The sequence below is a fragment of the Oryx dammah genome, unplaced genomic scaffold (genome assembly GCF_014754425.2).
Source record: "Oryx dammah isolate SB20612 unplaced genomic scaffold, SCBI_Odam_1.1 HiC_scaffold_18, whole genome shotgun sequence".
In the NCBI taxonomy this organism is placed as follows: domain Eukaryota; kingdom Metazoa; phylum Chordata; class Mammalia; order Artiodactyla; family Bovidae; genus Oryx; species Oryx dammah.
In genome coordinates, this window is record NW_024070202.1 from 11,944,128 (window position 1) to 12,016,216 (window position 72,089).

The window sequence follows — 72,089 nt, forward strand, 5'->3', positions numbered from 1 at the left end:
ATCTTTAAAGGTTAAATAAGAGTAGATAGGTAGACAGTACGTCCAGTACTTGGTATAAAACAGATGTTTAATAACTGTTATGAGGTGCTACCTGTTGCCTGCCATGCCTGCTCAGTTGCTCAGTCATGTCCAACTCTTTGCTACACCATGGACTATAGCCCACTAGGCTCCTCTGTCCATGGGATTTTTTCAGGTAGGAATACTGGAGTGGGTTGCCATTCCCTTCTCCAGGGGATCTTCCCAACCCAGGGATCAAAGCCGGGTCTCCTGCATTGCAGGAGGTTTCTTCACTGTCTGAGCCACAAAGTGTTACCTGTTACTATCCTAGAAATATGATATAAAACCAACAACACCCAAAGCCCCTGATAATTAAAACATGAGTTATAAAGGAGAGAATGCCAGATTGTTCCACGATCCGAAGTTAACTTTTGTTTTCTTTGCTTCCCCGCTCCCCCGGCCTAGATTCTACCATTTTATGGGGCAACGGTTTTGATGTTGCTAGCCTATAATAATTAGCCTAAAATAAAGTCTTATTTCCCTAAGGCTGCTTATCTCCTCTGAGGAAGACTGGTTGCACTAATGGCTCAAGTAAGGGTCTCCCTGCATCCATCATCTCTGGGATGTGGCTTTGAAATTCTTCCCATCAACACGTAGAGTCTATATCCCTGTTCCTTGAGCACAAGATTATCTTCAGACTTGTTCGGCCAATAGAATGTGGAGGAAGCAACAGCTTACCAGTTCTAAACCTACGTTCTCAAAACATTTACCTCCACTTTCTCAAAACCTGGAAGAACCACTGTGTTGAACGAGCCTGGGCTAGTCTACTGGACAATGAGGGGGCCACGTCAATAAGAGCTGAGGCACCCCGGTTGCTAGCTAGTGGAGGCTTGATTTTGTGAGGCAGCCCTACCGAGATCAGGAGAGCTGCTTACCCCACCTGCAGATGACTGCATATGCATGAGTAGGTCCAGCTGAAACTTGAAGAATCACCTATCTGCCATAGAGGTTTGAACAATAGCAAACAGTTCTACTAAACAGTGAGAGCCAACAATTCACCTTGTCTGTAAGATGCACTCTCTTGGAACACCAAGCCTTTAAGGATGGTCCTCCTGAGCAGCTTTAGAATCCTTCTTCTTTGTGGACTGGTGCTTTTCATGGAATGAGGGGTCCAAACGACACAGGTAAGACAGGCCTCTGATGGCCTCCTGCCTGATGCCCCTACCTTGTCCCTGGTTCAGGAGCTACTAGAAGAAGCCCCTGGCAAGCAGCAGAGGAAGCCATAGGTCCCAGGGCATCCCTCTGGTATACACTGGCATTGTACCAGCATTCAGCCGATGCAGGTTAGCACCCTGGGGAGAACTACACCACTGGGGCCGCCACGTGTGGTATGCTGTGCTTAGTTGCTCAGTTGTGTCTCTGCAGCCCCACGGACTGTAGCCTGCCAGGCTCCTCTGTCCATGGGGATTCTCCAGGCAAGAATACTGGAGTGGGTTGCCATGCCCTCTTCCAGGGGATCTTCCCAAACCAGGGATCAAATCCAGGTCTCCCTCATTGCAGGTGAATTCTTTACCATCTGAACCACTAGGGAAGCCCTGAGGCTGGTGAGGCCATTGGCTAAAGTAGCAAGGCCTCTCAGAGGCCCCTGGCACATACAGACCTTGGACTTTCCTCTGAGACCAAACTGGATAGCATATCAGCCAGTCAGAGCCACTGTGGCTTACCACCATCAATTTCACCTAAACAGTGAGAGCAACCCAATTCATCTTGTCTGTGATATGCATTTTGGCTTTTTCTGGAAATAACATGCTCAGTTTCCCCATCTCTCTCTTATAGCTCCTGAGTTAAGAAATATTTGTTTTAAAATATGTAACAAAGTAGAATTTTAAATCTCTGAATTTTGGTAAAATTAGGGTCATTCATCACTTTGGACCAACTTTTGGGTGGCCTTTTTGAATTCATGAGAAAACATTTGTGCCTTTTTCTTGTTTTTTTGTTTTGTTTTTTTTTTTGTTGTTGTTGTTGTTGTTTATTTCTGTTGTCATTCAAGGAGAGTAGAAATGTACAAATAGCTAGGGAAAACATGCACGATTTTTTTTTTAATGTGTTAACCTTTAAAAAGAAAACAAACAAAGAAAATAATACTGTTACTTAACTCTCCTTCAGGGATTGTTGTTTTCCACCTGGGATGTTCTCCACAATTTTAGGTAGAATTGGTTTTACATCTATTCCCACAACATCTAACTCTTAGACCAGTATGTGACTGAGCATCTTCCTCTTTAATTGATCTAATTTGCACACATAATTCTGATGGAATTATTCATTGTAAAGTGTACCTTTGGGCCTCCCAGAACTCTGCCTTTTTTCTCTGAATCCATTTCATTAATTTATCTGCAAATTTCCCTTCCTCTAGAGTCTTCTCTTGGTTATGTAAATACTTTTGTACAGATTTTTCATTACACACTGTTCTGAAACACTGTGTTCTTTCATTTTTCCTGTTTAGATTTGGACATAGACCTTGAAGCTTCACAGCTGCAGTTTTAATGATCTTTTTTTCTGATAAATCGGATATATTTGTTATGTATCTGCTTCATTAATAGCACAGTTGTTGTAATAAACACTGAAACGTTCATACAGAATTCTAGCCCATAAAGGCCGGAATGTCATTTCCAACACAATTTAATCTTAGTTTTGAAGGGGTGTTAGTAATAAAGATACATGCTTTTCATGAGAATTTTACCCTGGTCTGTTCCACCATAGACTATAGTAACAACTGAAGAGAGTGATTATAGAAAGTGTTGTGATGGCAACATAATTTCATTATTTTATTTCTGGGTGGCATCAGTATCATTATCAGTCAATTTCAGCTGTTTCTGCTTGAATTGTGACCTTAAAGAAACCTTGTAAATAGACTAAAGTATGTGGAGACCAGCAAATACACCCAATCTGTCAGTCCATATAAACTCACTTCATATCACATCAACCTTTAATTATTTTTTCCCATGTTTCTGTCCCTCATAGACGATGTGCTTGCAGAGGACAGGGATTTGTCTAAAATACAATGGATATTCTAGACAGTGTATTAAAAAGAAAAGACATCATTTTGCTGACAAAGGTCCATATAGTCAAAGCTATGGTTTTTCCAGTAGTCATGTACAGATGTGAGTTGGATTATAAAGAAGGCTGAGTGCTGAAGAACTGATGATTTCAAACTGTGGTGCTGGAGAAGATTCTTGAGAGTCCCTTGGACTGCAAGGAGATCAAACTTGTCATTGGAAGGACTGATGATGAAGCTGAAGCTCCAATACTTTGACCACCTGATGCAAAGAGATGACTCACTTTCAGAAAAGACCCTGATGCTGGGAAAGATTAAAGGCAAAAGAAGAAGTGGGCAGCAGAGAATGAGATGGTTAGATAGCATCACTGATTCAATAGACATGAATTTGAGCAAACTTTGTGAGGTAGTGAAGGACAGGGGAGCCTGGTAGGCTGCAGTCCATGGGGTCACAAATAGTTGGACACAACTTAGAGACTAAACAACCACAATGGATATTCAATTAATATTTGAAGAGAGATGGAAGAAAGAAAGGGAGGGAGGGAAAATTCAAAGCAGGCGCAGATATATAAGACTTACAAAATGAAGAATAGTCATATTGCAGCTATTGCAGCTGGGCTTATGTTGAAAGCTGATATTCACGAGCGGGTGGGGGTCCATCTTAGAGCACATCACAGCAGCCACTCTGAATCTTGTGCCAGTCTTAGAGACGGAGATACTTTTTTAAAAGACATTCCTTTTGCATTTAAAAAAACATTTTATTTACTTTTGGCTGCACTGGGTCTTCTTCGGTTTACCTGAGCTTTCTCTAGTTGCAAACAGAAGTTAAACTCCAAGGAGGATCAGAAGGAAAGTGTGCAGAAAATACTATTCCCCAGGTTCACTCTATTGTCTCATTAGGAAAGAGGGGTCTGACTGCCAGTAACAGTCTTAAATAAAATAAACAAGTGAGACTGAGAAAGCAGCCTTCTCATGTGAGCAGGGGCTACTCTTGGCTGCAGTGTGTGGGCTGCTCACGGCAGTGGGTTCCCTTGTTGCAGGGTGTGGACTCTAGAGCTTGGGCTCAGTAGCTGTGGCACATGGGTTTAACTGCCCTACAGCATGTGGAATCTTCCCGGACTGGGGATCGAACCCATGTCCCTTGCATCAGCAGGTGCATTCTTAGGCACTGCACCACCAGGGAAGTTCAGACCAAGGTACTTTTGCAGGCAAGTAACTTGTCGCTCTTAACTGGTACCAGCTGTGCAACATCAGTCCTTTCTACACCTCAGGCTCCTTTTTTGACTCTTGTGTAACTTCAGGCTCCTGGCTGGTGAGGAATGAGGACAGCTCAACTCTTTCCTACCTTCCTTCCTCTTATCTCTCTCTCTTTTTTTTCTTTTCCATCCTGCTTTCTTCTACAAAGATAAAAGATCTTTTAAAAGACTCAGGACATAGTGTAACTAATATGTTAAATATATTAACCACATGTTCAAAAACTTTTTAATTTGGTTCCAATTACAGAATTAGCATGATTTTATACACAGCTAATGAGACTTGAATGCTTACCATCGTTTGATTTCAGCAATTTCAAATCCCCAAAGAAAACATCATGACTAATCAGTTCTGCTCAGGAGAACAGACCCAGACTGAGTAAAAAGGAAACTTGTAAATTGGTGAATTGTCCTTATATGCCTTCAGCCTCAGATTGGATTATATCTTGAAATATTAATACTCTGGCTAACAGTGCAGTATGACTCATATAGGCTGAACTGAATATGAATGAGCTTTATTAAGGAGCTGAATGATTTGCAGCAAATAAACAGCGTTATAAATGTTGGTGCTTATTCCCAGGACAGAGGTAATCACCCGGGAAGAGGACACCAATGTGCATTTCAGGAAGGGGGTAGTTTGAGGTACTACTGCATAGGGGTTAGATTTCCTTTACTTAATGATATGACATCATGGAGAAGGCAATGGCACCCCACTCCAGTACTCTTGCCTGGAAAATCCAGTGGACGGAGGAGCCTGGTGGGCTGCAGTCCATGGGGTCGCCAAGAGTCGGACATGACTGAGCGACTTCACTTTCACTTTTCACTTTCATACATTGGAGAAGGAAATGGCAACCCACTCCAGTGTTCTTGCCTGGAGAATCCCAGGGACGGGGGAGCCTGGTGGGCTGCTGTCTATGGGGTCGCACAGAGTCGGACACGACTGAAGTGGCTTAGCAGTAGCAGTAGCAATGATATGACATCATACTCTAAAAATAACGACAACCAGGTAAAAGGACCTTCTCGTGACCCTAACCTTTTGCTGGTTTGAACATAACCTGCATTTTAAAGTGTATTATCTTACTATCCGGCATAAAGAAAACAGGATAATTCTCCCCATGTGGGGCTGTCCACTTCCTTCTCTTTAACAAAGCAACTTGAGTCTGTGGACAATGAGGATATTTACTTTGATGGCGTCATTCCTGAATCATTTATTACTGCCAATGTTCCACAGAACTACTGGGACCCCAATAGTGTTAATAGTTATTATATTCTGAACCTGCTATCTTATTTCTAGTGTGCAGTGAAATGAGCTCAATATCTGTAACTTTCACATTCGTTTCCTTTGCTGTTTACTACGTACAAAGATGATTGTAGTAAGTCAGAGGCACTCATCCTTTGCTCCAACTCTCTTATCATCCACACACCTTTGCCCTCTACCTGCGGACCTAGAAAGGCTGGAAGAGCACTTTTATTTTCTCAGTTGTTATCTTAACTTCCAACTTGGCCCTGCACCTCTGACTTCCTCCAAGACTCCCCTTCAGAAATCTATTCAGAGGCTAGATCTGACCGCCCTTATCTGTAAGATAGCTTCTGCAACACAGAACTGATGGGAACATAAGGGCCAGCGGTCACAGTCTAACAGTTTAGCGCTGGATTTAGAGAGGGTCGCCTCAGATTATAATGTTAATCCTAGCCAAACATGTCATGAAAACATGGGTTTGTCAACCTTTCTCTCTACTTTTCTCTCCCCTCACCTCCCCTCTTCTCCTTTTCTATTTTTCATCTCAAAAATTTAGAAAAATTCCCATAGGAAAAAAAAACAGGAATATTTTAAGATCCCCTCTTTCTCTAGCATCCAGCCATTTATCCAAACCTAACATTCATTGTCTTTTTAGCTCTAAATTGACCCTGCAAGCCTGCTAACAAAGATCAGGGAATTGAGAAGGTTTAAATTTCAAGTTGTAGAAAATACTCGATTCTGTTTCTGATAACTAGAAACTAGTGAGGCAGTTTCCATCACGGACTCGATGGACCTGAGTCTGAGTGAACTCCGGGAGGTGGTGATGGACAGGGAGGCCTGGCGCGCTGTGGTTCATGGGGTCGCAAAGAGTCGGACACGACTGAGCGACTGAACTGAACTGAACTGAACTGAGTGGGGTAGTTAGAGTTGCCTATAATTTGGTAATATAAGATGTCTATTTAAGTCATTAATTCTGACACAACAGCCTCAATTTGAGGAAACATTTTCTTTTTGTTGAAGGTTAAAAATGCTCCCTAGTGCATGCTAGGGTCTGTGAGCTGTATGTTGGGTATAAGCTATAATTTATTCCTTTAGGCTGACAGAAGTTTAAAGATAGGATTCTTCTGTGTTTGTTGCACATTTTAAACACCTACTAATTGAACTCAGTAGTTACTAAGTGTTAGAGAAGTATTTCCTGTGTTTACCTGCTCGTGGCTTTGCTGGGGGCAATGAGCTGAGGATAAACCCTTTAATCCGGGAGACAGAGAAGTAATTACTCATTTGCCTCAGAAGTATATGGAATAAATATGTGTGGAGTTATTATACAGTCTCTAAGTAATTTTGCTTTCTGATTGACAGGTGTATGATGAAAAAAAAGGTTAAAATCCAAGGAGGATCAGAAGAAACGTGTGCAGAAAATGCTATTTCCCCAGGTTCACTATATTGCCTCATAAAGAAAGAGGGGTCTGACTGCCAGTAACAGTCTTAAGTAATCAAACAAGTGAGACTGAGAAAGTAGCCTTCTCACGTGGGCTCAAGTCTATTAGATAATATGGGATAACCTAGCTAATGATAGTTATGATGATGCCAGAAGTAATGTATTAAATGCTTATTCTATGCCAGGTACTAACTACTTATTCATATTATCTTGAAAATAACTTTTGGTAAGTTAGTACTCACCATTTTTTTTCTTATCTCTAGTTAACCATAGCAGATATTGAGATAGAATTAGAACCAGTATTTGAACCAGTCATTTGACTTGCAAGCCCGTATTCTTCAACATGTTTATACACTGTTTCTATAGAAAGAAATTGAGACTAAGTAGCAAAAGCAAATAACTATCAAGCATAAACCCTTTAACCATATGAGCCAATCAAATTGAACATGATATTCTTGAGCTTAATCAATCACTCTGTTTTGAGAGTCTGAGTGAACTCTGGGAGTTGGTGATGGACAGGGAGGCCTGGCATGCTGCAATTCACGGGGTCGCAAACAGTGGGACACCACTGAGCGACTGAACTGAAGAAGTTTCCAAAATCCAGATCTAATTTACCACTATTAAGCATAATTTGCAAAAAGCTCTGTAACCAGAAAGAAATTTCACATGTCTACAAGAAAATAGGGAGAACTAAATGGCAACCCACTCCAGTATTCTTGTCAAGAGAATCCAGTGGACAGAGGAGCCTGGTGGGCTGCTGTCCATGGGGTCGCACAGAGTCAGACATGACTGAAGCAATTAAGCATGCATGCATGCATTGGAGAAGAAAATGGCAACCCACTCCAGTGTTCTTGCCTGGAGAATCCCAGGGAAAGAGGAGCCTGGTGGGCTGCCATCTATGAGGTCGCACAGAATTGGACACAACTGAAGTAACTTAGCAGCAGCAGCACAAGAAAATAAGTATAAAAAATTAATTGCACCATTTTTTTATGATAGTAAAATTAGACGTTGTAGGAAACCCTTACAAGAGGGGTGTGAATAAATAAAACATGGTGTATGCCATCAAGGGGTATAAGACAGTGCTGTTCTGTGTGTCGTGCTTAATCACTCAGTCGTGCCTGACTGTTTGCGACCCCATGGACTGTAGCCCACCAGGCTCCTCTGTCCATCGAGATTCTCCAAGCAAGAATACTGGAGTGGGTTGCCATGCCCTCTTCCAGGGGATCTTCCCGACTAAGGAATCGAATCCAGGTCTCCTGCTTTGCAGGCATGTTCTTTACCGTCTGAGCCACCAGAAGTAATTAACTACATTTAAATATAGCAGCACGAGGGCTTCTCTGGCGGCCCCCTGGAGGAGCACACAGCAGCATGAGCAAATCTCAATAGCTTAGTGTTGATTTTAAAAAATACTAAACAATATGGAATTCACTATACAATGTCAGTTCATGTAAACCCCATCTATATACTAGCATTGTATATTTTTTAAAGGTACACATATATCTGTCAAAGGACTTCTCATTAAAGAGAGAGTGGGTGCCAGAGAGGAATCAAGGAATAAGACTGAGTGTGGGGAAATCAGGGAGAAGAAAAAAATAATAGAACAGAAAACGGGAGCTTTGCATTTGACGGATAGCTTAATCAAATCAATTTGGTGCCACTGTGATTTTTAAACAAACATTTTAATAAGAAAAGACCCTAGAGAAGGGGCTAAAATGAGTATAGTATATTCAGAAGACTTTTAAAGCAACCATTTAAGTCAAGTTTTGAATTTATAGAGGCTCTGATTTGAGAAGGATGTTCCAAGGAGGATTGTGTCATGGTCAAGGCAGGGCCAGCTGAAGGATGCATGAAAACTGTATGGGGCTTCTTCTGGCAGAAACTTAATGAAAGCTTGACAGGGTGTGACAGTAGACGGACGCATAAGGCAGAGCTCCTCGTAATCTGTCACTGGAGCTTTTATTTGATCTTCCCATAGTTTTGGAGGCCTTCGGGAGCATCCGAGGTCAATTAAACAGAACTTGGTAAAAATGAGAGCCTTGGAAGAGAAATTCTTGAACACGCTTGTGCCTCTCCATACCTTTCAGAAATCATGGCTATCGGAGGGTCTATGAACTTTATTGGCCTGAGACACTGAGAATATGAGAAGTGTTAGGAATTATTCGTCCCCTGAAATATAAAACAAACAAGTGACAACAACAAAACATAACAAAGCAAAACCTTTGGTTGTTGCAGGGAACAACTATTCAACCCACATTGGTAGAAACTATTAAGGGGAGAGCAATTAGAAATAAACCTTACAGAGTTTTCTATTTCATCATCACTGAATATAGCCCCTGAAATTCATCTCTTTTTTAAATTAAAATCTTCATTGGAAAAATATTCTGTTTGTTTTTTTTTTAAATACTTTTCAGTTCAGTTCAGTCACTCAGTCGTGTCCGACTCTTTGCAACCCCATGAATCGCAGCACGCCAGGCCTCCCTGTCCATCACCATCTCCCGGAGTTCACTCAGATTCACGTCCGTCGAGTCCGTGATGCCATCCAGCCGTCTCATCCTCTGTTGTCCCCTTCTCCTCCTGCCCCCAATCTCTCCCAGCATCAGAGTCTTTTCCAATGAGTCAACTCTTCTCATGAGGTGGCCAAAGTACTGGAGTTTCAGCTTTAGCATCATTAAGTACTTTTAGTCACTTTCAAAGAAATTAATAGGCAGAGAAAATTATAAAGGGTAATTTAACAATGCATATTGTTTTAAAATGTCAACATTTTAAATTCAATAATTTAACTCCCAGAAAGTATCTAGTTATAATTTCTAAAGAAAAAAAAATCCATAAAAATGTTCATCATAATGTGATTATAACAGCAAAAAATAAGAACTAGTTGAATGAGCAAGAACAAATAGAAGAATTAGGCAGTTTTGTTTGATGAAATGCTATTGTCATGAAAAAAATTATTTAAAAATATTTAATAAAATGGAGAATGGGAGAAAATCTCTAAATATATTTATATCTGAAAAGAGTTATAAATATTACCAACACTGAAAAAAAACTTAACAGTGTTTATTTCTGAATGTGAGGCTACATGTAAAATAATTTCTTCATTCTTTCTTTTTCAAATTTCCTTAATGATTGGTTACTGTTTGTAAAACAAAACAAATAACACATGTTATTTAAAACTATAAAACTGTGTTGAATCAATAAGTTAAATGTTGCTGAAACTGGTCATTTAAATAATTCATAATCATTCATTTGTTAAAATACATGTTTGAATTCCTACAGGCTGTCTTCAAGAATAGAAAATTTAGATATACATTCAGCCATATTTTGGAAATATCCAAGAATAACCAAGGTGCATATGCTACATGGTTATGAAAGATTTGATGAAATGGAAACCTTCAAATGAAAAGTGAATTTTACACCCTCAGTAAATTACTGAAAGTTGAGAAGGCAACAAAATTCATGTTTTTGGAAAGCATAGTGAGGTTTCTAAAAGTATTTATTCTAGTTTATACACCAAGCTTCAGGATGAAATCCCACATCCATCCACTGCTCATTAGCCAGGGCGCTGCTCAAGGACCCTATCTGCCTTGTTGTGTTTTTAGTAATAGCATAATGAAGAAGCAACTCACTCTGGAAATTAAGAGGGGAATTTGAAGAAAAAAGAAAAGCTATGAAGGCAATGACTATAATCTATTAAATGCTGGTCACCTTCTGTTTTCTCTTATTTCTCCCCTGGTGTTTTTTTTTCCTAACAAAGTATCCCCAACAAAAGGGAATATTACATTCAGCCATGTCACCACCTGCAGAATTTCTGTCTAGCAGGAATCAGAGAATATTTGTAGAAACTAATCATTCAATCCTCAAAATAGAAAAATGAGCCCCAAAGTGTAACAGGTCTAAAACACAGACAATTAACCTTTCTTGCTTAAATGATAAATAGCAGCAGTCATCTAGCTTGATTCAAGAGATAGTATTGTGAGGCTCGAAACTGCAGCTGGAGTATGAAGGTACTCCTTGTTATTTAGTCTCTAAGTTTAGTGCCTAATTCTTTGCAGGCCCCTGGACTGGAGCCCACCAGACTCTGTCCATGGGATTTCCCAGGCATGAATACTAGAGTGAGTTGCCATTTCCCTCCCCAAGGGATCTTCCCCACCCGAGGATCCAAGCTGTGTTTCCTATACTGGCAGGCAGATTTTTTTTTTTTTTTTTTTAACCACTGAGGTGAAAGGGAAGTCCCATGAAGGCACTCACAGAGAAAGAAATTCAACCTTGTAGATTCTTTCCCTTGCATCAAGCGCTTCCAAGGCCAAATATGTGTATTTGCGGGGTTCTTTAGGTTATATGAGAGTGAAAGAGAGCTTAGTGCCATGGTTTGCCCCATCAACATCATACGCCTGCCGTCTCCACGACGGAGTGCATACGCATTGCCGTATTTCTTTGAAGTTTCAGGAAGCAATCTCACGTCAAGATGAAAACAGGTCAGACAAATATTTCCTGTCCCCAAACAAAAGGAAGACCATCTGTCCTCAAGTTTACTTGAAAATTACCAGCCAGAAATCATGTGAGAGTATTTCAATTCCTTCATAATGTCCGAAGACACTAAGAATAAAATCATTACGCATCCTGGGATTATTTGAGTTGTGTTTTCACACAACTTTGCCAGATTGCAAGACTTCTGCTGCCAAATAAGAAACAGCTAGGAATTTACCAAGGACTCAGAGGCTTGGAATGCAGAATAACCCATTCAAACTGGAAGCAAACATTTAGGTTGGTGTTTGGACAAAGGAGCCTGGGAGGCTACAGTCCGTGGGGTCATAAAGAGACAGACTGAGAGACTAACATTTTCACTTTCAAGTGAGGGCCAAGTAAGACTATAAGGCAGAAAGAAAGCCTTGCAGCACAAATGCGATAGAAAATCATATGGAAACCTCATCAACATAAGAACGGTCAGAACTGATTCTGAGGCCTAAAGGCCAAATGAGCGTCAACTATGGCTTCCTAAAGTCTGTTTTAGTAAATGGGGCTGGAATGACTATAATTGTGTGAGTACAGGACAGAACATCTCTGAAATGCCATCCTCATTTTTTTGTTCAACATTGCCTTGGCACCTTTTCAGCTTTTCCTTCTAGAGTTAAGTTTGCAGATCATTTAATGTAGAGAAGCTGAAATGGATAACATTTTGACAAACAGGCAGCCAGAGGAGGAAGAGAAGATTTGCCCTGAACAAGAAAAATCTTTAAACGTACAAAAGAATGGAACAGGATATGTTTTCTATCTACATTGGAAACAGATAAAGAAAAAAAGAACTGAAATGGCAAATGGAAGATTTCATTTAGACATCTTGAAGATCTTACAGGTTTGCCGGCTACTAATTATCACCTCCTTTTAGGAAGAGCTAAATGCTTTAAAAGCATCATAGGTATGAATTTCACATCACAAACTTGAGTGTGCTGCAAATATGATTTTCTTTATTGCCAGAATTGTTAGATTTCTGATTTGAATTCTGAGCCTGCCTCACGGAAGCAACTTAATAGTGTTTCCAATTTTTTTTTTTCTTTGCAATACAGTGATTTTGTTTGACCATTCTTGCCTAGAGAGTCAGAAATGGTACAGTTTAATCTCCCTTCCGGTTTTCTCTTTCCTCTGTTACTCCAAAGCCTGCAGGAACAAGACCAGGTGCCACCTGGCATACTCTGCACCTTCTCACTTCCCCCAGGGGGCTGACTTGGTCTTCTTCCTTCTTAGATTTCTTCCAGTTCCTGACCGAGCTCTCTTTCCATCTGTGATGTCTCCCTAATCAGAAAACTGAAACTGAAACATTTCATTGGCCCAGAGAATTCATTTAGTTCCCTGAATCTTCTGAATTCATGCCTTAAAAAAAAAATTTTTTTCAAGCAGTTTCCTATATCTAATTTTTAATCAAATACCACCCATTCTTCAAAGCTCCCCATTTTTCTCCCTGAGACTTTCAACCAGAAGGGAATTTTCTGAATTCACAGTCTGTCCCTCTCCTGAGAACTTTCTCATCTTCTTTTGGCACAGACATTCACCCACCAGTCCATTCGGCACATTCATCCACCCTCTACAGGTGGAACACATTGACCACGGACATCTGTATGATTAGGGCAGTGTTCATTCTGATTGACGGTTGGCTATGTCCAACTGGTTGTTTTGCATTTTTAATACCATCTCTGCCTTCCACCTTAGATTATGATAAATTATATCCATGCCTTTCCTTCTGTGAAGTCCTTGAGAAAAGATAAATGTCCTAATTTGATAGTTCAATTCAATTCCTTGCACATAGTAGGCAAACATATTTATTAAATGAATCCTCAGGTTAAACTAGACTAGGCGTCAACATCGTCCATGGTGTAAGAATGAGAAAGGTAGGTGGTATCATTCATCACTGGCATATAAATACAATTTACTTGCCAATGTTACTGTCTTCTGGCTGCTCTCTAATGTCTACTTAAAGTCTCTTAATTCTTAATTTGAGAAAAGAATCAGTGGGATACTTTTATTTTAATTTGTAGAGAAAAAAAGAAAATAAAATTATTCAAACTTTTCTGTCCCTGACAATTAATAGCATCACTGTCATCGTACAGGGCATATTTAAAAGGCATTTGGGAAATCCATCTTTTCCCTGATTTAACATCACATTTTAATTCTGATTCCCTCTTAGGAGGATTAAAACTCAGCAGCCAGTTGTCACTTTTGTGCTCCTCCATTACTCTGATATAAAAACAGAAATAGTAAATATAGTATAAGAATACTTGCAGAATGTATATATGCATATGACTGAATCACTTCTCTGTACAGCAGAAATTAACACAACATTATAACTGAATTATGTCTGTGTGTGTGCTTAGTCACTTAGTTGTGTCCAACTCTTTTCGACCCCATAGACTGTAGACTTCCAGGCTCCTCTGTCCATGGGATTTCCCAGGTACAAACACTGGGGTAAGTTGCCATTTCCTTCTCCAGGGGATTTTCCTGACCCAGGGATCGAACCTGAGTCTTCTGAATTGCAGGCAAATTCTTGACCCTATACTTAAATTTAAAAAGAGTACTTATGATTCATAAGGGCCAGATACTTTGACCTTCATAAAATCCCAGATTGTTGTATAGTATCATTGGATGAAGAACTGACTTTTGTTTCAGAAACCTTAAGTGAAAACAAAATAAAAATGAGTCAGACCTGCCACATTGCAGATACTAAAAAGCCAATTTTTTCTTATCACTTTAGAAGACTTAGTTTGTGAGAATAGCTGGAAATGTTGGTTGAGGTAGGCTTTGCCTACCTCCCAGCTAGAAGACTTGTGTTTACAGCAGCTTTCCAGAGCATGGATTCAATTTCCTGCCTTCACAAAGTTACAAATGACTATTTGAGGTACCCATGAAATCATCTCCAAACTGTTGAAACGATGTTGAATCCATGGAAGCCAGAATCCTGTTGTTCAGGCAGCCACCAACTTCACACTGACTTTAGGCCTTCTCTGTGTTTTAGGGGTGTTTGCTACTGTTACCAGGCTTCCCGGTGGCTCAGTGGTAAAGAATCTGCCTGCCAGTGCAGAAGGCAGGCGTTCGATCACTGGGTGGGGACAATCCCCTTGAGTAGGAAATAGCAACTCATTCCAGTGTTCTTGCTGGGAAAATCCTAAGGACAGAGGAGCCTGGCAGGCTACAGACCATGGGGTCACAAAGAGCTGGACACGACTGAGCAGTTGAGCATGCAGGCAAGCTACTGTTACCACTCCCATCCCTCCTCAGCCCCTAAAACTCCCAAAGGACCTGCCAACCCCCATTGTCCCCCTCAGTCTCCTGGAGTCTAGAGTTCGGAAGAGTTCAACCCTAGGTGTTTAGGATTTGATGAGGTTTAGAGAGCTGTGTCTGGAAAGAGCTGGACTTTCCACTGTAGTTGATAGGCATGATTCCTGGAGTGTGGGCCACAGTCAAATGTAGATTTTTCTTCCTAATCCCTGACCTACTGAACTAAACCCTTTAGTGCGCCAGCCTGGGTATCAGCATTTAACTCACTCCTCATGATTTTTTTTAAATTAAAAAAAAAATAAAACAGAGATACTGCATAAATTTCAGATTGCCTGCAGTCCCAGAAAAATAAGCTCCCCAAATAATTTCAGTCAAGAAACCGAAGTTCCCATCCTGAGTAATGCCTTAACCTGGGTAAAAAAGTGCATGACATTTTAAACCTGTGCATAGAGCAAAACTAAATTTTTTATAAAATCTATACAATAAACTAACATTTTAAAGGAATATTTGGGTGCATGCATGCACGCTCAGTCGTGTCCGACCCCATGGATTGTCACCTGCCAGGCTCCTCTGTCCATGGAATTTTCCAGACGAGCATACTGGAGTAGGATTGCCATTTCCTACCTCCAGGGGATCTTCCTGACCTGGGGATCAAACCTGTGTCTCTTGAGGCTCCTGCATTACAGGCAGATTCTTTACCACTGAGCCACGTGGGAAGCCCAAAAGAATATTTAAATGATTCCTTTGTTTCCAAAACATTTCAAGCAAAGAAGTCCATTTGGCAGTTGTTAAACCAGAGCCCCCGAAATCCAATAACCCAGGTGACTATGCAGCCATGATGGGGCCTGAAAAGAAACTGCTTTTGCCTGGCTCTGTGGGACCAAAATTATCCAGATAACTTCTACACAAATAGCACAGCTATAGGGAACATTATTTACTGTCAGCGGCCTTGAGTGATAATTGCAATAAAAACGTATATTCTCATCAACCAAATAGAAGAGGCTACTGTTTTTCACTTAGAGTTGAAAGATTCTATTTCAGAGAGGAATTGAAATCTTTTGTTTTTCAAATAGCACATTTCAAACATCACTTAGAGCATTTCCTTATTCCATTTGGTACAACTAATAGTTTCTTCAAGTTAGTTATGTGATTGCTAGCAATTAATTAGTAAGGTTAACATTGTTTTTATTGATCAGCCTGGCAGCAATGATTGACATCATTAATATAATTGCTTTATTTCTCAGAAAACCTTGACTAAGAACATAATGGTACTGGGAAATGGTTGGGAGATAAAGAAAAATAGATTATATGCTTTAAATTGGGCCAATTACCTTAACATTCTGCCTGAGCTTTGATAACTGAATGAAGAGCTGAGAATTCCTTCCCTTAGGCACTATGAGCTTGCTTTTCTCGCCCTATTCTCAGCGTGGCAGTGAATCTCCACAGAGAACAGAGAAGAGATGGTTTTGTGTTCTGGGCTAGGACTCTTCATAACTGTTTCAATTACAATCACCATAAGCAAATAACGGAATAGATTATATCCAGAATTTGAAAATTCAAAGTTCAGTGGCTATGTTTAACATCTTTTGCTGATGAAATCAAAGATCAAAAGGAAAGGGAGGACAAATTTGCTCCGCTTTCTGCCTCTAAAATTTCAGTTACGTTGTATATGTTCTTCCCTGCTTGTCATTTGAGAATGAAATTGATCATGGTGATGTTCCAGAATGATTCTAGACCTGGTTGCAGTATCGTTCCTGTAAGTCATTCTTGTTTAAGGGTTACTAGGAAGAGAAGATAAAACCTGAGGATCCCACCCATCTTGTGACCCGAGTTCTATTTCTTGACCAGAGTTGAGTACGTTTCTCTGGGAATTCAGTAGAAACCTTCAGATCTTTGCTGGGCTTGACCAACTCCTACAAATGCCTGTTTCATTACTGTACCCAACCTGTCCTTCAAAACTACTAAATTAACATCTTAATAATTATCAAAGCTGCTAAAGATTTTAAAGATAGTTTTTCCTTTCAGTTAAAATGGTGGCAAAAGTAGAGATTTTGTTTTATATTTGCTTAGGGTGTTATAACTGTTCTAAAAGATATTCAAATAAATGTTTCAAGCTACTTGCAACAGAAAAATTGTAGACCCCTCTCATTAGAATGACCACTTACTGGGCGTTCTTGGTTTCAGATACCTTCCAAGATAAATGGAGTACATTATCTTCAATTCTTACAATAGTCTGGCAAATTAAAACTCAGTTTGACAGATAAAACTAATAGAATAAATGCCTAGTACAAGGTCAAGCAAGCAAAATTCAGATTTGTCTGGTTCCAAAGCCTACGTCTTTTCTGCTGCTTGTTGAAAACCAGTAGTTTCATTTAATGTCCTAGTGTTCAAAGGTCTGATTGTTCCTTTATTGCAACTTGTTAGAGATTTGCGATCTCTCCTGTTGAAGGTGCTATCACAAAGAAAAAGAGTATTGTGGTTTAGATTTTCAGTACCATGCCATCCTTGTTTGGTTCTGAGACTTCCAAGCTATATATCCTTGTGTACGTAACTCAACTTCTCAATGTCTGCAGGTCCTCCTCTTTAAAGGAAAAAGTAACAGCCTCTCTGGGCTTCCTCCCTGATGGTTCAGTGGTAAAGAATCCATCTGCCAAACAGAGATTCAAGTTTGATCCCTAGGTTAGGAAGTTCTCTTGGAGCACTCCAGTATTCTTGCCTGGAGAATCCCATGGGGAGGGAGCCTGGCGGGGTACTGTCCATGGGCTCGCAAATAGTCAAACATGGCTGAGCGACTAATACTTTCACTTTTTCACTTTCAGTGCATGTAGAAAATTCCAATAATGTTACTTTAATCTAATAAGAGACTTGTACAAAGTAATGACTTTCACAGAGCCGGTTTCTCCAGTTCGGAGTCTTCCCTGATAATTCATCTCATTTGGGTTCTCTGTAATTATATGGCATTTATATTCTCTTCTCAATGTACTCATATTATTTGTATGTCAGTTGCCAAAATTCTTCAGGGCAAGATAAGTTGGGCCATTACTTCCTTCTGCTGCTTCCCTAGTAATTGTTTGAAGAGTGATGTGAAGACTTCTCCTTAATTCCTCTCACTTTGAGGTAAACCTTTATAAAGATGGTCATAATACAGAAAGCAGAGACTGGTGCTGAGAATGCCATTGTTTCATAAAAATGTCAGTGATCATTAATTCATAGAAGATTTGTGAGGCAAACGGAGAGATTTGATAAGCCTCATTTCCTTGACCATATTCATTTTTACCCTGGAATATAAATTTTGCTAATCACTATTTAAAATTGCATTTGCCTTTTACCCAGCCACAACCGTGTTCATTTTAATTAGTTCAAGTTTGAGAGATGTTAAAATGTTTTCCTATTCATCAAGATGTTCCTAGAATAATACTATCTATAGAGTCCTAGGTGCTCTTGAGAAAACCGGGTTCTCTGCAGCAGATCCAAGGACAAGTCTAAGGGTACTTCCCCCAAGTACTTATACCTATCTTGTTGTTTTTCAGTTGCTAAGTGTGCAGAGGTCTGACAGAATGTGGTCCACTGGAGAAGGGAATGGCAAACCACTTCAGTATTCTTGCCTTGAGAACTCCATGAACAGTATGAACAGGCAAAATGATAGGACACTGAAAGAGGAACTCCCCAGGTCGGTAGGTACCCAATATGCCTCAGGAGATCAGTGGAGAAGTAACTTCAGAAAGAATGAAGAGATGGAGCCAAAGCAAAAACAACACTCAGTTGTGGATGTGACTGGTGATAGAAGCAAGGTCTGATGCTGTAAAGAGCAATATCGCATAGGAACCTGGAATGTTAAGTCCATGATTCAAGGCAAATTGGAAGTGGTCAAACAGGACATGGCAAGAGTGAACATCGACATTCTAGGAATCAGCGAACTAAAATGGACTGGAAAGGGTGAATTTAACTCAGATAACCATTATATCGACTACTGTGGGCAGGAATCCCTTAGAAAAAATGGAGTAGCCATCATGGTCAACAAAAGAGTCCAAAATGCAGTACTTGGATGCAATCTCAAAAATGACAGAATGATCTCTGTTCGTTTCCAAGGCAAACCATTCAATATCAGAGTAATCCAAGTCTATGCCCCAACCAGTAACGCTGAAGAAGCTGAAGTTGAACGATTCTATGAAAACCTACAAGACCTTTTAGAACTAACACCCAAAAAAGATGTCCTCTTCATGATAGGGGACTGGAATGCAAAAGTAGGAAGTCAAGAAACACCTGGAGTAACAGGCAAATTTGGCCTTGGAATATGGAAAGAAGCCAGGCAAAGGCTAATAGAGTTTTGCCAAGAGAATGCGCTAGTCATAGCAAACACCCTCTTCCAACAACACAAGAGAAGATTCTACACATGGACATCACCAGAGGGTCAACACCAAAATCAGATTAATTATATTCTTTGCAGCCAAAGATGGAGAAGCTCTATACAGTCAGCAAAAACAAGACCGGGGGCTGACTGTGGCTCCGATCACGAACACCTTATTGCCAAAGTCAGACTTAAACTGAAGAAAGTAGGGAAAACCACTAGACCATTCAGGTATGACCTAAATCAAATCCCTTATGATTCTATAGTGGAAGTGAGAAATAGCTTTAAGGGACTAGATCTGATAGACAGAGTGCCTGATGAGCTATGGACTGAGGTTCATGACATTGTACAGGAGACAGGGATCAAGAGCATCCCCATGGAAAAGAAATGCAAAAAAGCAAAATGGCTGTCTGGGGAGACCTTACAAATAGCTGTGAAAAGGAGAGAGGTGAAAAGCAAAGGAGAAAAGGAAAGATATAAGCATCTGACTGTGGAGTTCCAAAGAATAGCAAGGAGAGATAAGAAAGCCTTCCTCAGTGATCAATGCAAAGAAATAGAGGCAAACAACAGAATGGGAAAGACTAGAGATCTCTTCAAGAAAATTAGAGATACCAAGGGAACATTTCATGCACAGATGGGCTCGATAAAGGACAGAAATGGAATGGACCTAACAGAAGCAGAAGATATTCAGAAGAGGTGGCAAGAATACACAGAAGAACTGTACAAAAAAAGATCTTCATGACCCATAATCATGATGGTGTGATCACTTACCTAGAGCCAGACATCCTGGAATGTGAAGTCAAGTGGGCCTTAGGAAGCATCACTACGAACAAAGCTAGTGGAGATGATGGAATTCCAGTTGAGCTATTTCAAATTCTGAAAGATGATGCTGTGAAAGTGCTGCACTCAATATGCCAGCAAATTTGGAAAACTCAGCAGTGGCCACAGGACTGGAAAAGGTCAGTTTTCAATCAAATCCCAAAGAAAGGCAATGCCAAAGAATGCTCAAACTACCACACAATTGCACTCATCTCACACACTAGTAAAGTAACGCTCAAAATTCTCCAAGCCAAGCTTCAGCAATACGTGAACCGTGAACTTCCAGATGTTGAAGCTGGTTTTAGAAAAGGCAGAGGAACCAGAGATCAAATTGCCAACATCTGCTGGATCTTGGAAAAACCAAGAGAGTTCCAGAAAAACATCTATTTCTGCTTTATTGACTATTCCAAAGCCTTTGACTATGTGGATCACAATAAACTGTGGAAAATTCTGAGAGAGATGGGAATACCAGACCACTTGACCTGCCTCTTGAGAAACCTATATGCAGGTCAGGAAGCAACAGTTAGAACTGGACATGGGACAACAGACTGGTTCCGAATAGGAAAAGGAGTATGTCAAGGCTGTATATTGTCAACCTGCTTATTGAACTTATATGCAGAGTACATCATGAGAAACTCTGGGCTGGAAGAAGCACAAGCTGGAATCAAGATTGTTGGGAGAAATATCAATAACCTCAGATATGCAGATGACACCACCCTTATGGCAGAAAGTGAAGAGGAACTAAAAAGCCTCTTGATGAAAGTGAAAGTGGAGAGTGAAAAAGTTGGCTTAAAGCTCAACATTCAGAAAACGAAGGTCATGGCAGCTGGTCCCATCACTTCATGGGAAATAGATGGGGAAACAGTGTCAGACCTTATTTTGGGGGGCTCCAAAATCACTGCAGATGGTGATTGCAGCCATGAAATTAAAAGACACTTACTCCTTGGAAGGAAAGTTATGACCAACGTAGACAGCATATTTAAAAACAGAGATATTACTTTGCCAACAAAGGTGCGTCTAGTCAAGGCTATGGTTTTTCCTATGGTCATGTATAGATGTGAGAGTTGGACTGTGAAGAAAGCTGAGTGCTGAAGCATTGATGCTTTTGAACTGTGGTGTTGGAGAAGACTCTTGAGAGTCCCTTGGACTGCAAAGAGATCCAAGCAGTCCATTCTGATGGAGATCAGTCCTGGGTGTTCTTTGGAGGGAATGATGCTGAAGCTGAAACTCCAATACTTTGGTCACCTCATGCGAAAAGTTGACTCATTGGAAAAGACTCTGATGCTGGGAGGGATTGGGGGCAGGAGGAGAAGGGGATAGCAGAGAATGAGATGGCTGGATGGCATCACCTACTCGATGGACATGAGTTTGAGTGAACTCCCAGAGTTGGTGATGGACAAGGAGGCCTGGTGTGCTGCGATTCATGGGTCATAAGGAGTCGGACACGACTGAGCGACTGAACTGAACTGAACTGAAGTCTTGTTTGACTCTTTGCAAACCCATGGACTGCAGCACACTAGGCTTCTCTGTCCTCCACCATCTCCCAGTACTTACTCAAACTCAGGTCCACTGAGTCAGTGATGCCATCCAACTATCTCATCCTCGTCCCCTTCTCCTCCTGCCTTCAATCTTTCCCAGCATCGAGGGAAATGAGTTGGCTAAGGAGTCCAAAAGTATATAGTGAAAGTCGCTCAGTTGTGTCCAAATCTTTGTAACCCCATGGATTATATAGCCTGCCAGACTCCAGGAGAAGAACTTCTTTTCAAACCTCTTATCACTAAAAATTCTAAAAAATCATTACATTGCCTTGCATTGTACTCTAAATTTGCTCAGCTAAATTTCCAAGAACCCAGAGTGCTTTATAAAATTGTACGCACCAATTCCAAAGACTGTTTAACTGCAAATAATGTTTCTTTCTGGTACCAAGTTTTCACAGCTTGCTTTCAAATGCTGGGAATATCCTCTGAGGCTCCTCTTGCATCTAAAGGTCAAGGAACTGACATTTTAATATCAGCCACATAACTTCGGAAGCTAGTAGAAAGATAAACATGGTGAGTCATTTGTCCAATCTTGACAACTAATATGGCTCATACAGTGTGAGGCATCCCAGGTGAGAACAACAGATGTCAGTATCTGCTTTGGGTAAGAGATCCTGGCAGGTCGTAGCCAGAATCTGAATGAGCATCTTGAACTTCTTAAAAGGAAAAAAAGAAAAAAAAAAAAAAAACAATCAGGCTAAGAGCACCTAAGTCCAGATATTATACCTACCCTCAGAATTCACATCACAAACTCTGAGAATGGACAGTGTTAAATGCTTGTCTTTGGAGACTGTTTTCTGAACCACAGGTATTTTTGTCAGTCAGTGCTGCAATTGAGTCTTACGTGGATGAACCAAGAGAGGAGAACTTTTAACGAAGGCTTTAAGGCGGTTTTCATTTAGCTTAATAATAAACGTTCTTCCAAACTCTGCTCAAATGAACATTTTAAAACACATATTTAGGAGTCTGGAATTGACATATACATACCAATATATGTAAAATAGGTAACCAACAAGAACCTACTCTATAGCACAGGGAACTCTACTGCGTACTCTGTTTAAAACTATATGCAAAAGAATCTAAAAAAGAATAGCTATATGTATGAAAAGTGAACGTTGCTCAGTCATGTCTGACTATTGCAATCCCAAGAACTGTAGCCTGCTGGGCTCCTCTGTCCATGGAATTCTCCAGGTAAGAATACTGGAGTGGGTAGCCATTTCCTTCTCCAGGGGATCTTCCCAACTTAGGAATCGAACTGAGGTTTCCTGCATTGCAGGCAGATTCTCTACCATCTGAGCCAAGAGGGAAGCCCCAGATATTTGTATATATAACTAAATCACTTTGCAGTACACCTGAAACTAACATAACATTGTAGATCAACTATACTCCAATCCAAACGAAGATTAAAGAAAACACATATGTCCATTCAAATACATGGTCCTAAAACCAGACTTTCTAATCGAGTTCTGATGCATTCTAAACCTTTCTAGAGTAAAGTTTGACTCCTTCATCTTTCTCTTCCTCACAGAACCGGGCAAAATCGCGCTTGCCCAAAGCGGTGCTATTTGTTGAATAAAGAATGCTTTTAATATACCGTTCAGTCTTTGCTACCAAGCTGCTGTAAATTTTCTCAAATTGTTTTGAACACGTGGCCAGTTTCTGAACTACTCCTATGTGCCTGGTGCTGTTTGTTCTACCTGCTGGTGTATCAGTGAATGAAACAAAGTCTCTGTCTTCCTGGTGCTTAGATTCTTGTGAATGGCCAGAACTGACACACTGTCTAGTGATACGCTTTAATCGAGTAACTGTTAGGTGCCAGGTGCCTTGCATATCATTTCTGATTCAGTCCTCAAAATAATCCTAACAGGTAGAAATATCACTGTCCTCATTTTACAGATGGAATACACTGAGGTTAAGAAAGGCCTAAATAACGTTCACAGTGTCACACGTGTAATTAGAAGTAGAGCTTGGGTCTGAACCCAATTTCCCAGACTGTTAAGCAGGACAACCAGACAGACTTTAAAAACCAGAATGTAACTCAAATCCTCAAGAACACATTCTACTTCATACATGCTATGTGCTATAAGGAAAAACCCGAACCGGGAAAGGTTTGACTTGATACATTAAACTCATTTTATAGCATGAGTTTTATTTTATGTAGCGTTTTGGGGATAATAAATAGCAGGGTTTCTGTCTTCATGTTTATCTTTTAACCATTAAACAAATGTACACTGTGTGCCTGCGTGTGTACTAAGTCGCATCAGTTACGTCTGATTCTTTGAAACCCCAGGAACTGTAGCCCACCAGACTCCTCTGTCCAAGGGATTCTCCAGGCAAGAATACTGGAGTTGGGTGGCTGTGCCCTCCTGCATTGGGTCTTCTGGACCCAGGAACTGAACCCGCGGCTTCTGCAGCGCCTGCATTGCAGACAGATTCTTTACCCCTGAGCCCCGGGGGAAGCCTGTACATTAAGTAGCCTCTGCAGTATCCCCAGTTTTCGATTGAGGGCAACATTTTGCCTACAAAGTATAATTTTAAAACATTTCTCCAAATCTTCAAAGGTAAAGTATCCTGGTGATCAGAAAAGACCGCTCAGAGCTTCCCTCTGAGCTCTCTTCACCTTCCCTTGAAGCCGAGTCTCACCTGTCAAGCTTTCAGAGGCAGCTGAGCCGTGATCCAGGGAGCCCGTGGACTGTGGCAAGCGGAGCTCCCGGCAGTTCTGGGCTCACCACCAAGCAGGCAGCTGGCAGCTGTGGGCGCCATCATTTCAGATCTTTCCAGAAACGTGTGCTGTTTTCCAAGATGTTAGGATTCCTTTACAGGGACAAGTGCTTAGCTGCCGGGGAAGAGTTCGTGAGAATTCTGCAAGAGGCTGGGGGGAGGCCCAACCTCAGGGCCTTTTCAACTCTCAGCTCCTGGGACCCACTTAGAGTTCCTAGAAGCCCTCTGGGAAAATGAAAGACTGAAAAAGCCAGACAATAAGACCTCTGTGGACTTGCAGCTTACAGAACAGTTGTGCTACAGCTCAAGGAAAACAATACGCATTGTCTCTGCCCCTGAGGATTTTATTTTCAAAGGAGGAAGGAAAATATTTTGAAATACCAACTCAGTCAACAAGCCATACATCTAATTAGAGCTATGTATCCGCTGGAGAAATATGTAATAACTATAGCTTTCTCCTTCCTTGAAGGACAATTTCTCTTCAGAAACGCATAGTCTCACAAGTTGAAAGTATAGCCTCTAGAACCAGACAGCCTGGGTTTTCTCCTTGCATGACCTGAGCTGAGTCATATAACCTCTGTTTTTTCCCCTTTCCTTTCCACTTTTTAAAACTGTTTTGGTTTTTAATTTTTACAGCATTATGTTGGTTTCTGCTGCCCAGCAATGTGTGTCAGCCGTAATTATACATGCATCGCCTCCCTCCATCCCCTCCCGTTTCCCCTCCCTCCAAAGCCTCCTTCCCCTGCCCTCTCCCAGCCCTCGTGGTCATCACAGAGCTGACCTGTGCTCCCTGGATCCCTGTACTACTTAGCAACTTCTCACCAAGTATCCGTCTCACATGTGCCGCTGCGTATACATTGATGCTACTTTCTCCACTTGTACTATTCTCTCCCTCCTCCACTGTGGCCCCAGGTTCATTCTCCACATGGGCACCTCCATTCCTTCCCTGCGAATAGGTTCACCAATTCCATTTTTCTACATTGCATGAGTGCCAAGGCGGTTCAGTCCTGTCCAACTCTTTGGGACCCTACGCACTTATGTAGCCCACCAGGCTCCTCTGTCCATGGGAGTCTCCAGGCAAGAATACTGGAGTGGGTTGCCCTGCACTCCTCCAGGGGATCTTCCCGACACGGGGATGGAGCAATCGTCTCTTGACTTTGCATTGGCAGGCAAGTTCTTTACCACTAGTGCCAGCTGGAAAGCCTGTTGGTTCCATATATGTGTGTTAATATACTCTGTTTGTTTTTCTCTTTCTGACTTACTTCACCTTGTATACTAGGCTCTAGGTTCATCCACTTCACTAGAGTTGACTCAAATTTGTTCTTTATATGACTGAGTAATATTGCATTGTATATATGTACAACATCTTCTTTATCCACCCATCTGTCGGTGGATATCTAAGTTCCTTCCATGTCCAGGCTATTGTAAGTGGCACCCAATGAACACTGGGGTACCACAGTTTCCCTATTGTTATTTTTACAATAATTAAAGTACGTCACTCATGGTACTGTTATGAGTACTAAATGAGTTGATATGTAAAAACAGCGTATATAGATGAGCTAATATATTGAAAGTGCTTGTAACAGTACTTGAATAAGAGCTATAGTAAGTCTAGGTGGTGTCACATTCTGTTTATTTTTAAGGCAGATCTAAGATTGAGTGTGTTATTATTCTACACTAATAATAATACCTTAAGTGCACCCAAGGCTGAATGTTGCAAATGGGACATGTCCTACCTCACTTAATTTCCAAAACAATCCTAAGAAGTAGATACCATTTTATTAAAGTTCATTTGAATATGAAGAAAACAAAGCTTATTGAGGTGTAAATAAACTTCTCAAAGGCTCAATGCAGATTTGTCTTGCTCTTCCAGAACCCATACTCTATTAAGACCTCTTGCTTTCTCCCCTCAACCATGAAAGAATGTTGGAGAATATTTCGGCATTTGAGATGGGACTTGATAATAAAAGAAATTTGGTAAGTGGGCAGAGGGAGGAACTGAACAGCTCTCTGCTGCTGCTGCTGCTGCTGCTGCTAAGTCGCGTCAGTCGTGTCCAACTCTGTGCAACCCCGTAGACGGCAGCCCACCAGGCTCCACCATCCCTGGGATTCTCCAGGCAAGAACTCTGGCGTGGGTTGCCATTTCCTTCTCCAATGCATGAAAGTGAAAAGTGAAAGTGAAGTCGCTCAGTCGTGTCCGACTCTTCGAGACCCCATGGACTGTAGCCCACCGGGCTCCTCCGTCCATGGGATTTTCCAGGCAAGAGTACTGGAGTGGGGTGCCATTGCCTTCTCTGAACAGTTCTCTAAGTCTTATCATTAAAAGCAACCGAGATGGAATTAAAGCAGCAGAGCTTTATTGCCCCTCAAGTTTCCTGAAGACTCTGAACCACACACTCAAAGTATGTTCCCCATTTCTAAATCAACCCTGAATATTTATTGGAAGGACTGATGCTGAAGCTGAAACTGCAATACTTCAGTCACCTCATGCAAAGAGCCAACTCTTGGAAAAGACCCTGGTGCTGGGGAAGATTGAAGGCAAAAAGAGAAGTGGGTAGCAGAAGATGAGATGGTTAGATAGCATCACTGACTCATTGGACATGAATTTGAGCACACTCTGGGAGATAGTGGAGGACAGAGAAACCTGGAGTGCTTCAGTCCATGGGGTCACAAAGAGTCAGAGACGTCTTAGCGACTGAACAACCATAACAGCTAAAACTCCCATTATTATTTGACAGGAGAAGGAAACGTGGATTAAAAAGGCAGCATTTCTGCAGCCAGTTACTGCAATCTTACACAGGTTTTGATCAGAAAAAAACATAAATAAATTAAGGCTGATGGAGCTATTGGAAATCTTGTTTAGGTTGGTGGGAGGAAGAAAAAGGGTCTGTGTCTCGAGGACAGACACTCTGGGCTGCATTGGATTAGCAGGTTACTCTCCTCTGTTGGTGACTGCATCACCCATGGTCAGCCTGGTCTAGTTTTGAAAGATTTAAATTGAGGAGCGTTTCCAAGGGACATTAAGGTAATGCTGAAGTTTCAGTCAGTCCTTTGGGGACAGACTGAAAGAATAATCATTTTATTAAAATTGCCTATTTATTATGCTATGAAAACTTCTACAAGGGGGCACAGATGCGCTTCAATTTGGACAACGCTGTTGCTGCATATTAAAGGCCTTTGATTTTAATGTTCAGTAATGAATAAAACCGCTGGTGGGTGTCCTCCTGAGCCATCGTGTAATCAGAGGAGAAGGAGTCTGACTCTCATTTCCTTTGCTATTGAATATTCGCTCTCAGCCAGATGCACCTATGTTGAAAACGCAACAATGGATCAGTGTGTGAGTGTAGTGGAGGAAACCAGAGGGATTTCTTCAACAGAGAAGCAAGAACTGACTAGAGTCAAATAAAAATGTGGCTTAGAAATGATTGGATTTTCTGGAAGGGATCAACAGTCCTTCGAGTAAGCCAAAACTGTGCTGCAATAAAACATAGTTTACTGAGAACGGCCACCTCCACTCCACCAACCGGCTCAGCCCGGTGCTGGTCTAAAGGTCAGGCTTAGCACTGGGATTTAGCACTCCCTGCCTATGCTCAGATGCCTTGGTGCTGGCTGCTGTTCACCTAGGTTGGTGATACCTGATATGGCTTCTCTTTGCGGTCCTGAAGACGTTGTTGCCTGGATGGTAGGTAAGATATAGGTGTGCTTTGCATCCTGTCCCTTTCTTACTTAGCGAATTGCATTAGTTGAGGTGGTTTGAAGTCAAATTACCCTTCCTTTATGTTCCTTCCTATCCCCGAGCAAAACCCATGTGTGGCCCCAATTCTCCAGCCTCTCTTCTGTGCACCTTTTCCATGTGACTTTTGCAGTCCCTCCCTTCAATGGTGGAGTCTAACCCTCCACTCTCTGGCCTGACTGATCCACTGATCTGTTTCTACCAGAAGACTGTGGGAGAAAATGCACAGAATGCCAACTTTAGGATTAGTCCCCAGAGGACGTGGACATGTTGATGAACTCCATTGCTCCCCTTGCTTCGTCAACCCATGATGAGCTCTTGTCTTGACAAGAACAGGCTAGTCTGCTGGAAGATGGGAGGCCACATACAGCAAAGTCAAGTGAGCTCAGCTGACCCATCCAAGGTCCCAGAAAGGATGTAAAAAAACCCAGCAAGATCATCCTGCTGACAGGAAGCTGATGTGATTGCAAGCTAGTGTGCAGAAGAGTCACCCAGCCATCCTGATGACTCTGGGGCAGAGAGGGACTAAAACTGTTTCAAGCCACTAAATTCGGAGGTAGTTTTTATATGACAATATCTAACGTACATCCCTGGTGGCTCAGATGGTAAAGAATCTGCTGGCAGTGTGGGAGACCTGGGTTCGATCCCTTGGTCGGGAAGATCCCCTGGAGAAGGAACTGGCAACCCACTCCAGTATTCTAGCCCTGGAGCAGTCCATGGACAGAAGAACCTGGTGGGCTACAGTCCATGGGGTCACAAAGAGCCAGACAAAACTTAGCAACTAACACCTACGCACAACATACAACCACCATGGCATATCCCAGCTCTGAGATATGACAAGCATGCTTGAGTCTGAGCTTGTATCTCCATTTCTAGTATCTAACACTCAGTACCTCTCATAATTACCAAATAAATGATACCATTGAATTCATACCAGTGAGCATCTGGACTACTCTCTGATTTATAATTCGATCTAAGTTTATTTTTCTTATTACTCAGCATCCTCCTTTGTGGACTGTGTCTCTTTTGTATTCTTAATTTGATGTCTTCCCTGTTTCTTTCACTTATATAGAAATGAATAATATACTTGAAAAATTAATAACCTTTTAAAATCTCAGTAGAGGAATTTAAAAAATAGAAGGAACTGCATTAAGGGAAGGGCAAACGATCCATAAGCAAGTGTGAATGGAAAGTTTGCCTTGATCTTGTGAATCTGATGATGAAATTCTGAATCACAAAACAATGATTAGGGATATTATTACATAATAATGAATTCTTACAGTTTTATTTATGTGGTTTCAAATATTTGCTACCTGTCTTACATGTTATTCATTATAATATCATTTCGTTTTTCTTGAAATATCACTCAGAAGCCTAGGCATTAAAGACATTTGTAAATTTTTCATTAGGTGACTGGGTCCCTCTGCTTAGTAGAACTCAGGAGAAGGCTATATTTTCTCCCATCTTCTAATATGCTGAGATCTTCAGCCAAGGAGCTGCTTGTGTGTGTGTGTGTGTGTGTGTGTGTGTATGTGTATGTGTGGTTTCAACAGTATCCATTGACAAAATGCACAAAGACACACTTTCACTTTCTTGGGTATGAAGTCTTCAGAAGAGAACATTCTATAAATGTAAGGAATTCAGGACTGGACAGACAACGCAACTTTTTGTATTATTTCTCCTTTGGGATAAGATCCATCAAACTTTCAATATGTGCTTTAGTTGGCAAGTCCATGAGTGCTTTTCGAGGTATTTGCTTTTCTCTGCATCTGAAGCAGTAGTTCAAGGTAGACATTAGAAAGCTGTTGCACTCTATGGAGGTGTCGAGGGTGCTGTTCCCTTACTAGGTCTGAGGACTCAGGGTTTGTTTCCCCTTCCTACAGAGACAAGAGATATTGCCATCAGAAATGGGCAATTTGGAAAGGGGAGAATAAAAACAAAGTAGCCATGTTGTTCCCTTAATTATCACATTAGACTGCAGCCGTTTGATAAGGTTTGGCACCTGGCTGCATTTCTTGTCTCCGGAGTTGTAGGAGCATTCCCCATCGTGGCTTGGCTATTGATGCAAAGATGCTGTGAAAGCCTTGCTCTTGTTTCATTCTTTCTCTGCCTCATTAACTCGTTCATTTCAATGATTACATCTTCATAAAGTTGAACATTTCAATATCAAACGTCCCGTCCTTGAGCATTAAAATATGGAGAAGGGAGGGTTGATCACCATACAATCTGTCTGCATCTATTTCAGCACTTATAATGATTCCGCTTCGTTATTTGGGGCATATACAGACGCCTACCTATCCCTGCGTCCTTACCATCTATTAACACAACTCCACTTCCGTTTATCTCTGTATTTAACACACACTGATTAAGCTCTTTCAATGTTCAAGACCCTGGAGAGAGGCTTTGAGGGGAAGGAAAAGTTTTGAACCTTCCTTAAAAGAGCATGTGTTTTGTGTTTCTAACACTGATTAAGCACAATTAATTATACTAATCCTTTCAAACTATTTTACTGATGTTAAGGACATATTTAATATCTTCTATTTGAATAAAGTGTAAAAATTCTCCAAATGCATAACCCTTCCATGTTATTATACTTGGTTTGTCTGCTTGTGTGGATGTGGTCTTCCAAATTTTTCTAAAATTCTTTACTGTAGTTTTCAAGAGGTTCTGGGAATAACTTTTTTTCTTTTTTGGCTTAGAATGATTTCTATAATGTTTTTGGCTTTGATTTTAATGATAATATGTAAAGAAATTTAATAAAAGTGATAACTTATGATTTAAAGAAAAGAACATGTATCTTGTTGCCTTTTTTGTTGCTCAGCTATGAAGTCGTGTCCAGCTCTGTGAAAGTATTAGTTGCTCAGTCATGTCTGACTTTTTGAGACCCCATGGACTGTAGCCCCCTATGCTTCTTTGTTCATAGAATTCTCCAGGCAAAAATACTGGAGTGGGTTGCCATTTCCTTGTCCAGGGGATCTTCCTGACCCAGGAATCAAACCCACATCGCCTGCACTGGCAGGCAGATTCTTTACCACTGAGCCACCAGAGAACCCTAGATGGGATCAGTTTTGAGGGAAGCCTGATGAACAAAGATAACACAGTAATGTAAAGGAGAAAAGGAGAAAAGCCTGAAAGACCAGGATTAGACAGAGGAAAGGAAAAGTATATTAGGGAATTCATCAGGACTTGTCTCCAATACTTGTGAAACTCCATATTCACTTACTTTTCTCTAGATTCATTGCATCTTTAATTAAAATATCAATAAAATTAAAGTATATGGATAATGCTTCAAAAGCAGAGGCAGGGGTATGATTGGATAATCAAAAAATGATTGGATAATCTTAGGGAGCTAAGGACAGTTAATTTTCAGGAAGATATTTAAATTCTTATCTCACTTCAGTATAAATTAGACGTTCACATCAGTACTGGAGTTTCAGCTTCAGCATCAGTCCTTCCAATGAATATTCAGGACTGGTTTCCTTTAGGATTGACTGGTTGGATCTCCTTGCAGTTCAAGGGACTCTCACGAGTCTTCTCCAACACCACAGTTCAAAAGCATCAATTCTTCAGTGTTCAGCTTTCTTTATATTCCGACTCTCACATCCACACATGACCACTGGAAAAACCATAGCATTGAGTAGACGGACCTCTGTTAGTAAAATAATGCCTCTGCTTTTGAATATGCTATCTAGGTTGGTCATAACTTTTCTTCAAGGAGCAAGCGTCTTTTAATTTCATGGCAGCCATCACCATCTGTAGTGATTTTGGAGCCCCCCAAAATAAAGTCTGTCACTGTTTCCACTGTTTCCCCATCTATTTGCCATGAAGTGATGGGACCAGATGCCATGATCTTCGTTTTCTGAATGTCGAGCTTTAAGCCAACATTTTCACTCTCCTCTTTCACTTGCATCAAGAGGCTTTTTAGTTCTTCACTTTCTGCCATAAGGGTGGTGTCATCTGCATTTCTGAGGTGACTGATACCTCCCCTGTCAATCTTGATTCCAGCTATTGCTTCATCCAGTCCAGCATTTCTCATGATGTACTCTGCATATAAGTTAGATAAGCAGGGTGACAATATACAGCCTTGATGTACTCCTTTCCCTACTTGGAACCAGTCTGTTGTTCCATGTCCAGTTCTAATTGTTGCTTCTTAATCTGCATACAGTTTTCACAGGAGGCAGGTCAGGTGGGCTGGTATTCCTGTCTCTTTAAGGATTTTCCACAGTTTGTTTTGATCTACACAGTCAAAGGCTTTGGCATAGTCAAAGCAGAAATAGATGTTTTTCTAGAACTCTCTTGCTTTTTCGATGATCCAACATATGTTGGCAATTTGATCTCTGGTTCCTTTGCCTTTTCTCAATCCAGCTTGAACATCTGGAATTTCTCAGGTCACATACTGTTGAAGCTTTGCTTGGAGAATTTTGAGCATTACTGTGCTAGCTTGTGAGATGAGTGCAATTGTGCAGTAGTTTGAGCATTCTTTGGCATTGCCTTTCTTTAAGATTGGATTGAAAATGGACCTTTTCCAGTCCTGTGGCAACTGCTGAGTTTTCCAAATTTGCCACCATATTGAGTGCAGTACTTTCACAGCATCATCTTTTAGGATTTGAAATAGCTTAACTAGAATTCCATTACCTCCACTAGCTTGGTTCGTAGTGATGCTTCCTAAGGCCCACTTAATTTTGCATTCCAGGATGTCTGGCTCTAGGTGAGTGATCACACCATTGTGATTATCTGGGTCGTGAAGATCTTTTTGTACAGTTCTGTGTATTCTTACCACCTCCTCTTAATATATTTTACTTCTGTTAGGTCCATACCATTTCTGTCCTTTATTGAGCCCATCTTTGCATGAAATGTTCCCATGGTATCTCTAATTTTCTTGAAGAGATCTCTAGTTTTTCCCATTCTGTTCTTTTCCTCTATTTCTTTGCAATAGTTTGTTTTACATGGGAACAAATACCTCCCTATTCTACACTGTTGTTGAGTCATTAAGTTGTGTCTGATTCCTTTGCAGACTGTAGCCCACCAGACTCATCTGTCCACAGGATTTCCCAGGCATAATTACTGGAGTGGGTTGCCATTTCCTTCTCCAAAGATCTTTCCGACCCAGGGATCTAACTCAAGTTTTTGCATGGGCAGGCACATTCTTTACCACTGAGCCATTGGGAAACCCCTCCCTATCCTATGCAACTGATCTTTTTCATCTAAATCTAGGTGTTTACAGTATCCAGGAGAATTTGATCTGCATTGTTCCAATCTATGTAGGTTGTCTTTATTTATTTAGTTTTGGCTGTGCTGGGTCTTCACTGCTGTGTGCAGGTTTTCTCTGGTTGTGATGCATGGGCTTCTCATTGTGGTGGCCCCTCTTGCTGTGAAGCAGGAGCTCTAGAGTGCCATCTTAGTCGTTGTGCCGTGTGGGTTTAATTGCCCTGGGGCATATGGAATCTTCCCAGACCAGGGATCGAACCTACATCCCCTGCAATGACAGGGAGATTTTAAATCACTGAACCACTAAGGAAGTCCTAGATTATTTTTAAAATGCTGATTCTATGTGAATTATTCACTCTTTCTATGAGGTTTTTTTACTCACCATTTACTAAATTATTGAAAAAGTATCTATTAAGTACATCTCATGTGCTGGATGCTGTTTTAGGTGCTGGGGATACAGCAAGTAAAGAAGAGACAAAGTTTCCTACCTTCCTAGAACTTAAATTATAGGAAGGGGAACATATATTAAAAAGAAGACAGTACATATGGACCATAAAGAAGGCTGAGTATCTAAGAATTGGTACTTTGAAACTGTGGTGCTGGAGAGTCCCTTGGACAGCAAGGAGATCAAAATAGTCAATCTTAAAGGAAATCAACCCAGAATATGCATTGGAAGGACTGATGCTGAAGCTGCAATACTTTGGTCACCTGATGTGAAAAGCCAACTCATTGGAAAAGACTTTGATGCTGGGAAAGACTGAAGGCAAAAGGAGAATGAGGTGGCAGAGGATGAGATGCTAGGTAGCATCACCCACCCAATGGACGTAAATCTGAGCAATCTCCAGGAGATAGTGAAGGTGAAGGAAACCTGATGTGCTGCCGTCCATGGGGTCGCAAAGAGTTAGACACAACCTAGCGACTGAACAGTATTTTTAACATAGTTACATGTAGTTTTGGGTCATTTTAAAAAATGCTGTACCACATTTTATTTTAAGGATATGATGCAGTGTATTTCCCCAAACATTTTATGCAGGACCTTCAGGCTGTTTCCAACACTGATACTGCGAACATTCACACACTGTCTTTAATGAAGCAACGTGTGTGGCTTTCTCTAGCATAAGTTTAGGAGTGGAGCTGCTGGTTACACGGTATGTGCATCTTCCATCTTATCGAATGTCATCATATTCTCTTCAAAGTGGCTGTGCCAATTTCCACTGCTATCAGCCGTGAATGGCAGTTCCGGATGCTGGACTCCTAGGCAATCCTTAGATGTGATGGGACCGAAAGCTACCCATTGTCATTTTAATGTTCTTTTCTCTGAGTTCCCATGAAAGTAAATTCACAGTCTCAAAAGTTTACTGTCCTCTTGGGTTTCTTCCTCCCTGAATGGCCTGATCACTTCTTTGTCCATTTTGTGATTGCATTTGTTAATGTTCTACATTCTACATGTGGAAAAATTCACATTAAATTTTGGGTTTTGCTTTTCTTGAGAAATAAGATCTAGCAGTAGTCACCAACTTTTTTTACAAGGCAAGATTTGATGGGACCTGTTCAGCTAAAGAATACACGTTTCTGTTTGCCAGTCTGATATACTCCTAATTGCATTCCAGCTAGCCTACTTCACTCATTTACCCTACCTTCCTGACCCCTAGAGGCATATGAGTTGGGGATCCTGTCTTGGAACCACCCGACTCCTGGATTTATAAGATTTCTCTTGAAAATATTTTTTAACAAGGTTAAACACATGTTTAAATGACACATAGGAATGCTATTTCTAAAAAACAAGCAAACAAAACCCCCTTAGTTTATTTTAGAGACATATTCTTGCTTTGGGTAATTCCAAAGCACGAAAATCAAGATTTTTTTAAGGCAAAGGATGATTATTCTCCCTGTTCTAAATAATTCTGTAGGTGGATTTTAAAATTTATCAGAACTCACTATGGGATTTCTTAGCAACAGAGACTTAACAACCTACCAAAAAGGAAGTTACATGTATACTTAGATTGTGACAACATCTTCAGCTGATTAAAAAAAATAATACATTCATTAGCTCCTGCCTTTCTTAAAGGTTAGAGTGATGGCAGCTCTGGCAAAAATAATAGAAAAGCTAGAAATGAGAGAAAGAGGGAAAAGATGTGAGAGATTTTGAGTGGCAATCAACAAATGAGCTATTCTGGGGCATTTCTTCACTGATAAGGATCTGGGGTGCAAGGCTGATCCGAAGGAAGGGAATTATTTCCCCAGGGCACTGTGTCTGCTCCTCCGGTAGCCGCTACCACATACATATTAATGTCTGTTTTGGGTAGCAGAGCCCCAATGACTGTGTTCACGTCAGGCATGGATAATGCAGAAAAATGAGGATATGGTACATTATTAAGTTCTGGTGCTCTTTGCACAAAATAAACTTTAAGAATGAATCTACCTAAACTGATTAATTTCTGTTAAGATGCTACTGTTGCTGTTGTTCAGTTGCTAAGTCATGTCCGACTCTTTGGGACTCCATGAACTGCAGCACGCCAGGATTCCCTGTCCTTAATCATCTCCTGGAATTTGCTCAAACTCACATCCATTGAGTCAGGGATGCCACCCAACCATCTCCTCCTCTGTCACCCTCTTCTCCTCTTGCCCTCAATCTTTCCCAGCGTCAGGGTCTTATGCAATGAATCAGTTCTTCACATCAGGTGGCCAAAGTACTGGAGCTTCAGCTTCAGCATCAGTCCTTCCAATGAATATTCAGGGCTGATTATGATGCTATAGTTGCATTATTATTAAAGCAAGTATGAAAGAAATCTTTCTACACTCAAACTGAATACTCATCACATGTTTCTTAAATTTCTTTCAACAAATATTCATTGAGTACCTACTACATGCCAGGAACTAGAAATAAAACCATCAAAAATCCCTGCTTTGTAGAGCTTACATAATGCTTGTCCAGCCCATAGTATGGCTATACTTCTGCGTGTGTATTCAGATATATCCTCAGCTATTGCTTCCCTGGCATGTCTCTACTCCCCTTGGAAGTTTACTGTTCTTTCTATCTTCTACATTACTGTTTTGTCTTCAAGGGGCCAGTTCTAAGAAGTGACAGAATTAGAGGCTTGAGGAAAAAGATGAGAGAGCATTGTCTGAAAGTGGTGCCATTTCAAAAAGATACAGAAACAAAGGTAATGCTGGCCCATTTCCTATACTCCAAGACTTCAGAAAGACACATGTATGTTTATCTCCTCCTCTGCTCAGCCAAGACTGTCTTAGGGCAATAGTTTGATCTTCATTTGATGATTTCAACAATCACACTCAAAGTCACCAGAAGACACAGGGAAAGAGAGGAAAAGGATTCAGAGGTCAAGGAACAAAGAGCAAAACATGTAAATGATTGCAAAGATTAGGAAGACTAGCAGTTGGGAGACTGAGTTGGCATTAAATTGAGACAATGGGCAGAAGCAAGATGTCTGTGGTCCTGGAACTAACAAGGAATTTTGTTGTTTGTTTGCTGTTTAGTCACTAAGTCATGTCTGACTCTTTTGCAACCCCAGGAACTGTCGCCTACCAGACTCCTCTGTCCATGGGATTCTCCAGGCAAGCATACTGAAATGGGTTGCCATTTCCTTCTCCAAGGGATCTTCCTGACCCAGGGATCGAACCTGAGTCTCCTGCGTTTCAAGCAGATTCTTTACCATCTGACCCATCAAGGAAGCTCTATAGCTAGGAAGTTTACCAGTTTTTAAATGGAGAAAAATTTGTTAGAACGTCAAGAGTTGAAATCAGTACTGAAGGATATTAAAGAAGAATTTGAAAATATCTGAGTTTCCTTCTTCCTATACCACATTTGAATTTCTATCTGAAGAAACATTCCCTGCTCAGTGTACCTGAAATGCGTGATAAAATGTAAACATCATCTCTTTAAAAGCATGACTGAGCTTTTGAGGAAGCTGGGGAAATCGTCAGAGACCAGAGTTGCAAGGAATCACGAATCGGGAAAGATAAATAAGTGCTGTGGAGAAAGAGGTGTTTATTACGGGCGTTCCTGAAAATTCCTTGTGGTTAAGAAGGTTTTGAAGGTCTATGTGTGTAGAGGACAGAAGTCAAACCTGCAGGGTAGATTAGAGGCCAAAAAAATCAGACAGTGGTACTCTGAATGGCAGCAGTGAAGAAAATCAGTAAAGCTGAGGAGAAAACTAAGCGGAGCTGTGTCAAATCTGACTCCCAGGTAAAGCTGATAGCAGGCCAGTTGGATAGCTGGTTAGCTAGCTAGACAGACAGATGAACAGATAAAATCTCTCCGTGGGTAATGCCTAACCATATACATGTAGATATTCCCCATACAAGTTTGAAACTGTAACTCATAGTAAGTATATGACCAAAAAGCCCAAGGTATATATGAATTTTGAACTGTCTCAAGTTACCTACAAGAATGACAATCAAACTGACTCTGCAGCAAGAACAATAGAGACTGGGAAAATATATATTTTTTTAATCTTGAGAGAAAAATAGTTATCATTCTAGAATACCCAGAAAAATGATTGTTTTTATTTGGATGAGGGCAAAATTAAAGATGCTTTACAGCATTAGTAACAACAAGAACTGATTTTACCAGGAATGAACCTTCACTCAAAGAACTTCTAAAATGATACTTCTTCAGGAAGAAGGAAGATGATTCCGGAAGCAAAGTCTGGAATTCAGGAGACAATGGTGAGAAAAAAGAAAAAAAAAAGCCGGTAAGGCTAAGGGAAAAACTAAGCAATATTGACTAAAATAATAACAACAGCAACAATAATAATAGCATCTCACTGCAGAATTAAAATACGGGAGAGAGGTGGGGTGTGAGAACTGCCTCTCAAGGAGAAAGGCTTTTGTGCTATGAGGCATCAGTACTTAAAAGACACGTTTGGACCTCCCTGGTGGTCCAGTGATTGAGGATCCACCTCCCAATGCAGGGGACACAGGTCCCACCTGCACCATAACTGCTGAGTCCACACGCTGAAGCTCCTGAAGCCTGCACACCTATGAGGAGCGACCACAGTGTGAAGCCTGAGCACCGCAGCTAGAGAGTAGCCTCCACTCGCTCCAGCTAGAGAAGGCCGGCATGCAGCAACGAAGACTCAGCACAGCCAAAAATTTAAAAAAAATACATGTAGTAAAATTTTACACAAGTTTAAAGTTTTCATTAAAAAACACATTAAAAGAAAGATATGATAATTCAGAGTGGCCTCCTGACGCAAGAAGAGGTAAATGAAGCGATGAAACAGGACAGGGAGCCAGAAACATTTCCAAATGTATGTAGAAACTTGATATTGGCCTTGGCAGATCAGTGGGGGGAAGATGGACTGTTCAGGATATTGATTTCACAAGTGGGAAAAAGTGAATTAAGACCACACCAGGAATTATGACTCACACCATAGATAAAATGCAGGGCCAGGTGGACATACATCTGGAAAGCAAACTCCGAAATGCTTGCAGGACAATATAGGAGAATATTTGTATGCCCTTGAGTCACAAAAAATTGCACTTAAGACCTTTTACAAAAGTACAGAACATAAAGGAGAAGAGAGAAAAAAATGTCAGCATTTATATCTGAAATTGATTATCATCAAAGACATCATAAGGAGAATAAAAATATAAGCCTCCAACTAGGAGAGGTTATTTGCAAAACACACAACTGTCAAAGATGAGAAATCAAAACGTGGCAAAGGCTTGTGTAAATCAACCGTAAAAAGTCAAACTAAGAGAAAGAACAAAAGGCGCTTCATGGAAGAAGGAACACTGAGCGGTTCGTAAGCAAATGAAAAGATGCTTAATTGAATTAGCAGTCAAGGAGAAGCAAAATAAAATCACAGTAAAATGCCATCTCACCTCCCACAAACCAGGGAAACAAAAAAAATATCTGATAAGAGTACAGGAGGCAACATGAACACTTTTTGAATATCAGGGAGAGTAGACATCAGCACAACTTTGGAGATGATTTCCACGCCTTGGTCATATTTCACCACGCTTTGATGTAGCAGTAACCCTCTTAGAAGCATGCTCTGTGAGTGAGAGAACACAGCTCATTTGATGACATGCTTCTAATATGAAAGTCAAGCAACAATCACAACATTTGGTATATTCTATTTCTTAAGCCTGGTGGGTGTTTCATTATTTTTATTTTCTGGCCACACCGCAGGGCATGTGGAATCTTGGTTCCCGGTGTGAAGTCGCTAAGTCGTGTCTGACTCTTTGCCATACCCTGGACTGTAGCCAGCCAGGCTCCTCTGTCCATGGGATTCTCTAGGCAAGAATAATGGAGTGGGTTGCCCATTTCCTCCTCAAGGGGATCTTCCCAACCCAGGGATCAAAACAGTCTCTTGTGTCCCCTGCAATGGCAAGTGGATTTTGATATGTACTGTTTTATAATTCTGATAGGGTTGTGATAACCACGGCAAGTAGGGTTCATCATCATTAATGCCAGATGGTTGCAGAAAATATTGAAAGGGCAGAAGCCGCAAAAAAAAAATTCCCAAACCTCATGCCTCTCCTTCAAAAATTATTAATTATACACAACTTAGAAGCTTTCATTTGAATATGGATGACTCACTGCAGCTGTGCCCCTGAAATCCCCTTTATCCTTAAGATTTTCTGTGGTTTGACACCAACAGCACTTTGGCTTGCAACAACGAGTTAGTCCTGTTGCTTTTCCAGGTTATGTAAGACATATTTCCTCCTGAATTGATCCCCCTGGACAGCGGTTTCCAGACTTTTTAGCTTACAACTTGGTATTTGATTTGAAGTAGACACACAGCTTTCCAGAAAGTGTTGAATGCCACATAAATATTTAAAGACGATAAAAAGGAGTTTTGAGAATTTGAGGTTGAGTTCTCATAGAGCTAAAAAACACAGTTGAAAGCCACTGACAGAGTGTATAGAAAAGCACACGAAGACAGACATGTCTTAATTAGGATGTCACTGTTTTGGTGTAGAATCTTCTGAAATGAAAACATCACTGTGCCCGTCTTTCTCTTAAGTTCAGAATAACAAAGCCTGCCAGCCTGCACTGACATCGTCCGTTCCACATGGACTAGTCATTCTTTTGTTCTCTGTGTTCTTTATGAATTTCATGATCCTAATCTGACTCATATTCCAGTAATGAAAGAAAAACTTAGCTATGGCTCTCAAACACAAACAAACAAAAAACAATGTATCTTGCTTTCAGCTACTTTTGCTTCTGTGTTCTTCATAAACTTTGGGAGTCTTCACAGTAAAGAGAAAGATCAGTTGTAGTATCCTCTTTAGGGAGATGCATCTGTTTATACTGGCTTCTTTCAACAAATATAGGAAGTATATTAAAAATGCAAAATATGATCTCTGTGTCTCCTCTCATGGAAATGGTTAAATGTTATCATCCATAATGCACAAGAATCGGTAACTTTGTGCACTTTTCATTTTCTCACCATTTCCCTTCCCAAACTTAGAAAATTAAGTTGGCAAGCTGAGATTTGTCAAAAGCTTCAGAAGGTGGTTTCTTGGTCTTTGAGGTATTGACTTCATCAGCATCAAATAAACTGTAGAAGAGAAGAAGAATTGAGTGAACATGATTGATATAAGTAACCATAGATGTAAGTCCAAATCTTTCCTTTTTCCTCCAATAACCTTTATCAAGGCTCAGATAATTACTGTATTTCTCATTCCACTTAGCTTCAGGAATTGGCTTCTCTTAGTTAGGTTGAATTTCTATTGTTTTCTTTTTAATTATAAAATAATTATTGTTGTTTTTTTGACATTTGAAAAAATATGAGAAAGTAAGTAAAAATATGAACATTTGCTAATGTTCCACTGTCTACGGACAACAAAAAGCTTCTGCACAGTCTAGGGAACAATTAGAATGGAAAGGCATTTTTATGGGATGGATGGAAGAAAATAGGTGATGAGTTAATATCTGAAATATATAAGAAACACGTTAAACTCAGTAGCAAAAAAAAGAAAAAAAAAACACCTGATTTTAAAATGGGTAAAGGACTTACTTGAATAGACATTTCTCTGAAGAAGATATATTCATGCCCAAAGGTTTACAAAAAGATACCAAACATCCCAATCGTGGAGAAATGCAAATTGAAACCACAATGAGTTATCACCTCATACCTGTTAGAATGACTACTATATATACATATATATATAATATGAAGAGTGTTGGCAAGGATGGGAGAGAAGGTGGAAATCATTTCATTGTTGGTAGCAAGCTAAATTGGTGCAGTCTCCATGGGAAACAGTATAGATGTTCCTCAAAAAACTAAAAATAGAGTCATTGTGTGTGTGTGTGTGTGTGTGCTCAGTTGTGTCTGACTTTTTGCTGCATCATGGATTGTAGGCCCAGGCTCCTCTGTCCATGGGATTTCCCAGGCAAGAATACTGGAGTAGGTTGCCATTTCCTTCTCCAGGGGATCTTCCTGACCCAGGGATCAAACCCAGGTCTCCTTTGTGTCTCCTGCATTGACAGGCGGGTTCTTTACCAATAGTGCCACCTGGTTTGACCTAGTAATCCCACTTCTGTGTATATATCCAGAATTGAAATGAGAATCTCAAAGAACTATTTGCACTCTCACGTACATGACAGCATTATTCATAGCTAATATGTGAAAAGGCATTCCATGTGGCTCAGTGGTAAAGAGTCTGCCTGCCAGGAGACACGGGTTCAACCCCTGGGTTGGGAAGATCCCGTGAAGTTGGAAGTGGAAACACACTCTAGTATTTTTGCCTGGAAAATTCCATGGAGAGGGGAGCCTGGCTATATAGTTCACGTGGTCACAGAGAGCTGGACACTAGTGAGCAACTGAATACACACGCAAGATGTGGAAACAAGCTACAGGTCCACTGACAGATGACTGAGTTAAAAAAAAAACGTGGTTCATTACAATGAGACGTCATTTAGCTGAAAAAAGGAAATCTTGCCATTTGCCACAACATGGCTGAACTTGGAGGACACTCTACTAACTGAAATAAGTCAGTCACAGAAGGACAAATGCTGTGTGACCCACTTCCATCTAAATTAGCCAAGCACATGGAAGCAAGGAGTAGAATGGTGGTTGCCAGAGTCTAGGAGGGCGGGTGAGACGGCATAAAGTTCCAGCTATGCAAGATAACTGATTAAGCCCTGGAGATTTGCATGTGGCCTTCCCTGGTGTCTCAGACAGTAAAGAATCCGCCTGCAAAGCAGGAGACCTGGGTTCGATCCCTGTGCTGGGAAGATCCCCTGGAGAAGGAAATGGCAGCCCACTCTGGCATTCTTGCCTGGAAAATCCCATGGACGGAGGAGCCTGGTGGGCTACAGTCCACCGGGTCTCAGTCAGACATGAGTGAGAGACTACCACTTCACTTCATTGTGTTTACAGCGCTTACTGAAACTGTATGGCACACAAACAATTTTGTTGAGAAGGTAGATCTCAGCTCCTCAAATGTTCTTATCACAATTAAACAAGAGAGAGGAAAAAACATTTTATTAACACCCCCTCTCTGTGTTGAATTTTGTTTTGTTTTCAAAACAAAACTTGAGCTCTTTAATACTGCATTACCACTGAATTACCTTGAAATGTAAAGTTGATTTTTTTTTTTTTTTGCAAACTGACACATTGTTCTTCCTCTTGAATTTAAAATTTGACTTTGCTGAGGGGAATTGCATTTTCTCTCATCTGAAATTACAAACAGATCTCTTCTGTGCCTGAGTTAAGCATGAAATTGAGGTAATTAAAGATGAGTAAAGCTAAAAGTTGCCTGAACAAAATCAAAGTGAAAAAAAAAAAAGACTGTTGTGACTAAAGCGGCATTGCTCATGAATCTTCTGGGGATCGTGCTTTTGTCTGTTTTCCTTTTCCCCCTGGTTTCTTTTTCAGAGTAAGTCTAGGTAAAAATTTGAGTGCAAGAGACTGGCCAGAACGATTGCAAGCAGGTGGATTATTGCGAAGGTCTTTTCTTCATTTCTGTAAAGGCTTTCCTGTTTGTCTAGCAAATGATCATTATGTACCCATGGTGTGCCTTTCCACCGCACTAAAATGCCAGTGTGTCACATATAGGCAGGCAGCTACCGATTTATGAATTCCTAACCTCCTGTCAGTGCCCTCAGCCAAAGACCACCAGGACCCCCTTTGCAGCTGACCAGGTTGGGTTTATGCCTCCTCACTGCAGTGCTGAAGAGCACAGAACATGGGGAACGGGGGGCAGAGGAGTCTCAGCAAGAGGGAGTCAGAAGGAACAAGTTATAAGATTTAGACTTGGACTGGGTGATTGGTAAGAGGATCTAAGGAGGCAGAGTTGGCAGCAGATTGGATGTTGCTGGAAAAAGAGACCATTTCTATGTTTGGGTGTTTAGTGGGTGGCACAATAACTTTTTTTTTTTTTTTTGGTCTGTGCTTAGATAGAAGGTAAAGAATCCACCTGCAATCCAGAAGACCCGAGTTTGATCCTTGGATTGGGAAGATCCTTGGAGAAGAAAATAGCAAGCCACTCCAGTATTCTTGCCTGGAGAATCTCCATGGATAGAGGAGTCTGGCAGGCTACAGTCCATGGGGTCTCAAAAGAGTTGGACACAATTGACTTTTTTTTTTTTTTAAGATAGAAGCATGAAGCGGTCTTGCTTTTTTCCATTTGATCCATGTCTCAGCATGACCTCATCTGGAGTTAGAGATCGATTGTGTCCAACGGGAGAATAAAATGGCCTGGCTCTGAATGTTAGACCAGCTTGTAATAACATTGCGGTCTACCTGTAAAATCAGTCCCTAATATCAAGGGCTTCTTTCTTCGTTTTTCTTCTCTGCTGGCCCAGCCAGGGGCTCTCCTCCCCACTGGGGACAGGACCCCATCACTCTGTTCCTTGGCCCTGCTTTGCTTAGGGTGGTTCCCTTTCCACGCTTGCCTCTGCTGTGGCCACCTGCCCAGGGACTCCTTTCCTGCCCTGTGGCCTGTGCCTGAACAGGGACAGAATCCACGCCCCTCGCCCCTCTGCACTTCTGGGATCAGATGAGGAGACAGGGCAATTGTGGACACCCCTGCAATCTCGAGCGTCCAGGCCATCCGGCCCCAGCACACCCCTCACAGTTCACCCATCTCCATCACCCATTCTGTGGACTTGCTTCCCTGCACTCCTACCCTCCGCCATTGCCAATACCTTAGATCAACCTTCTGTGCACTCTCAATAGCCTTATTAGCCGCCGACCTCCCTGTGTCCCAGGTGGCGCTAGCGGTAAAGAACCCGCCTGCCAATGCAGAGGACACAGGAAGCAAGGAGTCAATCCCTGAGGGGAAGATTTCTGGGGGAAGAAATGGCACCCCACTCCAGTATTCTGGCCTGGAGAATCCCATGGACAGAGGATCCTGGTGGGCGACAGACCATGGGGTTACAAAGGGTCAGACAAGGCTGAGCACACACACACCCTCCCTGCTGTTACTCTTGACCCTTATGACTCCTCCTGTACACTCTTTCTAGAATAATCTTCCACAAATGCAAATTAGTGGCTGTACCCCCCAACTCTAACTCTCCGTGGCATTTAAGACAGAAACCAATCTGATTCCAAAGCTTGCGGTGATATGACCTTTACATGTCTTTCCAACACGTAGCTCTGTCTCACTCTATTTTCAGTACTCCAGCTGCCAGACAGTTCTTTTCACTCCTCACATGGCCTCTATATGCACATTTTTTCCCAAGTCTTGACCTCAACACACGATCTTCCCTCTGCTTGGAACCATTCTTCCTCCTTTTCCCTCCAGCCTCCAGTTTACATCTATTGTTGTTGTTTAGTTGCTAAGTCTGACTCTTTGTGACCCAATGGACTATAGCTCTCCAGGCTCCTCTGTCCTTGGGATTTCCCAGGGAAGAATACTGGAGTGGGTATTGGGTTGCCATTTTCGCCTCCAGCAGATTGTCCCAACCCAGGGATTGAACGCATTTCTCCTGCATTGGCAAGTGGATTCTTTATCACTGAGCCACCTGGGAAGCCCCAGTTTACAGCTAACTCGCCCTTACAACCTCAGCCTAACTCTGCCTTAAATAAGAAGACTCAAGCATCTCCCTTGTCCAGTGCGACCATCACCACAGCCGCCTCTTCACAACACTTGGCGCCTTTATTATGATCACTCAACCTCTGTTTTATCCAAAAGACTGTTTGTCCTCTGAGGAGGAGCCTATCTGACTTCATAGCTATACTGCAGTGCCTGGCATGCAGTGATGCTCATCAGAATATTTGTTGAATATGTGAACATATTAATCCATTAATTAATTGTGGTATCCAAATAAAAATGCTATAGTAAGTGCTGCTACATTATATATCACTGTCAGTCCTAAGACTTATATTACATTTCACAAATACGGTTATATAAGCTATCTAGGGAAATCAATTAGTATATCAAATACTGTTCTGTGGGCAGATAGGACCTGAACTCTGGTCAAAAACCATCATAAATAACTTTTTGTAATGTATTTCAGTTATAGTAGCTGGGTTGTCCATGATTTCTCATGTATTTTTGTATGAAATTCTATTTCAGGTTTTTATAATTTTTGTCTCCTTTCAAAGAGATCATAGGACCGTTAAAGACAGGGAACACATCTCACATTATTTGTATGTTCTAAAATTCCAAGCAGTTTCAGGACTAGGCTGAATTTTGGTCTATTAGATTTGATTTCTGCTCTTAATGAATTGGGCTTTCTTAATAAGATAATCAGTTTCCATGAAATAAATAAGTGACATCTGCTTCCTCTTGGTCTTGTGAATTATTGCTCATTCATTATTCATTTGGCCACTCACTGTTCATAGGACCTTTGCATACTGGCTCTATGTTAAGTATTTGTTGTGCAATATGAAGGAAAAGCAGCTATCTTCTTTTGGAGAGTTAATAAATAAATCGATAACTGTAACGTGAAATAAATGCTAATGGTATAAGCATAGAAGCAGCATTAACTCTGACTAAGGGAGTATAGACGGTCTTAAAGGGGAGAAGAGGGTGCGCCCGGGTTATTGCTTTCAACAGCATAAAGGTAGACGAGAGTAGGGGAGCTGATTGGCATCCAGGATATAGGTAGGCTGAAATAGTAGAGAATAAATTGGGGAAAGTATGTTGGATCTGGCCTGTGACTGGGAGCTATATCACTGTTATGATTCTATCCTGTTGCGTGATGTGTAGATGCCATAATGTGCAGCCCACATTCCCCTTTAAAAATAAATGATTTAGCTTTCCAATTGCTAGGAGTACTGCCAGCAGAAAGCCATTGGCATGCGTGCCTGTTAAGTTGCTTCAGTTGCGTCTGACTCTTCGTGAGCCAATGGATTGTAGCCTGCCAGGCTCCTCTGTCCATGGGATTCTCCAGGCAAGAATACTGGAGTGGATTGCCATGCCCTCCTCCAGGAGAACTTCCTTACCCAGGAATCGAACCCATGTCTCTTACGTCTCTTGCACTGGCGGGTGGGTTCTTTACCACTATCGTCACCTGGGAACCCCAGAAAGCCCTCAGCCCTCCACGGCTGGCACCCTCCAAGGACTGCCTCAGCTGCAGGATGCCATCTCATCCAAGATCATGCCTCTGATGGTGGTGATGTTGTTGTTCGGTCACTAAGTCATGTCCGACTCTTTGTGACCCCATGCCAGGCTCCTCTGTCCTCCACTGTCTCCTGAGTTTGCTCAAATTCATGTCCATTGAGTCAGTGATGCTATCTAGCCATCTAATCCTCTGCCACTCTCTTCTCCTATTGCCTTCAATCTTTCCCAGAACCAGGGTCTTTTCCCATGAGTGGGCTCTTCACATCAGGTGGCCAAAGTATTGAAGCTTCAGCTTCAGCATCAGTCCTTCCAATGAATATTCAGGGTAGATTTCCTTTAGGATTAACTAGTTTGATCTGCTTGATGTCCAAAGGACTCTCAAGAGTATTCTCCAGCACCACTATTCAAAAGCATCAATTTTTCATAAAGCCTTCTCCAACTCTCACATCCATACATGACTACTGAAAGCCATAGTTTTGACTTTTGTTGACAAAGTGATGTCTCTCCTATGGCAGCCCACCCTCATTGACTGACATGGCAACAAAGCCTGGTTCCTTGACCCCAACTCAGGACAACTCAGAAAGGTTATCCCAACCTCAGAACTCCTCAAATGAGGCCCCACAGAGACAGATTCTCAGTTTCACTTCTCCTCCTGCTTAATTCTTCAATTTTTTTCCTTCCTTTCCATCAGTGATAATCGTAACACCATTCCCTAATAAAACTCCTACATAGTAATATTTCCAAGTCTTTTACTGAGGAAACCAACCTGCAACAGGTGTTCATAGGGAGTCATCAAGGGACCTTAAGCAAGGAAGTGACAAAAACCAATATATATTTCTTTAACATGAACTTTCCTGCACTTAGGAAAACCAATTAGGTTTTTTAAAAAATGCACATCAATTAATTGATTTCATCAGGGATTATTCCTGAGGGCTGAAAAACCTGGTATGGCAGCTGCAAAATCATATAGTGTTGATATTTTTCAGTGATGGATCATTTTTATTCATTACTGTCATCATATTCATCTTTTTAGGATTTTTTTTTTAAACATCAGAATTTGTTCAACTTTGTTTCCGAGCAAAGGCACTACAAAGTAAAATCTTTTTTTTTTTTTTTTTTTACTTTATTTTACTTTACAATACTGAATTGGTTTTGCCATACATTAACATGAATCCACCACGGGTGTACATACGTAGGACTTGATAATCGGAAAATTATCCTAAGATGCAAAATACATTTCTGATTTTCAGAACATCATCCTAGGGTAAAACAATGGGAAGACAAAAAATTTTCCACAACATGTATACAAACTTTTAAAATTACTTGACTTTACTATGACCTAAATTGTTTAAATTCTACAAAGTAGTATTGTTTTGCTCCTCCATAAGATGATTGAAAATGGCATCCTTTTAATTTTTTCTTTTAAATGGTTAAATCCTAAGGACAGATCAATGGAGAATTATATTAAATAAGGAATGCAGTTGACCAGTTATATTCTCAGTTTTTTTTCTTCCACCTCTGTTGAAAATTATCAGATTACCTTTATTTATTCAAACTGCAGTTATTGAGAATCTATAATAAGGGAAGCACAGAGAATGGTCATAAATAAAACCCATCCAAACCTATCAATGGAAAACCCAACTCCTGGCTTTTCCTTCTCATGTATTATTGGGAGTGTCTCAAGTGAGTTTCCATAAATCCAAACGCCATGGGGTCGACTGCCATGTTGGGAATCCTGTTTCCTTCCTCCCCTGCTTTGGCGCCCGAATGCTGAACCTCACCACTTGTACTTCCATGGGAGTTTTTCATACTCTGCAGGCACAGCAGTCTCCTGAAGGCACCAGCGGAGTTCCCTAAGACCTCAAAAAGTGAAAAGTCACTTCTGCCAGTCTCTCTAGATTTTACTCAACCCCAAGTTGAAGCACTGGTGTCCAGAAGTTGTCAAAATGCTGTGTTTAGTTCAAAAACAGGACCGACTCTTCCCCTGTTCTGGTTTCATTCTGCCACGGGAGTTTCCATGTTACTCCCTCAGACGTGAGTCCTCTTATCTTTACAGGAAATGAGCCGGCACAAAGACACCATGCTGAATGCAGACTTGCCCTTCCCTTCAGTAACTAAGGCTTTGTCAACCATTTTCATGTCCAACTCCTTCTCTTGGAATGATTTTCCTTCCAAGAATCCTCTTTGTTCCTTGTATGCAGAGATTTGTATGGATCTACCCATATTTTGGAGGCTTCCCTGGTGGCTCAGATAGTAAAGAATCCACCTACAATTCAGGAGACCTGGGTTTGATCCCTGAGTTGGGAAGATCCCCTGGATAGGGGAATGGCAATCCACTCCAGTACTCTTGCCTGGAAAATCCTCCAGGACTGTGCTGGGAGTGCTACAGTCCATGGGGTCACAAAGACTCAGACACAACTGAGCAACCAAGCACAGCACAGTACCCATAGTTTACTCAGTAATTCTGAAGCCTGTGGTGATCACAGTTAGACTGGGGATACGACAAAACAGTAAATTTTTATCCAATGTCTGTCTTAAGCGATTCTAGAATTTTTCTAATTGCTAACATACCTCCAGATGGATTGCAGCCATCAAATTATTTGTAAATGGTAAGGAGAAGAGAAAAAAATTGCTGCTGTTTTCAGGTACCCCAATATTTTTTCTCTCTCAGATGATCATAAATTACAGATTTTTATTAATATATCCTTAAAAGAAGACCTGATTCAGTACTGTTCCGAATTTTGAGAATCGTCTTATCTTATAGGAAAAAGATTTAGGCATTTGAGTGGATGAGGGAGATTTATTTAAGAGGTTACTGAGAATTTTAATACTTTAGAGTCTTTCTTGACAAAAAGTGATGGTAAAATGTTAAAAGGGTTATCATCTTAAAAGTGGAAAGAGGATTTGTGACACAAAGTCAGGCAAAAAAAAAAAAAAAACTTTTTAAAATTGTATTGTATGAAAAAATTATAACTTCTCAACGGAAAAAATTAATCCCTATTCATCATTCAATATATCATCATTTAATATGAAGGACAGCAGAATGCACTTATAAAATACTGAATAAATTTGCATTTTAAAGTAATTTAATTTTCTCTAACATAATTTGGATGACTCAAGTGAAACATAAAGGAGTTAACCGAACAGATTATTTCAAGGATAAATTTTACAGACAAAATATATGCCAGGTACAACTCACATTTTTATTCCTAAGGGAAATTTTGAACACTTCACAGTGATAATTATGATGCAAAAAATCATAAAATTCCAATATATTTGAATGATTTAATTTCAATAAGACTTTCTTTCTTTTGTAATCATGAGTTTAACTTCTGCCTCCAGCATGCTCATTATTCATAAAGCTATTTCATGTCACTCAGAATTGTTTCTTCATACACTGAGGGCTTATTGCAGAGAATTACACAAGATATTAAGATTTGTAAGAATAAAAAAAAAATCAAAATTGCAGTCAAGTAGACGGCAACACTGATAATAGCTATCTGCATTTCCAGTTCCAGATAGCTAGGACTACTTGATCTTTAAAGACACATAAGGAAGAATACTCAAGTGAGCAGCCATTCCCCTTCTCCAGGGGATCTTCTTGACCCAGGGATCAAAGCCAGGTCTCTTTCATTGTAGGCAGATTCTTTACCATTTGAGCCACCAGGGAAGCTCCATATAAAGAAGTCTACAACCACCCTGTATCACTACCTCCAGCAAAGAACAGCCCATCCTGCTGAAAGCTGGATATAAATGCTGGTTGTGAATTACAGAGTTACACCCTGTGTTTCTTTAAAAATAAAAAAGTCAGTGTTATCCCCTTGTCTTTTCTCGAAGGACTGGGGGTTAAAAGCCTAAGAGACAGAAGTCAAAAGGTTGGTGATGTCTAACAGAAGCAAGATCTTTATAGAAAAGCAGCAGTACACTAAGACATTTTATTGGCTTAGTTACAAGACAGAAAGATACTCAGAGAATGAACTTAAGGTTAGCTGTACACACTGCTATATTTAAAATGGGTAACCAACAAGGACCTACTGTGTAGCACCGGGAACTCTGCTCAATGTTATGTGGTAGCCTGGATGGGAAGGGAGTTTGGGGGAAATGGATACATATATGTATGGCTGAGTCTCTTTGGTATCCTCCTGACACTATCACAACATTATTAATTAGCTGTGTACTTGTTCAGTTGCTCAGTCATGTCCAACTCTTTGCAACCCTTTGGACTGTAGCCTACCAGGCTCCTCTGTCCAGGGGATTTTCCAGGTAAGAATATTGGGGTGGGTTACCATTTCCTCCTCCAGGGGATCTTGCTGACCCAGGAATGGAACCAGAATCACCTGAGTCTCCTGCATTGCAGGCAGATTCTTTACCCTGAGCCATGGGAGAAGCCCATTAATTGGCTATCCTGCTGCTGCTAAGTCGCGTCAGTCGTGTCTGACTCTTAGCGACCCCATGGACTGCAGCCCACCAGGCTCCTCCGTCCATGGGATTTTCCAGGAAAGAGTACTAGAGTGGGTTGCCATTGCCTTCTCTGATTAATTGGCTATATTCCAATGTAAAATAAAAATTTTTAATAAAAAATAAAAGTTACTGTCTATAAAAAAAACTTATTTTGAATTTGGAAGTGGTCTTAAAAGAGCTTAGAATGCTTAAGAAAGACTGCCATATATATATATATATAGTTTGGAACTATACAGTCCTATATGGAGCAATTGGACTAAAATAGTTATGAGCCAACCGGTTCCTTACAAGTGGAGCTCATCAAGTCTGTGCCACTCAGATTTCTGGACAAGTCTATCTTACAACTTACCACTTGAAATCTGGTCATAAGACAGCTCATTCTTATTTTTTTAGCAGATACAGAAACAGTTATAAATTCTAGGCCAAGATGACAAAAATATTTAAATTATACATTCTAGGTTTGTATCTTCCAAAGACCACTTAACTTAAAATGTGTATGACTATTATGGTTTTTATGGGGGGAAAGTGTGTATAACATATGCATACATTTGCAAAATATGTATTTTAACCTCCTTAATACCTTTAAGTATTTGAGAATACTTTTCACAATGTAAGCTGTATTTTTTTTTTTTTTTTGCTTTTGGTCTGCCTGATTTCAGCATTAAGTCATATGTAAAAATTAACTGTGATAGTATTTATAATCTCCATGAAGTGTTATTAGAAATTTAAAATATAGCATTAGCAACACTACTGGCTGACAGTAAATGATACAAAGAAAGTCTTTTGAAAGTTTGCCCATGTTTCCATCAATAAGGTATAACTAGACTTATTTGAGATGCCCACAGTCTTTTAATTGAACATATTTTTGTAAGAAAATATTTCTTCCATTGTATTTTCATGCATTTAACTTATTAATTATTTAATAAATCACCTATTAATGTATTAAATATTAATATCTAAATCATGTTGTAGTGTTTAATATTGATTAATGTATTATTATTACATTCATTTGACTTAGTTCTTTGCAGAATTTTAATGACCATGGTTTTTGTGGTCTCTTCTGTTGATATATAATTTACACAGTTTTAAAATTTATAAGGATTCTTTGTAAGAAGCATGTGCTCAGTTTTGTTCATTGTGAACAAATCTATTTTTTTGTGGTGCTCATATTTCCACATAATTCTCACAAGTCACTTTTTTAAAGTAGAAGGGCAATTTTAATGTAATTTGTGTTGATTTTCCAGAAATCCAGGAAGTTTAAGCAGATTTAAACATTCACTTCACACCATTTCACAAATGAACCTCATGCTGTGGCCAATTGCATTTAAATCTTATGACAATTCTCATGACAAGAATTTGTTCTGTTATTTGAATGTTTTGTGCTTTGTGTATCAACTTGGTTTCTGGTTTTGAACATGACAAACCATTATTTTAATCATTATTTCTGGTTATTATGCCTTTGAATCAGTAAGAAACTCTTACTCATTAGCTATCAATTTTTTATTTTATGGGCCAAGCAGTTTAACTGTATACCTCTAAAATAAATGTGATGAAGTTGAAACTATTCTCTGATGGAAAATGTACTAATATTATTAGCAAATTTACTCATAATTACTGGCATACTACCATTCAGAGCTATTACAGATCAAATGCAAAAGGTGATTCATATTTTCATATATATCTTCCTTTAATAAAAATATATCTCTGACACAACTTCGGAGAAGGCAATGGCACCCCACTCCAGTACTCTTGCCTGGAAAATCCCATGGACGGGGGAGCCTGGTAGGCTGCAGTCCATGGGGTTGCTGAGGATTGGACACGACTGAGCGACTTCACTTTCACTTTTTACTTTCATGCATTGGAGAAGGAAATGGCAACCCACTCCAGTGTTCTTGCCTGGAGAATCCCAGGGACGGGGGAGCCTGGTGGGCTGCCGTCCGTGGGGTCGCACAGAGTCGGACACGACTGAAGCGACTTAGCAGCAGCAGCAGCAGACACAACATATTCTTTTGGGTATTCGGTTCAGTTCAGTCGCTCAGTCATGTCCGACTGTTTGCAACCCCATGAATCGCAGCACGCCAGGCCTCCCTGTCCATCACCAACTCCCAGAGTTCACTCAGACTCACGTCCATGGAGTCAGTGATGCCATCCAGCCATCTCATCCTCTGTCGTCCCCTTCTCCTCCTGCCTTCAATCTTTCCCAGCCTTACGGTCTTTTCAAATGTGTGACAAACCTTAATGCAGACTCTCAAATGACGGTTCATTTCTCCTGTCAAATTCTAACTTTACTACCAGAGATTTGGGGATATGTTACTTAACTTCTCTGTGCCTCAGTTTGCTTACCTGTAAAATGGGGATAGACAGTACCAACTCAGGAGCTGCTGTTAAAATTCATTTTCTATTGCTGCTGTAGCTAATGATCACAAAGTTAGCTTCTTAAAACAATACCAATTTACTATATTCATGGTTCTCTGGGTCAGAATTCCAGGTAGAACACACCTCAACTGAGTCCTGTACTTAGAGTTTCACAAGGGCAAAACCAGCAGAACTATATTCTTTTCTGGGGGTTCTAGGGATGAATCTGCTTTTGAGCTCACTCAGGTTGTTGACTGAGTTCAGTTCTTTGCAGTCATAGGACTAAGGTCCTCATGCCTGTGGCCTGTCAGCTTGGGGTCAGTCTTTAATTTACAGGCTGTCAATATTTCTTCTCATGCTTTCCATGAGGCTCTCTGCAGCTAGGGTGCATTGAGTCCCTTTCAGACTTCTCACTTCTCTTTTCTCACTTCTGCTACCTCTCTCATCTCCAGCCAGAGAGGGGTCTCCGTTTTTAAGGGCTCATGTGATAAAATTGGCCCCGTAAAGATAATCCAAGCTAATCTCCCCAATTTACAGCCCATTTGTTGTTGTTCTTAAGTTACTAAGTAGTGTCCAGCTCTTGGGCAACCCCATGGACTGTAGGGGTCCAGTCTTTTCCATCCACGGGATTTTCCAGGTGAGAATACTGGAGTGGACTGCCATTTGCTTCTCCATTAAGGTCCATAATCATATTTTATCTACAAAATGATATGTAACACATTCATATGCTCTGCGAATTAGGGTGTGGAAATCTTTGAAGGGCTATTATTCTGCTTATATCACAAGATTAAATAAACTAATTCATGGAAAATACTTAAAACAATGATGCAAACTTGGTTCTTATTTTTTATATTTTAATAACTGTGGCATTTCACATATACGGTGTTCCATGACATCAGCTGCATCCAACATTTTGTACTGACCCATCATTAGCGTTTATTAGTGTGATAGGCTGTGGGTGCATTATTAAACCACAATATTTTTAAAAAACCATCCCTCTGCCACAGTCGTTTTTGTGGTGCCAAACTAAAGTGATGTTTAAAAATATATTTAAAAGCTGAAGTCAAATTAGAATATATCTGTCAACTGTGAATTATCACTCTAGAAGAGAAATTTTATGTTTGTAACTAGGAAAATAATTCAATCTGAGCACTTGGCAGACTGGGCTTTTGCTATCACTGACATTAGAAAATTAACAACAACTAGGCAAGCTTATTAATGCATTAAAATAAATTGTCACTTTAGGGTTCCAGTGTGATCAAAAACTCAAATACAGACATATTTTAAGTCCACAGTGGTTCTTGGTTATAGGAAAGTCATCTCAATGTCCTTGATTAGGATTTTCTTATTTCCAAATGATTTTTTTTTAATTAATTTATTTTAGTTGGAGGATAATTACAATATTTTGATGATTTTTGTCATACATCGACATGAATCGACCACAGGTGCACAGGTGTCCCCCATCCTGAACCTCCCTCCCACCTCCCTCCTTACCCCATCCCTCCAGATTGTACTGGAGAACTGGCTTTGGGTGCCCTGCTTTATGCATCAAAATTGCACTGGTCATCTATTTTACATATGGTAATATACATATTTCAATGCTAGTCTCTCAAATAATTTTAAACTTAAAACACAAAATGTAAAATAGAAACCTAGAGGGCCCCTTGAAAATACATGGAGTCCAGTTGGAGAAATATTTACACCTGAAGGTTTTTAAACAAAAATATATTACATAAATATGTTTATGTGAATCCTTTTCTCTGGCTTAATCTTTGAAGGAAGAAATTGCACTTCTTTTTCCATTTTGGAATCCTTATTTCTACATAGAAACTTGCTGTCCAGAGTTGGTTAAGTGGAATTTAACATGTTGCTTAATAAACATAGCAAAGTAAAAGGAGAATTAGCTAGGTTTCAATATCCATAAATATGTTAGGATTTTCACTTTGGTTTTCATATAAAGTATGACTAGTTCTTCAATTTCACAGAGTAAAAATCAAAATGAAATAAACAGGAAGAATTCCTAAGGTACTATTTCCCTCCAGTCACATCATAAGATTAAAATCTGTATATCTGGAGTGTTACATATTTTCCAGATGCTTTTCAAGCATTTACTTTTCTATTTATTGCTGTAAGAGTCTGTCATTTCACTGTGGCAGATAAAGAGGCCAGAAAGCTATTTAACATGCTAAAATCTAGTAGACAGAGCAGAGCAAAAAAAGAAAATATATGTATATACACACACACATACACACATACACAAAATGCCCTAATGATCAGTATGACCCTCATCAACTTTAAGCCTGACATCGCTCAAACCCTTTAAGTAACAGGATGATTGATAAATAAATACATACTTTGTTAAATACAATGGCAAATTGATTTGTTCTGGAAATAACCTATAGGGCTGAGAGGAACTAAGACTCCCAGGTTCTGACTCTGAAATATATGCTAAATGGAAAAGTTCAAATAGAAAACCAAAACCTCAACAAAGGGGGATTGAGAGAATGCTGAAAAGGAAAATTCAAAAAGAAAAACAAACCTCAAAAAAAAAAAAAAAAAAAACTGTTCAAAACGTGCCTATGGAGCCATTTATAATTCCTGGGTATAGCTCGGTATTTGAATTACTTGTCTCTTAATTATCTAGGCTGCAATTTATCACCTGGTCACGTGTTTCAGGCAGAACACAGACTAGACGAGAACAAAATAGTGATCAATGGGAATTAGTTCCATGATGTACTGTTGATTGCATATAAAACAAGAAGGGTTTAGGGTTTATCACTTTGTTGAAAACAGTTTGTTTTCTTCTACAGATGCAGCCATTAGTTAGCATAACATATGGCTGGAGGGTAATTATAAAGTAGGTGCCTAGCAGAATATGAATAAATAAACCCCACTCCATCTCTCTGCCCCTCCTGGTCTTTATAACAGAACTTTGGCCCATAAATATTGGTTCTATTTAATGACATGGGGAATTTCGAGGAAGAAACAAATTTTCAGGAAAGGAAACCCAGTGTAGAGTTTGTACATGCTAAATCTGAGATGTCTGTTCGACATTTGTCTCCTGGGATCAAGTAGATAAATCAAGAAAAAGTCTAGAGATACGAATTTGGGAGTGAAGAATATGATGATCTCTATGGCCACAGGGAAAGGACAAAATTACCCTGGCTAAGTACATGAAATAAAAGACAGCTGAGGACTGAGTCTGTGGTTCTCCAGCATCAGATGTCAGGCAAAGAAGGAAAAAACAGAGACTGATAAGAAGCAGCCAACAGGTATGAGGAAAAAAGAATGGTGCCCTGCAATACCAGTCCTGAGTGTTCCAAGAAGGAGAGTGACCAATGGTACTAAATGGCGGTGAGAGGCCAGGTGAGCTGAGGACTGGGAACTGACCACAGAGCTTGGGAGCACGGAAGTCTTTCGGTCAGTTCAGTTCAGTCGCTCAGTCGTGTCCCACTCTTTGCGATCCCGTGAATTGCAGCACGCCAGGCCTCCCTGTCCATCACCAACTCCCAGAGTTCACTCAGACTCTCGTCCATCGAGTCAGTGATGCCATCCAGCCATCTCATCCTCGGTCGTCCCCTTCTCCTCCTGCCCCCAATCCCTCCCAGCATCAGAGTCTTTTCCAATGAGTCAGCTCTTCGCATGAGGTGGCCAAAGCACTGGAGTTTCAGCTTTAGCATCATTCCCTCCAATGAACACCCAGGGCTGATCTCCTTCAGAATGGACTGGTTGGATCTCCTTGCAGTCCAAGGGACTCTCAAGAGTCTTCTCCAACACCACAGTTCAAAAGCATCAATTCTTTGGCACTCAGCTTTCTTCACAGTCCAACTCTCACATCCATACATGACCACTGGAAAAACCATAGCCTTGACTAGACGGAAACCTTAGTTGGCAAAGTAATGTCTCTGCTTTTGAATATGCTATCTAGGTTGGTCATAACTTTTCTTCCAAGGAGTAAGCGTCTTTTAATTTCATGGCTGCAGTCACCATCTGCGGTGATTTGGGATCCCAAAAAGTAAAGTCTGACACTCTTTCCACTGTTTCCCCATCTATTTCCCATGAAGTGATGGGACCAGATGCCATGAAGTCTTTAATGACTTGAAAAAGCATTTTTAGTGGAATGATGGAGACTGCAGTAAGATAAAGGGCTAGTAGATGGCGCCAGTGGTAAAGAACCCGCCTGCCAACGCAGGAGACAGAGATGCAGGTTCAATCCCTGGGTCAGGAATTCAATCTCCAGATCAGGAGGGCATGGCAACTCGCTCCAGTATTCTTGCCTGGAGAATCCCATGGACAGAGGAGCCTGGTTGGTTAAAGTCCATGGGGTTGCAAAGAGTCAGACATGACTGAAGTGACAGCACGCATCTAGTAAGATAAGAGTATCGGGTAAGGAAATAAACGGCATGGCTCTTATGTTTTGCCATAAAGAGGAGGAGAGCTATGTGGTAGTAGACAGAGGATTTACCTCCGAGGGGCAGAATTGTCATTTATTTTATTGGAGATTCTATAGCATTTGTGTTTGCCGCATTAGGAGGGAAACATTGATAACGCATAAGAGAAAGGATAATCACTATGAGATCAGAGTTCTAGGGCAGGTGAAAATGATATTCCTGGAGAGATTAGTCCTAAACAAAGTTGGGAGGCCATTGTCCATGACAAGAGAGCTGTTATGGATAATGAGAAAGGCAAGAAGACAAGAAGGTCTTGACCACTGGAGTGGGTGACTGACATTGGGTGGAGGACAGGATCATTGGAAATGTGAATAGGAAGGAATTGGGTGGAGGGCAAGCTAATGGATGAATCATCTTGGCACAATTTATTCTCCATGGGAAACGACATTTTTCACACACCCATGAATGAGAGCGGAGTGCCTCTTGCCTTTGATCATAGCTGCTCCCAAGTGGTTCTAGCGGTAAAGGTCTGCCTGCCAATGCGGAGGACCTAAAAGACGCAGGCTTGATCTCTGGGTCTGGAACATCCCCTGGAGGGCACGGCCGCCACTCCAGTATTCCTGCCGAGAGAATCCCATGGACAGAGGAGCCTGGTGGGCTCCGTCCACGGGCTTGCAAAGAGCTGGACATGACTGAAGCGGCTTAGCAGGCACGCATGCACGGGCTGTGTACTCTTATGCTGGCTACAGATGCTCCTAACTCAGAGTTGGGGGCGGTTCTGCCTCAAAACAAGAAAGGGAAACGTTTAGCGCCTCTATGTTACACTGCTTACATAAGTGTTGGACCTGAAAACATTACTCTCACTTTCAAATAACAGCATGTTTCTTTGTTTCTTCTTCAGCTTCTTTCAACAGTCTTCTGGTTTTCTGTATACAGGTCTTTAACCTCCTTGGTTAAGTTTTTTCCTAGTTATTTTATTCTTTTTGTTGCAATTATAAATGAGATTGTTTTCTTAATTTCTCTTTCTACTCATTCATCATGAGTATATAGAAATGCCCCCAGATTTTGGTATATTGATTTTATAAACTGCAACTTTATTTATTTGCTATTTCTAATATTTTTATGTGATATCTTTAAAGGTGAGAAAAGTGGGGACACACCCTGGCCAGGGAGATAATGTTATCTTTTGAAGAATGAGTGACAGATACTAGAACTCAATCATTTTGCCAAGCAGGAGGCTGAAATCATACTCCTAAACTTCTGGGGACAGCCAATTTGGGAAGGAAAGCAGGAATAAGATTTCTTGTCTCAGTCAGGACAGAATGAAGTTGGGGACAGAGGTTGATAGTATATGACCTCATTGTTAGTATTGCTGATGTCTCATAAGGCAATTGATTAGAGATGTCAAGAAGGAGAGGATAAATACATTAGCAGCTGATCTGGAGTTAATAAATAATCTATGGATATTAAAATGTATAATGGATATTGCCATGATTTTCAATACAATCCTCCATAATGAAATTAGAAATCATATAAAATTAAAGTCACAGCTAAAAAAAAAAAGTCAGAATTAACTTTTTTTCCTTTTTGAGGCAACAATATTAAGACTTTATAGCTCATGGAGACACCAGAATCTAGGTACACATTTCAGTGAATCTCAATTTATTAGACATTTAGCCAAAAGGGGGAAAAATGTACTTGTTGAAAGTGTATCTTTTTCTCTTTTCCTTTCAACAGGGAAAGTTCAGCTAGCTTGAGAAAAGATGATTTAGAAGTCTACACTGTTTCTGTAATTCACATCATGACATTTGGCTGTCAGCTATTATTTCTAAACTATTAACTTTTATGAAAGCTTTTTGGACAATGATGTGAATGGTTAGTAATATTGGCTTCAAAAATACCAGTGGATAAAGGACACAATTCTTATGGCAATTCTTAAATTCTGAATATTTCCTTTCTTTTTTTTTTTTTTTTTGGAGTAAAAATTGAGGCAATATTTCTAAAATCATCACATTTTCTTTCACTAAGAAGGTTTATTTTCTTTAATTCAATACTAGACACCTTTAAGAATGAGGCTTCCCTGAGAGCATCATAAGAAGATTTTTCAAACTTTAGGTTGAGGTGATCCCTCTGGTGCCTGGCACTCAGTAGGTACTCAAGATCCAGCTGCTGAAAGGGTTCTAATAACTGGAGCAGGTGCTTTATCCCACTTGAGACTTGATAGTGATTAGAGTATTAGGCAGGAAAAGCCAAAGGCAAAAACCAGCACAAAATATACCTCTTATTTCATTAATTTTTTGGCTCCACAATTCCTTTCACAGTTTCTGCTCATAATGTTGTAAACAGCTCCAAAATTCTTAAGCCAAGCCAGTTATTAATTCCTTGAGAAAATTCAATTTTATTTTATTTAAAAAATCACAAATTTCTCTAAATCTTGTTAGCAGAGTTATTTAAGTTTCACCTAACAAATAATAAAAACTCAGAGATTTTAAGGGTATTAACAAGAGATAATTTTAAGGATACTTGGTGATTTTATGAACCATAAAAAGGACTTGTTGCACCTTAACTTTTTAAATTCATTTTTCAAATATTAACCCATTAAGATTTCATTTCTCTGATCTGATTTTTGTTTTTCCTGAGGCAGTAAAAAGTGATATATTTGCTTATGTAAAGGATCAATAAGAAAGTGATTCTCAGAAAGGAAAATCATTAAATTCTTGTCCCCAGAGGCAGATAGAGCTCTACTCAATAAGGCACGAAGTAGTTGTATTTCTTATTAATAACTCCAGACAAACACTTCTTCTCTAGGATTAAGGTGTAATGCTCACGTTCTTGTTGGCCACTGTCTCTCAAAGCACAAAACAGAGCCTTGGTTTTTGCGCACCTTCCCTGGGAAATGTTAAGAGCATCCACTCAGGAAGGCTAAGTCCTCTGCCTATGATCATAAAAGAATCTTGGGCTTTCAGAAGATGTCAAGTCCATGGGACAGGAACCTCAAAACCATCCCTAAGAGGTGTTGATGCAACACAGAGGCAATTTCAAGGCATTGAAAAGCCACATTCAGAAAACAGAAGTAAGCAATCCTCCCTGGAAAAACAAGGTCTACTGGAGGCTGAGTGGTCTCAGTCTAAGCAGGTCATCATTTTTGTTCCCTTTACCAATGTGCCTTTGTAACTCAAAAGGTTGAAGAAATATCACCTGGAACTCCTATTGTTGTTCAGTTGCTCAGTCATGTCCAATTCTTTGTGACCTCATGGACTGCAGCACACCAGGCTTCCTTGTCCTTCACTGTCTCCCAGAGTTTGCTCAAATTCATGTCCATTGAGTTGGTGATAGCAACTTCCAATTTTCAAAAATATTGTTATTGATAGCATCTCAATGTGACCCTCAGAACATATCTGTAAGAGATATTTTGTAAATGGGATCACTGGTATATAGAGGAGGAGAAGCTGCCCTGTTGAAAAAAATCACATGGAAACTGGGTGTCCAGGTGACACGCAGATCTCATGATTATGAACATCAGGCTCTGTGTATAGCTCACTGCTGTCCTTTTGCAAGGAAAGAATTTAAAATTCTCATCTCTGCCCTCATGACAGAGACATTTGGAAAACACAGACTCACTAATTATCTACATCCTAGAGCAAAATTTGAGTTAATTGTCATCATTTATTTTCATGGAAGAATTTAGTCAAATAATTACGAAAATTATTCCAAAGAACAAATCTGTTAGCAATGATGGACTCTAATGAGCAAATATTAAGCTGTTACTTTAGTTCTCCAAAACCAGTGCCCTTTCTGTTTCTTTCTTAAATGTAACAAATTCTGCCAAAAGAATTAGATATTATTAGTCCTTGACATCAGAAAGCCACAGGGAACTAATTGCATAAAGTTGAATGAATACCTCAACTTTGTTGTGTGGAAGGCCTTGGCCAAGCTGATTCATGAAAAGCCCCTAAATAGATATAAGACTCAACAGACACAAAAGACGAACTGTGTGACTGTGGCTGAAGATGGCCAAATGTCCAGAGAACCCTTTTTCTCTTCCTATTGTGCTACTCACCTGTGCTCCTGTGCTCCTGTGCTACTCACTAGAGCTGCAGGTAGCCACCTGATTTACTTACAGCCAATTGAATCTAGATACAGAGTGCTGGGCATCAGTTTCAGGCCAGGCCCATTAAAAAATTTTTAAAGCCCTTTCCCATTTGCCCAATGGCCTTAGAAAGAAAGTGAAAGTGAAGTCACTCAGTTGTGTCCAACTCTTTGCAACCCCGTGGACTGTAGCCCACCAGGCTCCTCTGTCCATGGGATTCTCCAGGCAAGAATACTGGAGTGGGTTGCCATTTCCTTCTTCAGGGGATCTTCCCGACCCAGGCTTCAAACCCAGGTCTCCTGCAATGCAGGCAGACGCTTTAACCTCTGAGCCACCAAGCCATGTGCTAAAGATGACAAAAGCTGCAGGACAGAATAAATTCAGAACACTGATTACCACATGGACAAAAGTTGTCTACCAATCAGGAGCACCAATTTTGAAAGTGATGAAAGCACTAAACTTCAATCATGTTTGAGCTATTACACAGGAAGGAGTTTGTGACAGCAGGTAGCATTACTTTAATTAATTAATGTGTGGTTCCCTGGTGGCTCAGACAGTAAAGTGTCTGTCTACAATGCAGGAGACCCGGGTTCAATCCCTGGGTTGGGAAGATCCCCTGGAGAAGGAAATGGCAAGCCACTCCAGGACTATTGCCTGGAAAATCCCATGGATGAAGGAGCCTGGTAGGCTACAGTCCATGGTGTTGCAAAGAGTCAGACACGACTGAGTGACGTCACTTCACAACACCAGCACAGGGCTTCCCTGCCGGCTCAGATGATAAAGAATCTGCCTGCAGTGTGAAAGACCTGGGTTTGATCCCTGGGTCGGGAAGCTCCCCTGGAGAAGGGCATGGCAACCCACTCCAGTATTCTTGCCTGGCAAGAATCCCATGGACAGAGCAGCCTGGCAGGCTTCAGTCCATGGGGTCGGAAAAAGTCGGACACAATTGAATGACTAACACACACACACCCAACATACGTAGAGAAAAGAGCAGTTTGCATTAGAATGGTTCAGCAAGATTTCAGGGCTTGGAATGTGAACAATTTCAGGCCATGATTGTGCTGAATTATTGTCCTACGTGGAATCATAGTCACATGAGTATTAGTGTGGGCCTTTCAAGAGGAGTGAAGGCTAAAGCCCAGTGTAGCCCTCTGTTCTGGTTCCCTTTTGTTGTTTAGATGTGTTCAGTCATGTCTGACTCTTTTTAGAGCCCCAGGACTGTAGCCCGCCAGGCTCCTCTCTTCATGGGATTTCCCAGTGAAATTGGTACACTGCATTCTTCTGTAGGAAAGCCATCTGCAGAGGGAGGGGGAAGAATCTTTCTTCCCCCCACCTTATATTTAAAATCTGTTATAAGGATTTAGCCTGAGAGGAATAAGGGGCATGGTGATTTAACTATGTGGAAATACAAAACCTGATATCTAATATTCCAAAAGTATAAAAGCAATATAACAAAAGTGAAATATCTAAACTTAGATTAAAATTAGATTAATTTTTTCTCCATTAATGGTTGTAGTCATATCTTATAGCTACTACCTGTTAGAAGTTGTTGAACATCAGCCAAATGATAATTTCAAATTCTAGACCTTAAATGCGAATTTCATCCAGAAACACTAGTGTTTGTTTTTAGGAAAAAATAATATATTTTCTCACTGAATTGTAATTCAGTGTGAGGATGTGTTACCTCAGGCAACCACATGAGATACTATTAAAAATGCAATTTATTCTACCAAATAAAAAATACATAAAAATGCTCCAAATCACAGAAGTGATGTAAGCAATGAACTGAAACATATTTCAAATCCATTAAATTTCAAAGTATGTTCATTCTAACATACATAAATACAAACTAGCATTCAAGAAGGTCAATGCTGTTTATTCAAAACTAAATTTCATTAAAAAGAGAAATGTTTTGAAAACTGGTGATAATTGTTGAAGCTAGGTGAGGAATGCATGGTGATTCATTATATATTCTCTCAATTTTTATGTATGTTTTAAGATTTAGGTCCAGGAATCAAGGTAAACTGGAAGTGATCAAACAGGAGATGGCAAGAGTGAATATCAACATTTTAGGAATCAGTGAACTAAAATGGACTGGAATGGGCGAATTTAATTCAGATGGCCATTATAACTACTACTGTGGGCAAGAATCCCTTACAAGAAATGGAGTAGCCCCCATAGTCAACAAAAAAATCTAAAATGCAGTACTTGGGTGCAATCTCAAAAATGACAGAATGATCTCTGTTCATTTCCAAGGAAAACCATTCAATATCACAGTAATCCAAGTCTATGCCCCAACCAGTAATGCTGAAGAAGCTGAAGTTGAACAGTTCTATGAAGACCTACAAGACCTTCTAGAACTAACACTCAAAAAAGACGTCCTTTTCATTATAGGGGACTGGAATGCAAAAGTAGGAAGTCAAGAGACACCTGGAGTAACGGGCAAATTTGGCCTTGGAATACAAAATGAAGCAGGGAAAAGATTAACAGAGTTTTGCCAAGAGAACGCACTGCTCATAGCAAACATCCTCTTCCAACAACACAAGAGATGACCCTACTACACATGGACATCAGATGGTCAACACCAACATCAGATTGATTATATTCTTTGCAGCCAAGGATGGAGAAGCTCTATACAGTCAGCAAAAACAAGACCGGGAGCTGACTGTGGCTCAGATCATGAACTTCTTATTGCCAAATTCAGACTTAAATTGAAGAAAGTAGGGAAAACCACTAGACCATTCAGGTATGACCTAAATCAAATCCTTATGATTATACAGTGGAAGTGAGAAATAGATTCAAGGGATTAGATCTGATAGAATGCCTGAAGAATGTTCGTAATATTGTACCGGAGGCGGTGATCAAAACCATCCCCAAGAAAAAGAAATAAAAAAGGCAAAATGGTGGCCTGAGGAGGCCTTACAAATAACTGAAAATAGAAGAGAAGCAAAAGACAAAGGAGAAAAAGAAAGATATATCCATCTGAATTCAGAGTTTCAAAGAATAGCAAGGAGAGATAAGAAATCCTTCCTCAATAATCAGTGCAAAGAAATAGAGGAAAATAATACAATGGGAAAGACTAGAGATCTCTTCAAGAAAATTAGATACCAAGGGAACATTTCATGCAGAGATTGGCTCAATAAATAACAAAAATGGTATGGACCTAACAGAAGCAGATAAGAAGAGGTGGCAAGAATACACAGACAAAAGATGCAAGAATACACAGAAGAAAGACACAAAAAAGATTTTCATAACCCAGATAACCACGATGGTGTGATCACTTATGTAGAGCCAGACATCCTAAAATCCAAAGTCAAGTAGGCCTTAGGAAACATCACTATGAACAAAGCTAGCAGAGGTGATGGAATTCCAGCTGAGCCATTTCAAATCCTAAAAGATGATGCTGTGAAAGTGCTATCCTCAATATGCCAGCAAATTTGGAAAACTCGGCAGTGGCCACAGGACTGGAAAGGGTCAGGTTTCATTCCAATCCCAAAGAAAGGCAATGCCAAAGAATGTTCAAACTACTGCACAATTGCACTCATCTCACACGCTAGTAAAGTAATGCTCAAAATTCTCCGAGCGAGGCTTCAACAGTATGTGACCCAAGAACTTTCAGATGCTCACGCTGGATTTAGAAAACACAGAAGAACCAGAGATCAAATTGCCATCATCCATTGGATCATAGGAAAAATGAAGAGAATTCCAGGAAACATCTACTTCTGTTTCATTGACTAAAGTCTTTGTGTGGATCACAAAAAAAACTGTGGAAAATTCTGAAAGAGATGGGAATATCAGGCCACCTCACCTGCCTCCTGAGAAACCTGTATGCCCGGTCAAGAAGCAACAGTTAGAACCAGACATGGAACAACAGACTGGTTGAAAATTGGGAAAGAAGTATATCAAGGCTGTATATTGTCACCCTGCTTATTTAACTTATATGCAGAGTACATCATGGGAAATTCTGGACTGGATGAAGCACAACCTGGAATTAAGATCGCCAGGAGTAATATCAATAACCTCAGATATGCAGATGACTCCACACTTATGGCAGAAAGCGAAGAGGAACTAAAGAGCCTCTTGATAAAAGTGAAAGAAGAGAGTGAAAAAGCTGGCTTAAAACTCAACACTCAAAAAACTAAGATCATGGCATCCAATTCCATCACTTCATGGGAAATAGATAGGGAAACAATGAAAACAATGAGAGACTTTATTTTCTTCGGCTCCAAAATCACTGCAGATGGTGACTAAAGCCGTGAAGTTGAAAGACACTTACTCCTTGAAAGAAAAACTATGACAAACCTAGACGGCATTTTAAAAAGTAGAGACATTACTTTGCCAGCAAAGGTCTGTCTAGTCAAGGCTATGGTTTTTCCAGTAGTCATGTATGTATGTGATAAATGGACCATAAAGAAAGCTGAGCACCAAAGAATTGATGCTTTTGAACTGTGGTGTTGGAGAAGACTCTTGAGAGTCTCTTGGACTGCAAAGAGATCTAATTAGTCAATCCTAAAGGAAATCAACCCTGAATATTCATTGGAAGGACTGATACTAAAGCTGAAGCTCCAATACTTTGGCCACCTGTTGTGAAGAGGTGACTCATTGCAAAACACCCTGATGCTGGGAAAGATTGAGGGCAGAAGGAGAAGGAGACGACAAGAATGAGATGGTTGGATGGCATCACTGACTCGATGGACATGAGTTTGAGCAAGCCCTGGGAGTCAGTGAAGGACAGGGAAACCTGACATGCTGCAGTTATTGGGTCACAAAGAGTTGGATGTGACTGAGTGACTAAAGATTTACATAATGAAAAATTTTGTTGTAATAATCATGAGCACTCTAATTCAAATCAAAGGTACTTATACTTGAGACAATTTATTTAATGACTAGTAGGAAGTCAGTTCTTTTCAGGTGGCACTAGTGGTAAAGAACCAGCCTGCCAATGCAGGTTAGATGTAAGGAATGTGGGTTCTATCCCTAGGTCAGGAAGATTCCCTGGAGGAGGGCATAGCAACTGACTCCAGAATTCTTGCCCAGAGAATCCCATGGACAGAGGAGCCTGACAGGCTACAGTGCATGGGGTTGCAAAGAGTCAGACACAACTGGGTACTCACTCACACAAATATGCACACACACACACACACACACACACACACACACACACACAGCTGTGTGTAACCAGAATCCTAACTTTTATGATAACCAGTGCCCTATCTCTTAATATTGCCATATATAGATGCATCCCTAAATGATATATTGCTTAGTTTTATCTACTTCTGAACTTCATGTAAATGGAATAATATTATATGTACACATTGTTGACCTGCTTCATTCATTTAAAAAGGCATTTGAGAGGTTCAGCTGTGTTGATGTGCTTAACAAGTGGTAGTTGTTCAGTTCAGTTCAGTTCAGTCCAGTCGCTTAGTCGTGTCCTATTCTTTGCGACCCCATGGACTGCAGCATGCCAGGCCTTCCTGTCCATCACCAACTCCTGGAGTTCACTCAAACTCATGTCAGTTAATCAAAAAGCCAGTTTAAAATGAGTAGGCATACAAGGAATACATATACTTTAAGCATTTGTACGTAAAATAGACAAATGCATGTTCATTTGCCAATCTTTTCATTAAGCATGGATCAGAAGATCCGTATCATCTTCAACCAAACCAATATTACATCATCCTCAAGTTTCAATTTCACTTTCTTTAGCATGGAGCAAGAAACTTAAAGATACTTGTAAAGCAATCTTAATGCAAAAAATCCCCCTACACACACCCCATATTTTACAGAATTCTTAGCCACATCTAGTATGGCAAGAACTATGTGAACAATTTGCTTTATCCAATATTTTCAAAGTATGTGACTTAGGTCCCCTAAAACCCAGAACTCTTCAAATATATTTCGTTGGTTTGTTTATATCTAATGAAATAGCGTAATATCAATGTCACCCACATGTGGTGCTCACAGGTTTGGTAACAACCACAGCGACACTTAGGACATGTATAACTCAGTTGGAAGTAGCAGAAACATGTGGGCTGGCCACAGAGTAGCCTCATAACTGTGAGTGTCTTATATACACTGAATGTCAAAGGGCTTGATTTACAGAAGGAAATGGAGAGTGGCAGGAAAGCTGGCCAAATGGTTAATTCAAAGGAAGCTTCTCTTGTATTTATAAACCTAAAGTGTTAAGTGAATTATTCTCAGATTATCTGTATTCTCAAAACATTAATTCACTCACTTTTCCAAAATGTTAATTTTCATAATTTTATTCAATACTCCTTCCTCAACATACCTATCAGTAATATCTATTGTTTCTAAAGTATTGTGGAAGAATTCTATTCTATGTGATCATCATGTTACCACATATTTTCATAAAATGAACACATAGAGAATTAGCCAAAGTATGTGAGTGTGTTTGTGTGTGAATGAAGGAGTATGTTATATTGATGGGGCCAAACTCAAGAGATATTTCAAACATTACACATGTTTTAAACCTTTTAATTCTTTTCTGAAGAAATATCAGTGATTCCTGGTGACTGATTGAATTTTGATATTCTTTTCTCTATCTTAGTATCTCAGGTATTGGGGATGAGCTTGCAAAGTAATTTTAGCCAATATGGGATTATTTTATCGCTAATTACAATTTTACATACTGTGGTCAAGTACCATCATTTTAAGAGAACAAACTGTTTTACTCAAGGAATCAGAATGGACAACAGCTTAGAAAAACATAAACACTAATCAAACTCTCTGACTCAGAATTAAGAATGAAAACTTCTAAGTAAATTTGTGAGATAAACATATGCTAGTTTTTCTCTAAAGAAATATACGGTGGGAAAAGTGGATGGTAGAGAGAGGTAAAGCGGAAGTCACTCAGTTGTGTCTACTCCCTCTGCCCATGGGATTCTCCAGACAAGAATACTGGAGTGGGGAGCTATTCCCTTCTTCCCTTCCTCTCTTCCCAACCCAGGGATCGAACCCAGGCCTCCTGCAGGGCAGGCCATCTGAGCCAGCAGGAAAGCCCAGAGAGAGGTAAGAACCACCTCGATGCTCAACACGTCTTCCTTTCCTCGGTTTCCAAGTGCTCCCAAAGCATGGATAAGATTAGGTCAGGTCTTTCTAAGAATCCCAAGAAGAGAGAAATGAGTAGCAACTCCTCTAAATGCTTGGCTCCAAAACAGGTCAAACGGACAAGAAAATTCGCGTGTGTGCATGTTAAATCGCTTTGGTTGCATCCAACTCTGTGCGACCCCATGGACTGTAGCCCACCTGGCTCCTCTGTCCATGGAATTCTCCAGGCAAGAATACTGGAGTGGGTTGCCATCCCCTTCTCCAAGGGATCTTCCCCACCCAGGGAATGAACCCACATCTCTCATGTCTCCTGCATTAGCAGGTGTGGGAAGCCCTAATACACACGCACAAAAACTCTAAATATCATGCATGTATTATCTGAAAGTATGCATTGTTAAAAGAGACAACTAAACTTTAAGCGAGTTTTATTTACTTACTTATTTATTTATTTTAATTTTTGGCTGCACCCTGCATCATGTGGGACCTTAGTTCCTGGACCAGGGATCAAACCTGCACCCCCTGGCATTAGACAACTAAACTTGATGGAAGAAGCTTTGGAGAGTTCCATTGTATCTGGTGACTACCTTAATAATTCCACCTCCCTGCCCAGCGGAGAACATTTAGTGAACCTGAAGAGAAGTCTCAGACGGTCTCTCTTTGACCTTGGATAGCAATTCTTGCCCTGACATTGGGCAGATGGTCCTCACCGTGAGGGAGCTCACATCTGCAGCTACCACAAGTAGAAGAAGGTGTTAGCAAGATTGACTCGTGACTGTCAGATTCCGTCATGACTGTTCTCAGTCTCAAAAATGCACCCACAGGAGACTGAATCAAGTATATTTACTTAATCTCATAAGTCATAATAAATTATACTAGACACATTTAAAGAAATGATTGATGTTAACCTTTTTCTTACCCTTTTAATAGATTTTGAACATTCTGAAATTGTCTGAAAAAACCTAGCAAGATATTTGAGACTCTAGCCAGGAGGCTCTTACTCCACTGTACGAAAAAGGATCCAGCACTGTGAGAAACACACATTTCTTCCTCTTACTACTAATTCGAACTGAACTCTTTTTAAGTATTACCTTATTTTAAGTGCTTAGAAGAGAAAAAGAGATCTATTGGCAGGAAGTAAGCCACACAGTATTCTTTCAATACCTGTAGTATTTATGCAATAGCCAAATTTACCAAACTCCAAATCAGGAGATGTGTTTTGATCAGTATAAATATACTTGTGCTAACATACCTGAACAAATAGATTCACCAAAGACAAAATGAGACAATCAAAAATTAGGACAATTTTCAGAAATTTTCTAGAAAACATATCTTAGCGTGTTGCAAATTTCACATTGACATCCGAAAGTTTTCAGGATCAGCCTTCAATGAACCTACATTTTAGAATACAACTTCAGTTCTCTCTGTAATTTCTAGAGGTCATATAATAGCAAGATCTGTAGAATAACAGACCTGATTCCATGTCTATTGATTACTAACTAGCTCTTTTCATCTTCAGCAAGCCTCTTAAATACTCTGCTTCAATTCCTTTCATTTGTGAAATGAGCAACAATGATTCCTATTTAGAAAGTCAGATTGAGAATCAAAGTCTACAAAAACGATTTGAAAATGAATTATAGTTACATTGATATAGGGCTTCCCAGGTGGTGCTAGTGGTAAAGAACCCACCTGCCAATGCAGGAAATAGGAGATCTAAGAGACGCAGGTTTGATCCCTGGGTTGGGAAGATCCTCTGGAAAAGGACATTTCAATCCACTCCAGTATTCTTGCCTGGAGAATTCCATGGACAGAGGAGACTGGTGGGCTAGAGTCCATAGGATCACAAAGAGTTAGACAGACTGAAGCAATAGTTACAATTATATAAAGTATTATTATTACACAGAAACCCTTCCTTAAGGTAAGGAAAGAATCAGTTCAAGCTATCTCATTTCAGGGTGTGGTATAGCCAGGAGCCTGACTGCATAAGTAGATCACCCATCACCATTTTCTTTTCTCCCTGTCTTTCCTAGTAAAACAGAACTCCCTTCTTTGGACTTCTTCCACAGTTTCTTAGGCAATTGCCATACTCCAAACCCTTGCCCTGACATTTTGACACATCCTCCTAAATCGTCATTGATCCCTTTAGATTTTCTGCCACTTGATAAGTAGGAGAATACAAATAGCTCCTATGAATTTAAAAAACAAAAACTGGTGGTAGAGGGAGGGGACCTCCCTGGTGGTTAAGACTTTGCCTTCCAATGTAGGCAATGCAGTTTCGCTCCCTGTTCAGGGAACTAAGATCCCAGACACCTTCTGGTCAAAAAACCAAACACAATACAGAAGCAATTTTGTAACAAATTCAATAAAGACTTTTTTTAAAAAATGGTGGTGTTTTCTTTTAACTGATTTCACATTGACAAAAGTCATTCTGATATTTTTTAAACTGCTTAGTTCTATTTCGAAATTCAAAACCAGCACAATTTCACATAAGCAGAATGGGACATCTAGATCTGTAAGCCTATTTATTTTTGAACAGGGTAAAGGGCTTGAGTTTACCAAGCCCTTGAGTTCCTTTCTCAAATCTTGTGCAATAAATCATTCACAATGATTTATAAAAACGAGGGCAGTGGCCACAGGAAGAAAGGGAGTATACGACAGGATCGAAAGCCCTACAGAAAACGGAACCAACAATATTGATAGGGACAGTATTTATTTAAGGAGGGGAAAGTCAAATGTCTTTTAGGTAAATAATCCAATAAATAATGGTACTGTAAATCCCAGTGCAGAATTCTCCCCTCCCTCCCCAAACATCTAAGCTAGCAAACCATAGACTATCTTGGGTTGCCATTTTCTCTCTTTGAAACCTCTGCGCATTTGCACAAACTTTTCACCAAACGTCTCTTTCTTCCCTGATCTGCCTAGGAATCTCCTTCAAAGTCATCACGTAAGTTTTCATCTCTTCTGGGAAAATTTCTTTGAGGCATCAGGCAGCTGCAGGCTCCTTTTCTCTTGCTTCTTGATCTACTTTCTTCACTTCTAAATACCTATGTTTACCTATATACTGTAATTATTTACAAGTCTATCACCTGATCCCCAAGGACAGAGTTGGGTTTTACTGATCA